Source organism: Nicotiana tabacum, chromosome 18 (genome assembly GCF_000715075.1).
Source record: "Nicotiana tabacum cultivar K326 chromosome 18, ASM71507v2, whole genome shotgun sequence".
Classification (NCBI taxonomy): domain Eukaryota; kingdom Viridiplantae; phylum Streptophyta; class Magnoliopsida; order Solanales; family Solanaceae; genus Nicotiana; species Nicotiana tabacum.
In genome coordinates, this window is record NC_134097.1 from 148,248,220 (window position 1) to 148,320,308 (window position 72,089).

At 38.6% G+C, this 72,089-nt stretch overlaps 1 protein-coding gene across 1 annotated transcript; it reads left to right on the top strand.

The window, feature by feature from the left end:
- Nucleotides 1–21,743: 21,743 nt before the first annotated feature.
- Nucleotides 21,744–44,099, top strand: LOC142172760 (uncharacterized). The gene is made up of 8 exons (XM_075236440.1): nucleotides 21,744–21,764; nucleotides 21,948–22,061; nucleotides 22,152–22,244; nucleotides 22,336–22,421; nucleotides 22,492–22,558; nucleotides 22,648–22,714; nucleotides 22,818–22,910; nucleotides 43,975–44,099. Exons 1-8 carry the CDS (start codon nucleotides 21,744–21,746, stop codon nucleotides 44,097–44,099), a joined length of 666 nt encoding a protein of 221 aa, XP_075092541.1.
- The last annotated feature ends 27,990 nt before the right edge of the window (nucleotides 44,100–72,089 follow it).

Consider the following 72,089-nt stretch of genomic DNA (forward strand, 5'->3'; position numbering starts at 1 on the left):
TCAAAGCAATCTGCCTGTGTTTCTGTGGTGTATCATTGCTGGGCTTGTTGTTTGTTGCTGTTGAAAGTAGCTGATTCCTCTCTTTTTCTCTATTTTCATTACAGTTCCCAGGTACATTCCCTTGACTCTCACCTATGTAAGTTCAAGTTTGAAGTGGAGAACAATGAAGAATGCTACTGACTTCTATTGCCTTAGGAAACATTGTCCGTCGGCTATTTTTTTTCCATAGTTTAATTTGTGTAAATTGTCTGACTGTTAGTAGTTGATTTAATTGGTGTTGATTCGAGCCAATAACTGAGTTGTATAACTGAGACTGATGAATCGTCCAACATGATTTTGATTGTTTTAATTAGTAAGTGGATAGTTGGGTATTCAGGTTCATATTCCAGGGTGGGGGTTGTGTAAATTGAGCATTTCATGTTTATACAATTGTAATTTTCTATCTGCTTAAGTTTCACAATACGCTGAAATTAAATCTGCAAAAGTTGCAGTAGATTCGGAGTCTATACGCATTGGTCGATTTTAAATTTGGGTTGGTCTGAATCACATATTTAAACAGCCTCAGATTGGGCCAATTTTGGGGCCTGGCATTTTAGTAGGTAGTCCAAAAGGTTGGAAATTAAAGGGAGCCCAATGATTCGATCTCTGGGCCGCCCGAGTGCAAGCCAAATTTTGGGCTTGCTTTAGGCCCGACGCAAAAATGCACTAAGGGCCTGCGCCCACAGCCTGTGCAATGGACAGATTGGGCTTTGTGAGCTCAGGGCCCATTTACTCGGCATTTCTGCCCGGATATTCCACTTCAAGCTCAACGAGTTGTAGGCCTAATCAATTAGAATCCTCAAGTAGTTAACGACACAATTATTCCATTGCGTAGACTTGGAAAGGATGTTTAGTGAATTTCACTGCCTTTCCCAAAATAACAATACGTTAGAATCTTTAAGCACGCTCTTAAATAAGTTACCTTCTAAAACTCGGGTGCGCATTGATGCGACCCAAATCCAAATCTCGATGAAACCAAAACGTGTAGACAATCACGGGTGCATTGATTGCGACGTGGTTCGAAACGCATTTTCGCGACATCGTAATCCTTATAAAATAAATAATGATCGAAAAATAGGTTCATAAAATGAGACAAGCCTCACCGAACAGAAATAAATAAATGTGGGGCCCTCAATAAATGTCTATTAAAAATGATTAGAATTTGGGATGTCCATTTAGCGAACTCCACGGTCTTCCCCAGAATAATATTACGTTAGAACCTTTAGGCGCGATTTAATTAAATTACTTCCTTAAACTCGGGTGCGCATTGATGCGACCCAAATCCAAATCTCGACGAAGTCGAAATGTGTTGACGACCATGGGTGCATTGATTGTGACGTGGTTTGAAATGTGTTTTCACGACGTCGCAATTCTTTTAAAATAAATAGTGATAAAAAGCGGTTTACGAATAGAATCACATAAGTTAACATGTATTAAAATCAGATTAAATCAAATACAACAGTTAAGCGACCGTGCTAGAACCACGGAACTCGGGAATGCCTAACACCTTCTCCCGAGTTAACAGAATTCCTTACTCGGATTTCTGGTTCGCAGACTGTTAACAGAGTCATAAATTTCCTCGGTTCGGGATTCAACCAGTGACTTGGGACACCATTAATCTCCCAAGTGGCGACTCTAAATAATTAATAATTAAATCCCGCTCTGATTGTCCTTTAAATGGAAAAACTCTTTTACGCCCTTACGAGTGTAGTGAAAAAGGAGGTGTGACAGCTCTGGCGACTCTGCTGGGAACCGAACCCAGAATCTCTGGTTCAGGGTTCAGAATTCGAGCTTAGATATATTGTTGTATTTAATTATATCTGATTTTCCTATATGTTTTATGCTGAATGTGCTAAATGTTACCGCTTTGATATTGTCTGAACTGTATATAAACTGTGCTGACACCCTTCTCTCTTCACCTCCGGGGATGTGCTTACTGGTTGAGACTCCCTATTCTGTTAGTGTCATACCCTGAAATAAGAAAGAGGTCGGACAAGTTACAAAGCCGGACGATCTCGCGGGTCCCCGGTACGTAGCCCCCTCCTCGACTCGAGTTGTCCGCTCGGGTACACTAGTAGGAACGCTTATTTGCATCACTTTGCATTGACTTAGGGGACTCAACACAGGGGTTGGGTCCGTCTAGGACTAGCAACCTGAAATGAAAAGACCATTCTGATGCATCCTACTTGCTCCGTAGATATATTTGTTTCGAACTTGCATGTTGACCGATCTCTGAATCTCGGGAATGTTGGAAAATTGAAGAAAAAAAAAGAAAAAAAAATATATATCAGTTAGGGAGTTAACTGATTATTTTTGAAATAAAAATCAATGACCAAATACTGGCGAAACTCTGCCGGAATTTTGAAAAAAAAAAAATGTTTTATTTTGTTTTACTAAAAAAGGGGCAAAGAAAAAATAGAAAAAGGAGTATTTTATTTTTGGAAAGTTGTTTGTTGATAAAGAAAAGAACAAGAAAGGTTTTTGTTTTAGTTTGAAAAATATAAGTTGTTTCATTATTTGTGGAAAATAAAAAAAGAAGAAAAAGAGTCGGTTATTTTAGTTTGGGAAAATAGGTTGTTTTATTATATGTTGAAAAAACAAATAAAAAAAAAGAGTCTCGTTTCTAAAAATAGTTTTTATTCGCTTATGAAATGCCAAAAAATAAATGGAAAGAGTCATGTTTTTAAAATAGTCCGGTCAATTGGCCCGAACTACGCATGGTTTGATTCTCACAGGGCGTGAGATACGTAGGCAACCCTCATCGGGTCCAACCTCCCCTTTGCAAAATAACCAAAAATATTATTTTTTTTATTTTTGTCATAAATAAACCAGATGATGCTGTTTTTGTCAAAAATAGCCAAATGTTCCCAAACGGGGCGCCGGAGGGCTAACTTTGCATAAGCAGCCACCTTTGGTCGTATTTTGATTTTTGACCCTCACAGCCTTAAAATTTTCACAATATCGGGTCTTTTATATAAATAAAAAAGAAAAATGTTAGAATTGAGAATTGAGTTCTTCATGTGAAATAATAGAGGTAATTTTGAGTCGATAATATAGATATTTTTTTTTGCAGTTAAATAAAAGTTTTTCTTTTTTTTGCTTAAACGCTTTAATAAATGTGTAGGATGAGCACGATAATAAATGAGCCTTTTTCAATAATGACCAAAATCCCTTTTGAGCTGCAATTGTGGTGGAATGATTTGGGTAACGAAGGGCAAGATGAAGTGAGAAAATATTTGAAAGACCTTCCGGATTTATTAAACATTCAGCCTCGGGGGGATATCATCAGGGCACTGGTCGCCCATTGGGATGCGGTACATAATGTGTTTCATTTTTCAAACTTCGAACTCACCCCAACGTTGGAAGAAATAGCGGGGTACATTGGAAGTGACCAAGCTCCATTGAGATTCAAATACTTGATTGCTCCTAGGCCATTACCATACACCGATTCCTGGATTCCTTGAAAATACCTCGAACAGTTCATCATCCAGATTTTGCAAAGGGTTTCTGCAGTTTCCGCTTCATGTATGATAGATATGGCCATGTGGAAGGGTTCAATAATCTAGGCTTTAAGCTGTGCAGCAGAAATAGCCGACAAAAATGGGAGGACCACAGACGAGTGGCGTTTATGATAGCTTTTTTGGGTCTCGTAATATTCCCAAGGAAAGATGGTAATATTAATTTGAAAGTAGCAGGCATCGTCAGTACCTTGCAAACCATGGGGAAAAACACTTTAGCACCTATGATTGTGGCTGATATCTTCAGAGCTCTCACTGCGTGCAAAGCTGGGGGCAAATTTTTTTAGGGATGTAACTTACTGTTACAGATGTGGATGATTGAGCATTTGTGCCCGCGCTCTCAAATATTGAGTTATGGTTCGGCTGAGAAAACTTGTTTAGGGGAATTTTGTACGAGAATCAAAGGGACTAGTCTACCTGAAGGAGTCACGGCTTGGGCATTATTATTTCGGAACCTCAAGGCTAGCCAGATACAGTGGGTGCTTGGATGGTTGTCTGTCGAGGAAGTCATATATATGCCAACAGCCCGACCGCATTTTTTATTAATGGGACTCAAGAGCATACAACCTTATGCACCATATCGGGTCCTGAGGCAACTCGGTAGATATCAAGTAATACCGAGAGATGAAGATTTGAGTACCCAAGTGGTCGAAATTAGTCCTGACGGTCGATTCCCCGAGGAAGAGGTTCGTCAAATTTGGAGTGAGTGTCAATATCTGATGGCAAACACTTGTGTGTCTGATAGGGTCAAAGGGGAAATTGCTCCAGGGTATCACGAATGGTTCAGAGGTGACGTGACATATGGGATACCGGCTAAAAGACCTCATCTCGAAGATTTCGCCAAGTCGTCCCAAGAGCAGTGGGATTGGTTAGCAAAGGAAGAAAGCTATCGAGTTGAGATTGGTAAATTAAAGCAACAAGTTGAGAGTTTGAAATTCGAGAATAGTGTACAGGTTGCCGCGGATCAAGGTGAAAAGAATAGACTAGCCAAAGAAAATGAAGCACTTAGGGCCCAGATCCGACAGTTGAAGATAACCATTGATAAGCAACCCAGGAGCCGGTCCGATGAACAATTGGTAAAAAGATTGGAAAGCGAAGTCAGAGAACGGCGGGATGAGCTAGGAAAACTGAAAATGTTATGGCAGAACTTAAAGCACAGTGGGCGACGAGAACCGAAGAGCGTCGCCAATACTTGAATCAGTTGAAAAGGGACCATGAGAAAATTATTGCCAATTTAAAGAGAAAAGTGGTTGCCCTTGAAGGTAAAGCGGTTAGGCAGGCTAGAGACTTCGAAACCGAAAGCGGACATTGTTAAAACTTGTTGGCCCAAATGGAGGCAGAAGTGCAACAGCTGCAAGACCAACACTTGCAAGACTCCCGAGCTTTAAAGACATGCAGCGATCAAATAAGACGCTTGCTCATAGAAAAGAATCAAACAAAAGACAGGATTAGAGCCATTGCTCATGCTATTGTCAGAAGATGCCGGGTTTGTGAGGACATGACCCGTACTACTTTTATCTCAGCAGTGATGATCTATGTGAAGCGAACCATGAATAAGTTAGAGAAGCTTGAAAGGGATTTGGATCCTAGACCCGCGGCGAGGCTGAACGACGCCCCGCGGATACCTAAGTTTGAAGCACTAGAATATGCATATCCGTGTCTATAAGTGTTTACCATTTCGAGTCAGTCTTTTGCACGCCTGTTACCTTTCTGAATTGAGTGTGTCTGCAGGTTTAGAGTTTTTGGTTTGATGTCAGATTGCGTTTGTTAGTTTCTTTCCAAAACAAAAAATGTCGAGTTTGTAAGAGTCTGCTTATTAATGAAATTGAGCATTTTATTTCCACCCTTGTTTTTACAATTATTTCCACGAACTACGCTTGGTCTGATTCGTGCGGGGTCATGATACGTAGGCAATCTCCATAGGATTCGACCATAACCAAAAGGAAAAGAATGAAAGTGAAAATAGAAGGAAACCCGAAAAAGAGAGAAAGAAAGAAAGAGTGGAAAAACAAAAAGAGGAGGAAAGAAAAAGAGCGGAAAAACAAAAGGGGAAGAAAGAAAAAGCGGAAAAACAAGAGAGAAAAGAAAAAGCATAAGAGAGGGATAAAGCAAAGAGAAGAAAACGAAACAAGGAATGAAATGACCGGGATGACGCATGCAATCGAGCAAATGCATAACAAAAAAGATTAACTGTATAAGTGCATTCACGCCAACGTGTGGTTATTAAATCTGTTAAGACCTAATCGCTAACAAAGTGTTTGTCTAAATGTGTGAGTCCAGGCAGGTGGTTAGTTGATTGGCAATTCTGGCAACTCATCCATACAACACCCGGTTGAAAGATCAAGTAAAAATGACCGGGCAGGATTCGGAAATCAGCATCGTAGACCCTTCGAATGAGGTTGAGGTAACAGATGTGGGTGCTATGAAAGAAGAGATGAGGAAATTAAAGGCACAAATGGCTGAAATGCATCGGGCATGGTCTCAAGGACATCCGGCACCACTATATCCTGCTAACCCATCTTACATCCCACCCCTGGCTCAAGCTCAGGAGCCTACCACTCCCCACGCATCTTCAGCTTTCCCTTATCAGGCCCAGGGTTATGGTACTACATCATACGCTCCCCCAGCTCCACCCTCTAAACAGAACCCTCCACCACCCATGGTTCCCGTCTTTGTGGCACCTCCCCCAGCTCCACTACATAGATCATCCAGTGAGCCGCTATTCCAAGCTCACGACACCCAATATTACCCTCCCGAACCCACTTTTAAAGCACCTGAGCCATATACCTACTCTCCCCATTTTGAAATCCCGGGAGAAGGTGAGAAACCGGTTAAGAATGCGGAGCAATAGGAGGTGATTCGTAAAGTCAAAAGCCTGGAGCATTCCTTCAGGAACATGCATGGTTTAGGGAACCAAGTTAGCGTCGCATACAAAGATTTGTGCCTTTTTCCTGATGTACAGTTGCCTGCGGGGTTTAAAATGCCAAAATTTGACTTGTATGAGGGACACAGTGATCTAGTAGCCCATCTGCGTGGTTTTTGTAGCAAAATGAGAGGTGCCGGGGGAAAGGATGAGTTGTTAATAGCATATTTCGGCCAAAGCCTGAGCGGGTCAGCACTAGAATGGTATACGAGGCAAGACCCCGGCCGATGGTATACATGGGATGATTTGGCCCAGGCATTCATTGGCCATTTTCAATATAACCTTGAGATAGTCCCTGATCGTCTGTCAATGTTGAAACTAGAAAAGAAGCCTGGGGAAAGTTTTAGAGAGTTTGGTTTCCGCTGGAGGGAACAAGCTGCAAGGGTTGACCCTCCCATGAGGGAAAGTGAGATGGTAGATTATTTCTTGCAAACATTGGAACCTACCTATTTCGGTCATCTAGTGACATCTGTCGGAAAGTCGTTTAATGAAGTGGTAAAGATGGGAGCCATGATTGAATAAGGGTTGAAATCTAACAAAATCTTGAGCTACTCGGCGTTGAAAGCAACCACCCAGGCCATCCAAAGCGGCACTGGTGGTGTGCTGGGGAAAAAGAAGAAAGAGGAAGTTGCTGCAGTTGAAGCTAATGTTTGGTCCAGGCACAATAACCACCCACCCCAATATACCCCATATGGCCCACCGCAGCACTATTATCCACCACCAGAACCACACTTTTCTATCCACCATGCCCAGACCTACACTCAGTCCCCGATGCACTCACAATGGCATGCACCGAACCCCCAAAACACACATCCACCCCTACAAAACACCTATCCACCGCCCAGGGCTAACAGACCAGGAACCAACTTCCGCCCAAACCAAGCTTTTAGAAATGAGAAGGCCCCAAACAGAAAAACATTTACTCCACTGGGAGAATCTTACACTTCTCTTTTCCACAGATTGAAACAGTTGGGGATGCTGACCCCAGTTGAATCCAAAGCACCAAATCCTCTTCCCAGAAACCTGGACCACTTTGTTAGTTGCGAGTATTGCTCAGGGATGCCGGGGCACGACACTGAAAAGTGTTGGAAATTGAAAAATGCAATCCAAGAGCTCATTAATAATCACCGTATTGAGGTACAGGCTCCAGAGGCCCCATACATCAATCAAAATCCGTTACCAGCGCATTATGAGGCCAACATGATTGAACTGATACATAAGGGGGCAGAGCCTAAGAAACCTTCGCAGGTGGTTATGGTGATTAGTTCTACGGAAACCAAAGAAAAGACAGTGAGTGCAAGGCCAGTGGTTCAGTTAAAAGCAATAAAAGACAAGCCAGTGTTAGTAATAGGGAAGGGACCGTTTGTGTCTGAGAAAAAGCAGGAGCCAGTCAAGATAGTGGTACCAGGGTCAGTATCAGCGCCCGTGGCGGTCGTGAAAGGAGCTTATGTAGAACCGGTTGTCATAAAATCGGTAGTCCAGCTACCCATGGTTGATATCAAAGCTGTACCGTGGAAATATGACAAGGTAGTGGTGACATACAAAGGAAAGGAAATCGGGGAAGAAAGTTGTGAAGCACAAGGACTAACCCGGTCGGGACGTTGTTTCGCTCCCGAGGAGTTGAGAAAGGCTAAGGGCGCAAAAGACAATCCAGTGCCAGTTAAAAAGGCTGTAACGGAAGAAGAGGCAGAAGAGTTTCTGAAAAAGATGAAAGGACAAGATTATTTCATTGTTGAACAACTGAGAAAAACACCGGCCCAAATCTCGCTGTTGTCGTTATTAATTCACTCTGAGGAGCACTGCCGAGCTTTAATGAAGATATTGAATGAGGCTCATGTGCCTGACAAAATTTCAGTGAACCATTTGGAGACAATTGCCAACAAGATCTTTGAAGTGAATAGGGTAACATTTTCTGATGATGAATTGCCTATGGAAGGCACAGAACACAACAAGGCTCTCTATTTGACGGTCAAATGTGAAGGTTCAATGGTTACTCGGGCACTAATCGATAATGGGTCAAGCGCTAATATTTGCACGTTATCCACGTTGAACAAGTTAAATATTGATGAGGATAGGATCCGCAAAAATAACATTTGTGTTCGAGGGTTCGACGGAGGGGGAACAAACACGGTAGGGGATATTGTACTCGAATTGACTATTGGTCCAGTCGAGTTCACGATGGAATTTCAGGTGTTGGATGTTGCAGTGTCTTATAATCTTCTGTTGGGTCGACCATGGATTCATGCAGCAAAAGCCGTGCCCTCCACACTGCACCAAATGATCAAATTTGAGTGGGACAGACAAGAAATTGTGTTACATGGGGAAGATCCCACATGCGCCATAAATGATGCCATTGTACCCTTTATAGAAACCGAAGATGATAAGGGTCCATGGGTGTATCAGATCCTCGACACAGTTCCGGTGAGCAGGGTTCCTGAGGGTAAAAGCATGCCATGTCCCCGGGTGCCAGCTGCGACCATCATGGTAGTGTCAGAAATGCTGAATAACGGGTTCGTGCCCGGGAAGGGTTTGGGGGTTGAACTACAAGGCATTACTCAACCTGTGTCTTTGCCCAAAAATCTGGACACCTTCGGGTTAGGGTTCAAACCAACAACGACAGATGTCAGAAAGGCCCGTAAGTTGAAGAAGAAAGCTTGGGTGCTCCCTAAACCAATTCCTCGATTGTCCATGTCCTTCGTCAGGCCGGGTATCAGGAAACAGTCATTGGCAAAGATATCGGGCTCGTTGATCGAGGCGGAGGGGAATTTCGATAAGGTGTTTGAGAAAGTCTTTGCTGAAGTAAACATGGTTGAGGTCGGGGAAGGGTCAAGCAGAGCAGACATACGGTACATCGGACCACGTGCTAACATCAACAATTGGGAAGCTACTCCTCTTCCAGTTCGGAGGGAGTCGTGGTAGTGGGTTTTGTTTTCCTTTTGTCACCTGGATTATTCCAGGGTTTGTAATCCAGTTGCTATGTTCCGTCCGTTTGGATGAGTTAAAACCTTGTTGTCTTTATGTTTAATGAAATGCAATTTTCTTCGTCCCTAATTCTCTTTCCATTTTATTTTCTTTTCTTTCTTTGTACAGTTCTTTTTATGCTGATATCAATGACATGACATGCATGAGGAATCTTCGGCCCAGTTTTAAAAGCCAATCTAGTTCAGAAGTAATAATACAAGATATCTGGTGTGATGATGGGGTGGATTGTAACAATGATGAACCTTACGAGAAAATTAGTAAAGAATTAAGTCATTTTAAAGAAAAACCCAAACCTAACCTAAATGACACAGAAGCGGTTAATCTAGGGGACCAAGACAATGTACGAGAAACTAAAATAAGTGTTCATTTGGAGCCACAACTCAAGGAAGAGATAATTGAAGTATTGCATGAGTACAAAGACGTTTTTGCATGGTCTTATGATGATATGCCGGGTCTAAGCACCGATTTGGTGGTTCATAAATTGCCCACTGATCCAGCACTCCTCCCTGTCAAGCAGAAGTTGAGAAAGTTCAAAACAGACATAAGTGTGAAAATCAAAGAAGAGATTACCAAGCAGTTTGAGGCAAAAGTCATTCAGGTGACACGGTACCCCACTTGGTTAGCTAATGTCGTGCCTGTGCCAAAGAAAGATGGCAAGACCTGGGTGTGCGTCGATTATCGAGACCTTAACAAGGCAAGTCCAAAAGATAATTTCCCATTGCCCAACATCCATATACTAATCAACAATTGTGCCAAACATGATATTGGCTCTTTTGTGGATTGTTATGCGGGTTATCATCAGATTCTAATGGATGAGGAAGATGCAGAAAAAACGACATTCATAATGCCGTGGGGAACATATTGTTATCGAGTCATGTCCTTTGGTTTGAAAAATGCTGGGGAAACTTATATGAGGGCCATGACAACCATCTTCCATGATATGATACATAAGGAAATCGAGGTATACGTGGATGATGTGATCGTGAAGTCTAGACAGCAATCCGACCATGTCAGAGATTTGAGAAAATTCTTTCAAAGGCTTCGCAGGTACAATCTTAAGCTCAATCCTGTGAAATGTGCTTTCGGGGTGCCATCTACGAAGTTGTTGGGATTTATAGTCAGCCAGCATGGTATTGAATTAGACCCGCCAAAGAAAGCTATTCAGGAGTTGCCACCTCCAAGAAACAAAACCGAGGTGATGAGTTTGTTGGGACGATTGAACTATATCAGCAGGTTCATCGCTCAACTCACGGCAACTTGCGAACCAATTTTCAAGTTGTTGAAGAAAGATGACGTGGTCAAATGGACGGATGAATGTCATGAGGCTTTTGATAAGATAAAGGGGTATTTGTCAAACCCACCTGTGTTGGTTCCGCCAGAACCAGGGAGACCTTTGATTTTATATCTGATAGTTGTGGACAGTTCATTCGGCTGTGTACTGGGGCAGCATGATGTTACGGGCAGAAAGGAGCAGGCTATCTACTATCTCAGTAAGAAGTTCACATCTTACGAGGTCAAGTATACTCATCTGGAAAGGACATGTTGTGCCCTAACTTGGGTAGCACAGAAATTGAAACATTACTTGTCATCCTACACCACTTACCTTATATCTCGCCTGGACCCGCTGAAGTATATTTTTCAAAAACCCATGCCCACAGGAAGGCTTGCTAAATGGCAGATCTTACTTACAGAATTCGACATTATATATGTGACACGGACTGCCATGAAAGCACAGGCATTAGCCGATCATTTGGCTGAGAACCCCGTCGATGAAGATTATGAGCCTTTGAAAACCTATTTCCCTGATGAAGAGGTGATGCACATTGATGAATTGGAACAAGCTGAGAAGTCGGGATGGAAACTTTTCTTTGATGGGGCTGCAAATATGAAGGGCGTGGGAATAGGAGCAGTACTTATTTCGGAAACAGGTCAGCATTACCCCGTTACAGCTCGGCTTCATTTCTACTGTACAAACAACATGGCAGAATATGAGTCGTGTATATTGGGATTAAGATTAGCTGTGGATATGGTTGTACGGGAAGTCTTGGTCATGGGCGACTCGGACCTACTAGTACACCAGATTCAAGGGGAATGGGAAACACGGGACTTGAAGCTTATACCGTATCGGCAGTGTCTACATGAGCTTTGCCAGCGTTTTCAGGCCATAGAATTCAGGCATATTCCAAGGATTCCTAATGAGGTTGCTGACGCTTTGGCTACTTTGGCGTCAATGTTGCACCATCCAGATAAGGCTTATGTTGATCCGTTGCAGATTCAGGTCCGTGATCAGCATGCTTACTGTAATGTGATAGAAGAGGAAATCGATGGATAGTCGTGGTTCCATGATATCAAAGAGTACATCAAAGCGGGAATATATCCAACGCAGGCCACCGGTGATCAGAAAAGAACAATTCGACGGTTGGCAAGTGGGTTTTTCCTTAGTGGAGGGGTACTGTACAAAAGAACGCTAGATCTCGGGTTGTTGAGATGTATAGATGCGCGGCAGGCCACAACTATCATGACTGAGGTGCATTCCGGAGTTTGTGGACCGCATATGAGTGGGTATGTTCTAGCAAAGAAGATTCTCCGAGCGGGTTATTATTGGCTCACAATGGAGCGGGACTGTATCAGTTTTGTGCGTAAGTGTCATCAATGCCAAGTACATGGAGATTTGATTCATTCTCCACCATTAGAATTGCATACGATGTCCGCACCATGGCCTTTTATTGCATAGGGCATGGATGTTATCGGGCCAATTGATCCAGCAGCATCAAATGGGCACAGGTTTATCTTGGTAGCTATAGATTATTTTACCAAATGGGTGGAAGCTAAGACATTCAAGTCTGTGACTAAGAAGGCTGTAGTCGACTTCGTGCATTCAAATATCATCTGTCGGTTTAGGATCCCGAAGGTAATCATCACAGATAATGGGGCTAATCTTAATAGTCATTTGATGAAGGAGACATGTGAGCAGTTTAAGATTGCTCACAGGCACTCTACTCCGTATCGTCCCAAGGCAAATGGTGCGGTTGAAGCAGCTAATAAGAACATAAAGAAAATACTCCGGAAGATTGTTGAAGGATCTAGACAATGGCACGAGAAATTGCCTTTTGCATTGTTAGGATATCGCACCACCGTGCGTACCTCGGTAGGGGCGACCCCTTACTCATTGGTATACGGTACCGAGGCAGTAATACCCGCAGAAGTGGAAATCCCATCTCTGCGAATCATTGCAGAGGCTGAGATCGATGATGATGAATGGGTGAAAAGCCGTCTTGAGTAGTTGAGTTTGATCGACGAGAAAAGGTTGGTATCAGTGTGTCATGGCCAACTGTACCAACGAAGAATGGTAAGAGCATACAACAAGAAAGTACGTCCAAGGAAATTTGAAGTCGGGCAATTAGTACTGAGGCGGATCTTGCCTCATTGGGCTGAGGCAAAAGGAAAATTTGCCCCAAACTGGCAGGGGCCATTTGTAGTAACTAGAGTGTTGTCTAATGGAGCATTGTATTTGACCGATGTGGAAGGAAAATGTGTAGAAATGGCCATCAATTCCGATGCGGTCAAAAGATATTATGTATGATTTCTTTATTTTTCCGAATGTGTCTGTCTGTATTTGGCATATCTTAAAGATTGAAATGATGAAGGCATTTTGTCCTGCTATCCAAACACTCTTATCCCTTGTTATCCCCCTTCGAGCCTGAGTTATTTTTCATACCCCTTTTTCAGAATCAGCGGCACTATCAGAGAACACAGGTGCCGAACATAAAGGAAAAAAGAGAAAAACAAAAGGAAAAAGAAAGAAGAGAAAAGAAAGGAAAGAAAAAAGGAAAGGAAGAAGAAAAAAAGGGAAAGAAGAAGAGGAAAAAAAAAGAAAGAGAAGAAAAGAAAAGAAGAAAAGGAAAAGAAAGAAAGAAAGAAAAGCGAAAGAAAAAGGAAAGAAAGAAAATCACAACGACAAAGTTAAATACAGTGAACTACGTTTGACTTGATCCCGAAAGGGTACGTAGGCAGCCTTACTCCGAGGTTCAGTCATATCAAATAAAAATCCTAAAATCCCCAAGCAAGAAACTGGGCAGAAATTGTGATTGTTATGAAAATTGGATTCCGAAAGTTGTAATTTGAACCCATTCGAATCGTTTTGAGCCTTTTATACCTCTCTTTCTAACTCCATCCAAAAGCCTACATTACGGTCCAAAGAAAGACCTTTTGATCAATCTTTAAGAAATGCCAGGTCGAACAGGTGACGGTAATTCGTATCAGTGGCGACACTCTGGTTCAAACAAGAAAGAACGAAAACAAAATGAGAGAGTCTTATCGGTGAAAACCCTCACGGGCACCATAAGGTGACGGAAGCTGAGAGAAAATAAACGAGAGAGTCTTATTGGTGAAAACCCTCGCGGGCACCTTGAGGCGTAAGTGAGTTGGAAGATAGTTAAAAGGTAAAAGGTTTGTGGGTGGAAGAATGTTTCGAGGTACCGCAAGAAAACTAGGGAAAGGTCTGGGTAATTTAAACAATTGATGGAAGTTCTGGGCAACAAAGTATGGCAATTGAAAGTTGGTTATTTGGACAGATTAGGCTGATTAATCCAAAATGCATGTCATGACCATTGGTGCTAGCTGTTCCGGTCAGATAAGTTTCTTTTCTTTACTTTATTTTAGTAGTCATCCGGTTTTGGATTCTTCTTATCCTTAACCTGTAAAACCATTGCATTTCATTCTCTTTTAGGGGTTTGTCTAAATGTTCTAATGTCAGTTATGTTCAAAAGCAAGTGGGAAAGGATTTCAAGGCTCACTACCAGCTTCCGGAATTGTAAAGCACAACGTGGTCAGAGCATGTCAAAATAACATGAGGTAAAATGGAATAAGGGAAGTCGCCGGAAGTTGCATCGGCAGAAGCTTTGGGAAATGTTATGGGAAATATGAAGGGTCAAACAAAAGGGCCGGAAATATAAGACAATAGTATGGGTACAAAGGCATTCAGGTGGTCAGAAATTGGGGGAATGTGGAAGTCGGTTGGAAAGTTAGGTAGTTCCGAGGATGTCGGGCAATACAAAGCAAAGCAATGGAAGGACGATGCAGCAAGAATGCCATCAACTAACCACCGTTTTTTTTAAAACTAACGAATTTTTCAGTGATTGAAACAGGGGGAGGAAATTGTTTGTCACGAAGAATTCGCCATGGGGGAAGAGCGGGTGTTAATCAAGTTTAAATCGCAAGTGTGGCATGATTAAAATACAAGATGATCATGAGTAGCATAGGGGAATATAATCTGGTTGCAAAGTTCGCATGTTTAGGATCAAATGCAAGTTGTTAGGATGTCCGCCTGAAAAACAAAGACGTACAATTTAATTTTAGCAATCAGGAGTCCACCTGGAGAACAGAGACATGTATTTTTGAAATTTAGCAATCAGGAGTCCGCATGAAGAACGGAGACATACAGTTTTAATTTTAGCAATCAGGAGTCCGCCTGAAAAATGGAGACATACAGTTTAAATTTAGCAATCAGGAGTCCGCCTGGAGAACGGAGGCACACAGTTCAATTTTTGGGAAGTCAAGAGTCCGCCTGGAGAACGGAGACACATATTTTGAATTTCAGTAGTCAGGAGCCCGTCTGGATAATAGAGGAGTAGTTTCAATTTTAAGTTCGACAGTCAGGAGCCCGCCTGGATAATAGAGGAGTAGTTTCAATTTTAAGTTCAGAAGTCAGGAGCCCGCCTGGATAATAGAGGAGTAGTTTCAATTTTAAGTTCGACAGTCAGGAGCCCGCCTGAATAACAGAGGAATACATTCAAGTTCGAGTTTATGTAAGTTCAGCAGTGGGGAGAAAGGGAATAACATCTCAGTCAACCAGGGAATAGCAACATGGAATTTTGTCGAGAAAGAACAAGGCAACAAGGAAGTTCAAGAGCAAGTTTGAAGAATTTAGATGGGATTTTTATAATTCATAGAGCATATTTAGTTTAGCTTCTTTATATTTGACATGATGTAATAAGGGGGTCAGCAGCAGTAACAGCAACAAGCGCAGTGCAGTCACAGTTCCTGGTAGTCCCAGCTACCAGACACTCCTGAACTACACTGACCTGATTCCTGTTTAGCCCAGGATATGTAGGCAACCTCCGAAGCAGGATGCGGTCAAGCTTTTCAAAATGCTTCACACGAAATTTTCGAACGGGCAAAAATCGCTCGTATTTGCTCACTTGTCTTTGCCCGGAAACCTCTCGTGTTTCCGAGCAAAGAGGGGCAGCTGTGAGCACGTGATTTTTTCCCTATATATGAATAATTCCCAAAATCCCAAACAAAATAATTTTTCTTTATTTTTACCATTTCTGTGCGTTTTGGTGTCATCTTCCGATAATTGTTGCATTTTTATTTTGTGCGTGTTAATTTTTACAAAATACAAAAATACGTATTTATTTTGCATTTAGGATTTAATTTTATACTTTAGTACTAATTAGGCATTAACTTGTTTTAGAATAGGATGTAAAGAAAATGACAGAATAGTTTACTTTAGCGTTTTATTATTTTAATTGAGAAACAGTCGCAAATAGTTTTTAAGTTAATTTTAGGAATTAATTGGTTTTACCTTAATTGTTAGTTTAATTTCACATCTTTGAAAAAATCAGAAAAATAAATACAAATAAATACAAAATTACAAAAAGAAAAATGAAAAATATACAATGGAAGTGAGCTTGTTTGAGATCCGGAATTTTGGGCCAAATACACAAAATATTTCCGGCCCAAACGCATTAAACTTTGAAAAGGGAGTCCAGCCCAAGTCCATACCCGGTCCGCCCCTCCCTTTAAAATGAAACGGCGTCGTTTCAGGGCCTTTGGATCAGGACCGTTGGATCTCATCAATCCAACGGTCCGGAACTAACGAGGTTTTAGATATTTAAGTGTCCAAACCAGACCCCCTACCCCCATTTACATCGTCTTCCTCACCCCACCCCTTCTCCCCAAACCCTAATCCGCGCCGCCCTAAAATTCCTTGCCGGCGGTGAACGCGAACTACGCCGTTCAACCTTAAACTAACACCATGGGCTCCCCTCACCCTCCTCTTTCCATTACACCCGTTGGTTTGCCTCGAATAAGGCCGGAACTCTTCGAATCTTGATTTGAAGTTTTCCGGCCAAGTGAAAGTTTGTCCAAATCGGCCCAAACTCACACCCTACAACCCCCAGCCCTTCCTCAACACTAATCTGTGGTTGTTCTCTTTCAAATCACCCTGAAATGACCCAAATCTTAGATCTAAGATGTGCTGACCAAACCCTAAAACTAAATCCTTTTGATTTCGAACCGTAGTACCCTTAACCATGTGTTCTCGTGTAAGAACACATGGTTAGGGGTGTTACGCGTCAAAAATCTGAAAGGATTCAGATGTTATGACTGGCCGGAACCCCTCCTTTTGCTTCTGTGAGTTTTTCTGTTCTTTCTTTTACTGCTTCTTTTACTCGCATGATTAAATATTATTGGCAGTCATTGTTTCATTATTGTCCTGTTAATTTTTTATGGTTTAATTGTGATAGTTAAGTTCTGTTAATTACTGTTGATTCTGAGTTTGTTAGTTGGTTGAGTGATTATAATTTCATGGTTTAATAATTAGTTTAAGTTCGTTTAATGTTAATCATGGTAGCTTAAGCATAGTTTATTTCCGTTTAGCTTATTTGAATTGGTTAATTGAACATATTTGAGTCAGTCAGTCTGATTAATTGGTTTCTGATTGTTAGGTGATTAATTTTAGTTGGTTTCTGATTGTTAGTTAATTGATTTTAATTAGTTTCAGACTGGGTTAGGATATTGGGTTTAGTTATTAAGGATAAGGGTAGGGTCAGTGATTCTGAAAGGCTTTCAAGGGTAATCTGGGTATGGAAAAGGGTAGTTCTGATAGGAATAGTAATATCAAGGTATAGGGAAGGGCAGTATGGGTATTGTATGGGTAGAGGAATGCTTTAGGACCTTCTAGAATGGGTTTCAAGTGTAAATCTTAATAAGTACACTGCAGTTACTTGTTTAGCAAGATAAGAATAGAGTGACCAAAGTGAAAATAGAGAGGGACTAATTAGAAAATCAGAACTTGGTTTATTCTCTTTGGGGTTGCCTATAAAAGGGCATTAAATGCCTTGAGAAAGGGGGGCTCTCATTCTTCTGCCTTGAGCCTTAAGTTTAATTGGAGCTTTCATTGTTGTTAAAAACCGAGTCAAGATTTCAGTCCTGAGGTTATTCAGAAATTAAAACACCAAAATATGGAGATCTGAAACAGTTTCACAGCTTCATCACCAATTCTGGGTTTCAGCTGTGAGGGTCTGGGAAGTGTTAGAAGTCTGTTAAGCTGATCGGTGGGAATTTGTTTATATTTCTGGTTTCAAAGCAATCTGCCTGTGTTTTTGTGGTGTATCATTGCTGGGCTTGTTGTTTGTTGCTGTTGAAAGTAGCTGATTCCTCTCTTTTTCTCTATTTTCATTACAGTTCCCAGGTACATTCCCTTGACTCTCACCTATGTAAGTTCAAGTTTGAAGTGGAGAACAATGAAGAATGCTACTGAATTCTATTGCCTTAGGAAACATTGTATGTTGGCTATTTTTTTTCCATAGTTTAATTTGTGTAAATTGTCTGACTGTTAGTAGTTGATTTAATTGGTGTTGATTCGAGCCAATAACCGAGTTGTATAACTGAGACTGATGAATCGTCCAGCATGATTTTGATTGTTTTAATTAGTAAGTGGACAGTTGGGTATTCAGGTTCATATTCCAGGGTGGAGGTTGTGTAAATTGAGCATTTCATGTCTATACAATTGTAATTTTCTATCTGCTTAAGTTTCACAATACGCTGAAATTAAATCTGCAAAAGTTGCAGTAGATTCGGAGTCTATACGCATTGGTCGATTTTAAATTTGGGTTGGTCTGAATCACATATTTAAACAGCCTCAGATTGGGCCAATTTTGGGGCCTGGCATTTTAGTAGGTAGTCCATAAGGTTGGAAATTAAAGGGAGCCCAATGATTCGATCTCTGGGCCGCCCGAGTGCAAGCCAAATTTTGGGCTTGCTTTAGGCCCGACGCAAAAATGCACTAAGGGCCTGTGCCCACAGCCTGTGCAATGGCCGGATTGGGCTTTGTGAGCTCAGGGCCCATTTACTCGGCATTTCTGCCCGGATATTCCACTTCAAGCTCAACGAGTTGTAGGCCTAATCAATTAGAATCCTCAAGTAGTTAACGGCACAATTATTCCATTGCGTAGACTTGGAAAGGATGTTTAGTGAATTTCACTGCCTTTCCCAAAATAACAATACGTTAGAATCTTTAAGCACGCTCTTAAATAAGTTACCTTCTTGAACTCGGGTGCGCATTAATGCGACCCAAATCCAAATCTCGATGAAACCAAAACGTGTAGACAATCACGGGTACATTGATTGCGACGTGGTTCGAAACGTGTTTTCGCGACATCGTAATCCTTATAAAATAAATAATGATCGAAAAATAGGTTCATAAAATGAGACAAGCCTCACCGAACAGAAATAAATAAATGTGGGGCCCTCAATAAATGGCTATTAAAAATGATTAGAATTTGGGATGGCCATTTAGCGAACTCCACGGTCTTCCCCAGAATAATATTACGTGAGAACCTTTAGGCGCGATTTAATTAAATTACTTCCTTAAACTCGGGTGCGCATTGATGCGACCCAAATCCAAATCTCGACGAAGTCGAAATGTGTTGACGACCATGGGTGCATTGATTGTGACGTAGTTTGAAACGTGTTTTCACGACGTCGCAATTCTTTTAAAATAAATAATGATAAAAAGCGGTTTACGAATAGAATCACATAAGTTAACATGTATTAAAATCAGATAAAATCAAATACAACAGTTAAGCGACCGTGCTAGAACCACGGAACTCGGGAATGCCTAACACCTTCTCCCGAGTTAACAGAATTCCTTACTCGGATTTTTGGTTCGCGGACTGTTAACAGAGTCATAAATTTCCTCGGTTCGGGATTCAACCGGTGACTTGGGACACCATTAATCTCCCAAGTGGCGACTCTGAATAATTAATAATTAAATCCCACTCCGATTGTCCTTTAAATGGAAAAATTCCTTTACGCCCTTATGAATGTAGTGAAAAAGGAGGTGTGACATCATACGAAAAATATCACGGATTGTCACTGAAAGCGTCTCTTTATGTCATACGAAAAATTGGCTCTTGTCATACGAAAAATGATAAAGGATTTGTCGTATGTAAATTGGAAATGGATTTCCACGTTCTCGCCTCCATAGGCACGACTTTCATGATTAAATCTACCCAACCACGGAAATTAGGAACGGGTTCCACATCTCCCATGGTTGCTATAGAAAAGCAAAGAAGGATGAAATTAGAAAAGAAGTTGAAATTCTTAAGAGGTAAGAACGGTAAGTAAAAAAAACTTACGTGCAAAGTTCCACTTCTCAGGGAAGGGGATATTTGTTTCACCCACCAAATCAACTGTGCGTACCGCAAAATAACGAGTGTACCACCCGCGGTCCTTGTCATCTTCAGGGCTTACTAAGACCCTTTTACTTCTTGCAGTTAGAGTAAAAACTCCATTGCGAAATAACTTGGGGTGGTAAAGATGAATAAGGCGGGGAAAGGAAAAATCAACACCGGCTTTAACAGATAAATACCTCAAATAAGCCACTGTTCTCCATACAAGGGGACTAATTTGTCCCAAACAAATTTTGAAAAAACGACAGAAATCAAGTATGACTGGGTCAATAGCAGGAATAAATCCCAAAGTGAAGGAGTAAGTATAAACAAAAGAAAATCCAATCCTAAAAGAAGATATTCTTTGATTTGGATTAAGGATTACTATACGAAAATCACTTCTCCAGTTGCAATCTTTTCGAACAATAGAAACCAAAGGTTCAGTGATTAAAGAAGGGAAAGTGTCAGCTTTCTCTAAATTGACAACTTGCTCACGAAGAGATTTCCTATCATTCTCAAAAGATAGGTCGTTGGGGTACTATTTCCTCAACTAAAGGCTCTTGAAGAAGCTCAGGAAGTTCTTTACCTTTAGAGGAAGATTTCTTAGTGATAGAACCTCTGAAAATAGTACCGGAGCTAGAAGAAGGCATGACAGAACCAGAGGCACCACCACGAACAGATCCTAGGCTACGAAGCTTGCCACCTCTTCCTCTTCTATGTCTTACAGGGGCATTGGGGAAGCTATCAAGAATTGGGATTCTTTTAGGGTTAGGATTCGGAGATGCCATTGCAGAGAAAAGGATGAACTCAAGGAGAAAGGAGTAGAAATAAAGAGTAAAGGATTTGTTAAGGGTTTATGAAGAAAAGGACAAAGGGAAAAAGGATATATATGTATATAATAGCAATCGTCAAGCAAAGAAGTATAATGATGGAAAGCCTATAATAAAGGCAACTATCGCTTCGTGAATATAAGGGATGAATAAACCTTGGAAAAAGGCTGCAGAATTACAAAATCAATCGGAAGGTGACACGTGTGCAGAGCATTAAATAGAAAAGACAACTGGGGCGTCAGTACTGTCATAGCATTGATTACAGCAAAAAAATCCCTTTTTGTGAAGGTCCACTTCCCAAATATTTAATGGATAAATAAATGGAAAGTTGGGGGACTATCTGTATTGGGAAAAAACTGAGTCTGAATATTGAAGATGACGTGTCATGACACGTGGACTGGTCAAAAGGTCAAAACGCAATAAATAGCCAAGAGGCACGGGCGATAACAGATAGGGGGAAAAGAAAGCAACATAGGTGTGGACCGTTACTAAAATAGGTACGAGTCTCGTACCTATTCGAGTCGTTTAAAGATCAAAGATCTGAAGAAGTTGAAGATACGAATCTGATGACGTAAAAGAGTTTAAATACAACATTAAATGTCAAATACGTTAGAGAATCTGACTTAAATAGAAATGATTGTGTAACGTTTTTTTTAAATATCATTTATTGCTCATAATTGCCTCATTAAGACAAATGCATTATATCTTCTCCTAGAATCAACTATAAAAGGGGAAAGACTCAACATCTGTAAGGACACAAATATATGATTGAGATCTTACTGAAATACAAAACTATTTACTGCTTTACCATCATTCTCAAAAATATTTTATTTTCGTCTCCTGATTATCAGTAACCCGAATTTCTTTCTAGCTTTGACCAAAGACTCAGATTTTTGGTTAAACAGTACTCTGCTAAACTGGCGGTGGAGAAAGGACTGCTCAAGGTGGAAATGAGTTGTATTTCAAGCAGTTTTCGGGTGATATAATACTGGCAATGGGCAACGCTTTATATTCGGTAGCCTTCAAAACATTACGATTCACGATTTTTTTATTCCGTGGGGAAAAAGTTTGACCTCCATAAGGAGAAACTGACACTTTTATTATGGTCCTTTTGGTGTTTTCTTTCAGATCTGTGGACCACTTGTCAATGAAGATCAGGTTCGGAGCATCATCGATGAGATAAAGCACGTCACTACAGAAAGTTCACGTAGAAAAGGAGAACTCACAGAGAGCAAAATCAGAAGACTTTGATGCTGAAGTTGCTGAATTGCTGAGGGAGGAAAGAGAGCTAGAAGAAGTGGTTTTCGGCATTGTATGTCCAATATACAACTCATGACACTGTTGTCTTTATAAAACCTTTCACTTTGGATTGTTCTCGAATCACATAGACATTTTTTATCAGGTAGGTAACATATTGGGGACATTGATCATGACATTCAAGGCTGCTTTCTTGCCTTTTCTTGATGATCTTTCATCATATCTGATGCCTATGAGGGTGAGCTTTAGCTAGTGATAATCAATTCAATTTTAACCTCCAAGGTAGCTTTCCATCTGTATTTCTCATTATTTTCTTTTCCCGATCGAAGGGCAAGGACAAAACAGCTAAAGAGAGAATTAAATGTATTAATATCTTTCTTAATCTTGTGGTGCACTGCGGCAGAGCATCTCTGAGGTAGGTCTATCTCTATTAGCTTTTCTTAAATAAGGTCACAATTCTGATAGTTACTTTCTGTCCTAACTAGGTACTATATTATATATCTTCCATTTATTTTGGAGTCGAGCAACGACGAAAACCCGGATGTTAGACAGGTTTGTGTATCTTTGTGGCTGGGACAGTATTCAGTTATGATGCATTTGCTATAATTTGATTCATCAAACACCATCGATGTTGAGTTCAGATTGCGTTTTGTGGACTTGAGCTTTGTGCTGAATATGGTGGTTATAATTTCAAACCTTATATTGGAGGTATGATATTGTTCAACCTGTTATTGAGACCCTTTTCATAATGGAGAAAAGGAGACAAGCAAGAGTTATATGCTTCTCTGTATAACTAATCCCAATATTTTAGAGGCTCTTTCAAGGATCAATGTAGTCATTATGCATTTCAATGCTCTTGAACCTGAGAGTTTAGAGGCATATGATGCTGCTGTTTTAGCACTTGGTAAGATATGTTGGTTTCATCGAAAGAGTCAACTCCCCCCAGGTGCCTTATTTATCGGAATCCTTATCGTTTTCTTGTTCATGCATTATATATAGTTTGGTAACACATAGAGCTTTTGATCTTCCAAGATGAAATGATGCTCCTCCAATGTACTTCATAATATTGTAAAAATTCAATAAAGTTCTCACTCCAAATATTTTGGTAGATTGTTCCGACTAGGTTGAATTGTCTGCCTATAAGATATGACAGGTTTGAAGCCAAAGAAGCTCACGACCGGCTATGTTCAATGGTCAAAAAGGTAATGAACTAGTCTGCTTTTGTTAGAGATACTGATTGCCAAGGCATGTTATTAGGTTATGAGTGAAAACCTAGCATTACTGATTTCAGTGATATAATTGTATTGGATTTTCATCCACTTAGAAGACAAGTTGCTTTCAGCATTAATGATTTCTCATTACTCCAGACTTTTAGTGCATCAATATCATTTATCAAGCTTCATTATAGTGTATTTCAAATTTTTTTATTTTGTACTGGAAAAAAGAAAGGATACAAAACGGAAAAATATGATTATTCAAGTGTTCTTATACAAACATGCATACGATCCAAATAAATTTCTTAACTTCTGATATATGTTGGGGAAAATAAGCAACCAGTAGCCAAACAAAATGCTTGAAGTAATACTATAGGTTTGTATCTATTCCCAAGGTTAAGATAGTGCAGATAGGAAATGAAGGGAGTCTTGGAGTAACGGTAAATTTGTCTCCGTGTGACATATATATCACAGGTTCGAGCCATGGAAACAGTCACTAATGCTTGTAATAGGAAAGGCTGCCTACATCACACCCTTGGGGTGCGGCCCTTCTCCAGACCCTACGTGAATGTGGAATGCTTCACACGCACTGGGCTGCTCTTCTGTGCCAGCTAGGAAATGGTTTTTTTTTTTTTTTTGGTTTAAAAGAATTTCATTATTCGGTGCAATCTTGACTCTTGACTGAAGGCTTTTATGCTAAAAGATTAGGATGTTCTTTCTAATATAGATGAATTACTAAACTATGATCTTCGTAGCATTTGGCGGGTTGACTCGATAATGATGGTTGTTACTAGGATTTGTCTAAACTCCCATTCAGCAAATTAAGCACCAGCTAAAGTTTGCAAAGTCTAATACATAATTAATTTCTTTCATCAATTTCGTTTGTCTTTAATGTTTTGGCAAATTTTCTCACTTGCAGGTCTGACAATAACTTTTGGGTCCCAATTATGAGCACTTTCCAAAGATTATGTCCGTTTTTGCAGAGGTTATTTCGATATCAGAATTAATAGATGCCAGATTGGGTTTTTCTTGTGACTGATATATAAATATTCTCAACTCTGATTCTTATATTTAATACATTTTTCTTTATATTTCATAATTGCGTTGTATGTTAGCAATTTGTCTATCAGGTCTATATCTCTTATAAACAAATTTCTGATAATAGCTAATACATAAAGGTAATTGAAGGGGAAAAGCTTGTTATTGTTTGTTAATTGGAGGCTTCATTTGATATTTTCTTAGTTGCCTCTTTTCACTTTTTTTCCCCTTACTTTTCATTTAGCTAGTTGATTAATCTATCAAGATGGCTACCTGATAGTGATATTGTGGCCTTTTTATCAAATTAAACCTTTTGTTCATTGTCACGACCCAAAATCCACTAAGGATCGTGATGGCACCGGACATCGCTGTCAGGCAAGCCAACCATAAATACTTAATTAAATTCTCGTTTTAATAATTTTGAAATCATTTCTTTCCTTACATTAAACAATAAATAATGAACTTAACCGAGAAAATAATGGTGTCTTTAACAAATTTTAAACTACTGAATAATCCTGTGATCATCCCAGAACCCGATGCCACAAGTGCATGAGCAAATTTCTAGGAAAATAAGATGTAATACAATAACTGTCCGGAATACAAATTGGACAGAAATGGAAATACAGTACAATACTCTAAAGGAGACTTTGCTGATTGCGGGTCGTCTCGATAAATGCAGCTCACCTAAGTCTCTGTATCAACCATGCCGCTGCGCCAAACTAGGCCACTCGACACACATGCACTTGTGCAACAAAATGCACAGCAAGTGTAGTATGAGTACAAAAATGTGTACCCAGTAAGTATCCCGCCTAATCTCGAAGAAGTAGAGACGAGAAGTCGACTTCGACACTTACTAGTGGTCCAATAATAATATACCAATAATGTAGTAAATCGAGGATTTTCATAAGAATGATTGTAATTCAATAACATGAAGGAAGTAATCAATTCTTTTATTAATAGGAAATTTTCAGATTCATTTTCATTATTTATACATTTATCTCGGGACAGGAGGAAACAAATATCAACATCTATGAATCTTAAGGCAAGCAATACAAGCATGCACAAATCATGTCGAGGTCGTACAGCCCGATCCAACAATATTTAAACTATGCACTGCCAGAGGGTCGAATGGCGCGAACTGTATATGCATCTATTACACCTCTCGCGAATCATATATGTGACGCGGTCAACATAAATAAACAAGCACCCCGCTCGTGAATCATACATGCGACGCGGACACACATAGATGTACACATTCAAACAACCAATTAAGAATTTATCAGGGAACATTTATCCAAGAAAAAGTCAATTCTCTTTTAATGATAAAGAAAGTGAAGTTTAATCTTTTTGGAAATTCATTTACTAATTCGATATGATTTAAGCAAATTCAAAATGTCAATAAGATTACAAATATTCCAAGTATAACATGCTTTTGGGTCTTAGACTTAAACATAATAGTAGCTACGCACGCCCCCACAATAGAAGCACATAACCAATTATTTTACCTATGGGGATAATTCCCTCTTACAAGGTTAAAAAGGAGACTCACCTCGCTCCGAAGTTCCAAAACCGGCTTCCAAGCCCTTCCGACGACTCAAATTGATGCCCCAATGCTCCAAAACTAACCAAATAACGGACAAACCAATGAAAATATACCCTAATACTCATAACAATTCAATTTATAACAATTCCTAACCCCGATTGAAAAGTTGACAAAATTGCCCTCGGGCCCACGTGCTCGGGTTCCGAAATTTTTCGAAGATAAACTTTACCCATAACTTTACGAACTCAAATATATAATTTACTCTCAATTTCATATCCAAAATCGTGGTCAAAATCCAAAAATACCAATCCTAGGTCTTTCCACCAAAACCCCAAGTTTCTACCATTTTTTCTTGATCAAATCCGTAATAATATCATGTATTTGACTCACAAGGGGTGGAATTAACTTACCTCATATTTAATGATGAAATCTCTCTCTTGAAATTCTCCAAAAATCGCCCAAACAAGAGTAAAATGGAAGAAAATGGCCAAGACCCCCGATTTAAAGAACCTTACTGCCTCCAACACTTCTGCACCTGCGGTCACACGACCGCTTCTACGGTTTTGCAGGTGCGACCCCTCTACCGCTCTTGCGGTTTCTCACCAGGCTGCCCTTTCTGCTTATACGCCTTAACTACCGCATGTGCGGTCCTGCTTCTGCAGCTACATGACCACATTTGCGGTCTCTTCACTTCTCGACCAACACCGTATCTGCATCCCTCCTAGCTGCTTCTGCAGCTCTGCACCTGCGGCCCAAGTCTCGCAGGTGCGGTTACACTAGAAGGCAATAACTTCAGCTCTTCCTCCAAATTCTAATTCAATCAGTTAACCATCCGGAATCCACCCGAGGCCCCCGGGACCCCATCCGATCACACCAACCAGTCCCATAACATAATGCAGACTTGCTCGAGGCCTCAAATCATATCAAACAATGCTAAAATCACGAATCACGCTCCATTTCAAACTTGAAGAACTTTAAAATTTCAAACTTCAACATTCGATGCCGAAACCCGTCAAATCACGTCCGATTGTCCTCAAATTTTGCACACAAGTCATATTTGACATTACAAACCTACTCCAACTTCCGGAATCGGAAACCGACCCCGATATCAAAAAGTCCACTTCCGGTCAAACTTCTCAAAAATCTTCAAATTTCTATCTTTAGCCAAATGACTCCAAAATGATCTACGGACCTCCGATCGCACTCCCAATACCAGAATCACCGTACGGAGCCATTTCCAGTCTCGTGATCCCAAACAGACCTCGATAACACTGAAATGCACTTTAATCCAAATTTATGAAGTTCTTTCCAAAAATGCTAACTTCCACTATATGCGCTATGGCTGTCCAACGGGACGGGCCGTCCCATCCCGTCCCATCCCGCTTCAAGTTAAATGGGATGGGCCAATGTTAAACGGGACATGGGATGGGACGGGACGGTCATTTCGTCCCATCCCGTCCCGCGGTCCGCCAGATTTTTTTTTAAAAAAAACTAGTCATTGGGCAACGACTTAAATTGCAAAAATAGTCCTTGCCAACGGTCCAAACAGCCCCTACCCCCCCCCCCCAAACACCCTACCCCCTCCCCCCAAACTTTTAATATAACCCCTAAGTTTATTAAATTACACTTTGGCCATATTTTCTACTAAAAATACCCCCCATTCTTCTTCATTTTTTCCCACAAAAATCAATCTTCTCTCTCAAATCTCTTACATTCTAATATTCTATCTATATTCTATATTATTCTCTCAATTTTGTTACTATCAAGTATCAAGTGACAACTTTCAAGTATTTGGGCAATTAATTTTGAGCAACTTTCAAGCTTTAAATTAATTCGTCAAGTATTTGAAGCAATATTTTGGGCAATTTCTTCAAGTTTCAATATTTAATCACGGTGCACTCGTTCCATCTCCTAATTTTAATATATAATTTTTGCGTATCATTTTAGTACTTAATTTTTGTGTTTACTTTACGTGTTATATTTTTGTGTTTCATTTGTGTGTTTAATATTTGTGTTAGCTTTTTTAATTTAATTTTGTATTTAAATTATGGCACCTAAAAATGTATTTGGCATTTTTAAAAAAAAGTAGTAAAAAAATAGTAAAGGTGAAAGTAGTAGTAATCCTAATCCTAACCTTTCTCCAAGACCTAGAATTAGAAAACATATTGATGAAATGACTCATGTTGATGAAACTTCATTTTCTCAACCCCCCACATTTTATGATGTTCATGTCGGAGAACAATTAGATCATGAAACTTTACAAAGACAGTTTGGAAATGATATTTTTTTGAGGATGAAGAAAATGAGGATGAAGAATTAGATGAAACACCCACTCCGCAACACAAGCTCCAACTCAGAGTCAATCTCAGTCTGGAGCTTTACCCCCTGTACCCCTGTAAGGGGTAAGCCTAAGGCTGAACGTCCCAAAACATCACTTGTATGGAAATTTTTTAAACATGATAAAGTCAATCATCGTGCTATATGTGAAAAATGTAAGCAAGTATTTGCACACACAACAAGTGGTGGGACGGGGGTTTAAGTAGACATTTAATAAGGGATCAGAAATCTTTATGAATACAAGCTAACATAGAAGCCGGAAAAATTATAGATCCTACCACCAGTACTGACACTCCTAGTGGATATGGTTCTAATAAAATTCAATAACAACTTGACCCTGCTTCTGGTCATGTTTTACGCAAATATAACAAAGATAGAGATCGTGAGAACTTAACAAAAATGGTGGCTGTCTGTGGCTTACCTTTTACTTTCCCTTCTCACCCTACTTTTGTGCATTATATACAAGAAACTTATAACCCTGCTTTTCAAGGTTTTTCTAAGACCACGATTAGAAATGATGTTTTTAAATTTCAAACTGAATATCTTCAGTATATAACTGTTACATGTCATTGGGTTGATCATCACTGGAACTTGCAAAAACGTATTATTGCTTTAATTTAGAAATTGGATTAATTCAGAAAGATGAAATCTTGGTTTTGAAAAATTAATTCAGAGATTGGATTAATTCAGAAAGAAGAAATCTTGGTTTTGAAAAATTAACCACTAGGGAAGAAGAAGAATACAATGAGATACTTACCACTGGGAGCAATGATGGCATGGAGCTCATGGAACATCAATCAACATTGTCAATTCCAGCAGAATGTCCGAGAGATATTATTGATAAGTTACAAAGAAGCTATATAGGAGCTTACAAATATTAGTATGATAATTTGTAATTGACTACTAAGAGGCCTAGTTCAAACAGAACCCTTCCTAGAAGGTGACTGCATAGATTAGATGCTCTTCAAAAGAATTATATTTGTATTTGAGATTTGAAAGTTTTATTAATAAAATAAAAGGCTCTAAGCGTTGAATTTTATTTATGAATTGTCTTAGTTACTTAATAGTTAATACTTTAAAATTATATTAAATAAATTATAACTCTATTATAAATTTATAATTACTAGAATATTTCACTACAAGTCTTTTGTTTTAATATTTTATAATTCTTTACTTAATTTTTTAATTTTCATTTTAACAGAGTAACATTTAAGTTTATTAAATAAGTCAAAAATCTAGATGTTGCAAACTTTAAAATATAGTAATTTTCAAAAAACTAGACGTTTTGTTTTAAAAAAATACACTTAAGGCCCACGAACCCGTCCCGTCCCGTTTCGTATCGTCCCGCCACTGTCCCGCTTAAATGTCATCCCATCCCGTTAATTTGGTCTCGTCCCTTCCCGTTGGACAACCATAATAGGTGCCAAAATGCTCCTGGGCCATCCAAAACCCGATCCGAACATACGCCCAAATCCAAAATCATCATACGAACCTGCTAAGACCTTCGAATCCCAATCCGAAGCTGTTTACTCAAAAATCCAATCTTAGTCACTTCTACCAACTTAAAGCTTTCAAAATGAGAATTCTCTTTCCAAATCGACTCTGAACTTCCCGAAATTCAATTTCGACCACACATACAAGTCTTAATACCTGAAGTGAAGCTACTCATGGCCTCAAACTGCCGAACGATGCACGATAGCTCAAAACGATCGGTCGGGTCGTTACATTCTCTCTCGTTTAAACATACGTTCGTCCTCGAACGTGCTAAGAACTGTGCTGGAGCTGTCTGATATCACTGTTTAACACCTTGTGCACCTACCCATGCTATCAACAACTCTGTTGAGCGCAATAGTTTGATCAATCTGGAGATATCCTTTTTCACTAAAGCAAATAAGCCTTAGAGCCCAATTGCAACATCTGTAATTCTCTGCCAGGCATGTTTCCAACATACGAACACTGTATATCTCACCACACGATGTACCAGAACATGACTGCATACCTTTGCTAAATTCACACCTTGCACCACTTTATTCACAGGACCACAATAACATCCTCCGATAATAAAAGCCAGAATTTCCACGACTCTGATGCTCCCACTGACCTTCATGACATACATAGGTCTGGCTCTAAATCTTACAATACCGCCACGACGGAAGAGACGTGTAGAAATTCATAACCAACTACTGAATCAACAAATCATTGGGTCTATACTCCTGACAAGAACAATCACCTCATTCTGAATCAAATAATGGTCTTTGCTCTTTAATATACTTCATATAATCCGATCTCACCAATACTAGATCCAATAATCCCGTCTCACCTAGTACGAACTGCTTAGGCAATAAGTCACCCCCGACAGGATCAAAAGTCTCAGATGATGCCACAATGCCAATAGGCTACCAACTCGAATGGGATACAAAAGGAAAACGAACTCTAGAAGGAACTACTCAACTCGCGCAACTAATACGAACTTTCCTCAGAAAATGGGAAACAAAACACACAAAATCAGAATATAGAAACTGTACTCCACATCACACTGTTGCGGCATGCAACCCGATCCAAACAACATACCCATGGCGGCATGCCACCCGATCCACACATAAATTTCACATAAGAAGGTACACACCGAGATACATCGTCCATTACTACAATATACCGAATATTGGTCACAAGCACACTAAGTGCATAATACCATCCCTGGGGAGACAGATGGCGCCATAAGCTACAAAACTCAAGCACAACTGAAGTGCGATATATGATCTGAATCTCAAGAGCCATCCTGCTCATATGAAACCATCGCTAGGCGAAACCTCAACGCATAAGAAATTTATCAAGCCATTTCACAACTCACACAGCACAATATAGTATTACATGAAATAGCCGATGACGAAACAACATACCATGTTCAAATACTCCTCCATAAGGAACACTATGGTGAAATGAACATATCCGGCTTGATATAGAGCCCGTATTCATATTTAAATTCATCCACATACCTCAAGCCGATTCTGATCGCACCAAACTAGGCAAATAATCTTTCCTAGGTCCATAATAGCCCCCTTTTCCCCCATAACACACAAGAACAACCATTATAACCGGAGCGATCCTCCACAGTCCACAATCCAATAAATCGAGTGCCCTCCAGGCATAAATTCTCAGATTAACGATATCACCAAAATCTTCATACTTGGTTTAATTCTTCAATCAATTAAGTGATTACATGCCACACTCATACAATTTTCCCGTGAGCCACACTCCCACGACCTTCCGTAACAGATAGCAAGTCTGCACATCCACACCACCGGCCGCACTAACGCTGAAAAGTAATCAAGAATCCATAACTGGATGCAAAGCTCCCTTTTTTTTCAAAATAATCTCAAGTCACGCTGAAGATAATGCGAGCTTACTCTAAATATTCAAATCCCTTTCCTGCTCATCCGAGCTCATGACATCCTTGTCAACACCGAATCGCAACCTTGATCCTCACTTTCAAATTCCATACCACTCACTGGACCTAACATGCCAACATGCGATAGTATAAGATTTTCATCATACTCCGGAACCACTAATAGATTAATACTTCATCATATAGAAACTTTTAACTTAACTCATTATAAGAGAACTATAGCAACACACAAGTGAATCCTCATAACCGTAGAACATGCAAATCCTCCAAGTAGTGCTCTAGACCCCCATAACCCTTTCGAGATCTGCCTACACATTACGGGATGTAATACTGGAATACATCCAAATATAATCAATTACGGCGGCCGTCAAGCCTCGCGCGCACTACCACCACTATGTCAATTCAACCATGGCTGACCAATCTAACTTCCTCTAATTCATCCTTAACTTGCCTTAGAGATAATATTAGCTCCATTCCTTACATCACCAACCCGAATCCGCACTCACCATGAGTGACCTTGAATCACGAGACCATGTTGTCTCAAATCCCACGAACCATCTCTTACTTTTCTTATGCGCGTATCCGCATCCTCAACCTGTATACCCATTTCGATAATCCCGCTATGGATTCGAAGTCTTTTTCCCTTTTTTCCTCCAGATGCTACACTACAAGCCGAAAACATCATAGATCATTCTGGGTCTCTTATCATAATCTGCTACAAAAGCTCGATTCTCAATCATACTGCAGGCTTGAATCCTTAGGCACCGCATTTTTAAATCCTTTGAACTCACTAGGAGCGTTGTTGAGAGTCACCCACTCTAACTTGGTCCTGAATATAATCGACTCCATAAATTTTCTAGCATATGAACACCCTCTCGACAAATCACACGACCAAATCGCTTTCTTTGGAACCCGTATCTACACAAGACATAGACCCGTACCCTTCTCTAAGTCTGAACATGAGTCAATAAGGCCACTGTAGCACACCTTTAACAATTCCTTTGCTCAAATTACCTTTTATGTTCCTTCCCCTTAGCTGAAATAACCCATCCATATGCTAATAACCTGAAATCTCACAAATAGACAACCATGCAATCAACCGTAGGCAGTGGGACTCTCCCACTTAGCTTGAAGCCACTATTACACAACTCCAGAACCCACCAAGATTCTTTATCTCTTATTGACATGAATTTTGCACAATCAAACCGCTAGATTCCTTGAAATCCTTCCGTTAGCACTTTATGAACACTCTAAATCCCCATCAATAACCACATATTCAACCTCTTACCGGATGGCCAATAAAATCCTTCGTAGAAGCTTCGCCAACCACATGACCACTAACCTGCTCACAGGGGATAACCCACTTGTGGAAATTACCTACTACGACATCAATAACCCATCCTGAGCCCATGCTCATTCACCAGCTACACAAGTCCATTCACCCCTCATGGACATCAATTAAATGTGCGACAATATCCTTCCATCCCAAGTCATGTTGCATCCTTCTTCATATCAAGCGACTCCCTTCTGTCATATCCAACCTCCCCCCGCATAATAGCCAATACTTCAAATTAAATCAGTAGACCCAATCACTATCCAATAACATTCCCAAATCATTCCGAACTTTCCTCAAGGGTGCGTAGTCATCATACCACAAAACCCATATGCAACTCCGCCACTCTCCCACTTTGGCGAAACTCACTCCTTTAATCAGCTACTCGACTTTCGCTTCTTATACCTGGCCTTCTAAATAACTACCGCCTGACACTTCCCACATGTCCTTCCTCATCCTTTGTTGCTCAGTTGTTGCTTTAATTAAATCTCTATCTCTGAAATATTTGAACCAATAAATTGTCACTAACTTTAACTTTTCGAAGATCGTCTTTCTCGAGCCGTCAACATTAGAAATACCAATTCAATCCTGCACCACCGCCCCCTGCGATCTCTGACAGTCACTTCTCCAATACCATTTCACAATACGCTTCCCCAAAGGCAAATTGAAGAGAACCATACACCGGCGAACTTAACATATTCAATCACAGACGACGACACCACGACGCAGATGAAAATCCCATCACATTTGAAATCACCAAGTCTTGTTACTCCATCACTCCAAATCTGTACATCCCCAGGACAATTGCTTTTCCTCCGCCGGAAATGAAATATCGAAGTCTCTGAATCATGCACTGAGTAGGCCTCCTTTCAGGTCATTCACTGCTTCGACATATTGGTAAGCATCCTATCATCACATCAATACTGGGCAATAGCAATGCACGAATCGTCAAAACATCGATGCCAAATCTCGAAACCTTAGGTAATAATAATACTGAGCTGAACGACACAACGACCTTCTGTGAGGTGACGACAATAACCGAAACAACTATGTAGGTAGAAACATCCTGCACCACATCTATAGTACTATTACAATTCCTCAATTCTTGATTTATAATAAGCATTATCGAGTAGGAAGGAAACAAGGGCATAAGCCTCAAAGGAATCTAATCGCACGATGAGGAATCAAGAAGGGAAGTACCCCTAACAGCCCTGTAGCCTCTCGAAGATAAGTACAGACGTCTCTGTACCAATACGCAAGACTCTACTAGACTCGCTCATGACTCGTGAAACCTAAGGTAACCTAGTGCTCTGATATCATGTTGTCACGACCCAAAATCCACTAAGGGTCGTGATGGCGCCGGACACCGCTGTCAGGCAATCCAACCGTAAATACTTAATTAAATTATCATTTTAATGATTTTGAAATCATTTCTTTTCCTTACATTAAACAATAAATAATGAACTTAGCCGACAAAATAATGGTGTCTTTAACAAATTTTAAACTACTGAATAATCTTGTGATCATCCCAGAACCCAGTGCCACAAGTGCATGAGCAAATTTCTAGTAAAATAAGATGTAATACAATAACTGTACGAAATACAAATTGGACAGAAATGAAAATACAGTACAAAACTCTAAAGGAGACTTTGATGACTGCGAGTCGTCTCGAGAAGTGCAGCTCACCTAAGTCTCTGTATCAACCATGTCGTTGCGCCAAACTAGGCCACTAGACATACATGTGCATGTGCAACAAAAATGCACAACAAGTGTAGTATGAGTACAAAAATAACGTGTACCCACTAATTATCCCGCCTAATTTCGAAGAAGTAGAGACGAGAGGTCAACTTCAACACTTACTAGTAGTCCAATAATAATATACCAATAATGTATTAAATCGAGGGTTTTCATAAGAATGGTTGTAATTCAATAACATGAAGCAAGTAATCAATTCTTTTATTAATAGGAAATTTCCAAATTCATTTTCATCATTTATACATTTATCTCAGGCCAGGGGGAAACAAATATCAACACCTATGAATCTCAAGGCAAGCAACACAAGCATGCACAATTCATGCCGAGGTCGTACGACCCGATCCAACAATATTTAAACTGTGCACTGCCAGAGGGTTGAATGACGCGAACCATAGATGCATCTATTACCCCGCTCGCGAATCATATATGTGATGCGGTCAACATAAATAAACAAGCACCCCGCTCGAGAATCATACATGCGACGCGGACACACATAGATACACACATTCAAACAGCCAATTAAGAATTTATCAGGGAACTTTTATCTAAGGAAAAACCAGTTCTCTTTTAATGATAAAGAAAGTGAAGTTTAATCTTTTTGGAAATTCATTTCCTAATTCGATATGATTTCAGGAAATTCAAAATGTCAATAAGATTACAAATATTCCAAGTATAGCATGCTTTTGGGTCTTAAACTACCAGGTATTAAACATAATAATAGCTACGCACAGACTCTCGTCACCTGATGCGTATGTAGCCCCCACAAATAGAAGCACATAACCAATTATTTCACCTATGGGGACAATTTTCTCTTACAAGGTTAGAAAAGAGACTCACCTCACTTTGAAGTTCCAAAACCGGCTTCCAAGCCCTTCCGACGACTTAAATCGATGCTCCAATGCTCCAAAACTAACCAAATAACGGGCAAACCAATGAAAATATACCCTAATACTCATAACAATTCAATTTATAACAATTCCTAACCCCAATCGAAAGGTTGACAAAATTTCCCCCGGTCTCACGTTCCCGGGTTCCAAAATTTTTCGAAGATAAACTTTACCCATAACCTTATGAACTCAAATATATAATTTACTCGCAATTCCATATCCAAAATCATGGTCAAAATCCAAAAATACCAATCCTAGGTCTTTCCACTAAAAACCCAAGTTTCTACCAATTTTTCTTGATCAAATCCGTAATAATATCATGTATTTAACTCACAAGGGGTGGGATTAACTTACCTCATGTTTGATGATGAAATCTCTCTCTTGAAGATCTCCAAAAATCGTCCAAACAAGAGTAAAATGGTAGAAAATGGCCAAGACCCCCGATTTAAAGAACCGTACTACCTCCGGCATTTCTGTACATGTGGTCACACGACCGCTTTTGCAGTTTCGCAGGTGCGGCCCCTCTATCACTCCTGTGGTTTCTCACCAGGCTACTCTTTCCGCTTCTACGCCTCAACTACCGCAGGTGGGGTCCCGCTTCTGCGGTTACATGACCGCATCTACGGTCTCTTCACTTTTGGCCCAACACCGCATCTGTGTCCCTTCTAGCCGCTTCTGTGGCTTCGCACCTGCAGCCCAAGTCTCGCAAGTGCGGTTACACCAAAAGGCAACAGCTGCAGCTCTTCCTCCAAATTCTAATTCAATCCGTTAACCACCCGGAATCCACCCGAGGCCCCCGGAACCCCGTCCAATCACACCAACCAGTCCCATAACATAATCCGGACTTGCTCGAGGCCTCAAATCACATCAAATAATGCTAAAATCATGAATCACACTCCATTTCAAACTTGAAGAACTTTAGAATTTCAAACTTCAACATTCGATGCCGAAACACGTCAAATCACGTCCGATTGACCTCAAATTTTGCACACAAGTCATATTTGACATTACAGACCTACTACAACATCCGGAATCGGAAACCGACACCGATATCAAAAAGTCCACTTCCGGTCAAACTTCTCAAAAACCTTCAAATGTCTATCTTTAACTAAATGACTCCAAAATGACCTACGGACCTCCGAATTCACTTCCGATTGTGCTCCCAATACCAGAATCACTGTACGGAGCCATTCCAGTCTTGGGATCCCAAACGAGCCTCGATAATATTGAAATTCACTTTAACCCAAACTTATGTAATTCTTTCCAAAAATGCTAACTTCCATTATATACGCTGAAACGCTCCCGGGCCATCCAAAACCCGATCCGAACATGCACCCAAATCCGAAATCATCATATGAACTTGATGGGACCTTCAAATCTCAATTCTAAGGCTGTTTACTCAAAAATCCAATCTTAGTCACTTCTACCAACTTAAAGCTTTCGAAATGAGAATTCTCTTTCCAAATCGACTCTGAACTTCCCGAAATTCAATTCCGACCATACATACAAGTCATAATACCTGAAGTAAAGCTACTCATGGCCTCAAACTACCGAACGATGCGCTAGAGCTCAAAACTACCGGTCGGGTCGTTACACTCGTGTCGCCATTTATTAATTAAATTTTGCTTCTTTAGGTTATATGTGTTGGAAATGATCTTGCTATAGAAGAAATGACAAATCGCATGATCAGGGGCGTATCTAAGGGGATTCCATGGGGCACGTGAACCCATGCTCCCCACCCTAAATCATGTATAGTAATGCTATATTGTTTTTTCAAAAATATTTAAATATATGTGTGTGCATCCACACTCAAAGTATTATATGATGTGATGGTTATTGGGTGTACCTAGGTGAGGTTGTGAGTTTAAATCTTATCTCAATCTTGTAATTTTTTCCTTCTTTTTTTTCTAGAAGTAGACTCGCACAGGAGATGGGCATGTCTGGTGTTATTTTTGTATATTAATTAAGTACTTTTTCTTCATGGAAAATAGATATAGATGTAAGAAAATTATTATTTTTAAAAAATAATAATTTTTAACTTATAATTCCAAAAGTGCAATGAGTACGCAATGGTAAGAACTAAAGGTTGAATCTGTAAAATTTATATTCTTGATCCACCTCTTTTTAATAGTGCATCCATCCTGCCTAAATCCTGGATCCGCCTCTGCGCATGATAGATCTGTTGAAGAATCTTCAAAAAACTCTACCACCAGACACCTGGACATCAGCATGGTCATTGCTATTCCCTCAGTAAGAGATGGAACTAGAATTTTTAGTATCACCTGAGGAAGATGCTAACTTTTCATCAGTGTAATCAGGGGTAAAGCTAGGCAGACACAAGAGGGATAAATTGAATCGCCTTCTTCACAGAATTTTTTTTCGTAAATAGGGCAAAAACAAACTTTTTTGCATATATAAACTGTTGTTGAATTCCCTTGACATAAGGGAAGATTCTAGCGTAGTGGCAATTGTGTCTTAAATAATTGCTTTTTAGGTCGTATATAGGTTCAAATACAATTGAGTCATTCTTGCAAAAAAAAATTTGAATTACAACTCCGCTACTGGGTGCTATGAAACTATGATATCTTCAACTTTATGCAGTTCAAACATTTTGGTGCTGAATTCTCTCCTGCAATCATTCATTTGAGGAGTATGTTGGCCTTCATAGGAGGAGCCTATGCTTCAGTTGAGACCCTCTTGGGAGCTCACTCTTGCCGGGAGAACCCTTTTAATTTTAATAGTTCAGACATAGTGGAATTTGGATTAACCAGTTGTAAATCCAATGTAAATTTTACATCAGCTTGCTCCAAAATATTATGCAAGATCTTACCATTGCCATTTTGCTGTGGGTCCTTTCGGAAATAGCCTCTCTGTCTTTTTGAAGGTAGGGGCAAGTTTTAGGATACAAATTTAACTTTTATTTTCTTCACCAATGTCACGACCCAATTCCATTATAAGCCGTGATGGTGCCCAACACCACTGTTAGGCAAGCCAATACTTATCAACTAGTGATTTCCTGTTTAAATAAATTATTAAGTAGTAACATTTCCTTATTTGTTAAAAAGTTTAGAAATTTGCAAGTGTAACATAAATAAACGAAAGCAATAAGTACAAATCTATATCGTATAAGCAAATCTAAAATCATAAGTCTACTAGTATGTGTGTCAAGATCTGGTGTCACAAGTGTGTAGGCAATCTAGTAGAATAAACAAAAGAATGTTTGCCTACTGTCTGAGAAGAAATAGATAGAAAAGTAAAACATAAGGGAAACTCCAGCTGCTGCAAAACCGCTCGAAAAGCAACTCATCATGAAGTCTTGAGGTGGGGATCAACTATGCGCGCCAGACGGGTAACTAGATGCACCTGCCTCAGATTCTGTACAATTAAGTACATAGGCGTAGTATGAGTACATAAACAACATGTACCCAGTAAGTATCCAATCTAACCCCGAAGAAGTAGTTACGAGGGGTCGACTTTGACATTTACTATGGGCTAACAATAATATAATTTAAGAGTTATACTAAGCATGGATTTCATGAATAATACTGAAAGCTCAATAACAAAAAATGATAAGTTCTTCTTACACAAATATACTTTCAATTTCAGTTATATCATTTAACAGCTTACATTTCAAGACATTTAAGCAGTATCAATCATGGAGAGTTTCAAATAATTATCATGCGCAAATTATTGGCTCGTTCCAACATAATATATAAATTGTGCACTGTCGAAGAGTCGAACAACGTGAACCATAGATACATCTATTTCCTACCATGGCACTCGACCCGATCCGCAATAGCAATTATTTTTAAAGAAAACACAAATTTCACATTTACAGTCAAGTATTCCATTAAATCTTCAAGTAAGTGAATTTAACCTTTTACACTTCTTTTATGAAATATTCGACTTGACTCGAGTAATTAAATTAGCAAGGGCGCAAATATTTCAAATAAATCATGATATGGGTCCTATACTACCCGGACAATAGCATATTAGTAGCTATGTACGAACTCTCGCTACCTCATACGTACGTAGCCCTCACAAATAGGTACATACATTTATTTAATTTACCTATAGGGTTAATTCCCTATTACAAGTTTAGAAAGTACTTAACTCGTCTCAAAGCCTACTTCCCAATTCAAGAATGCGCTCAAACTTCCAAATTCGATGCCAAACGACTCGAAACTAGTCAAACATTACACAAACCAATCAATTTATGCTCAAAAGTTCATATCTCCACTATTAAAGGGATTACCCAACCCAAATATCAAAATATTGCGGAAGCCGAATATATAGAGAGTGATTAAATCACAACTACTATATCTGAAGGTAGCTAATAAATAGTAAATGAGATGATAATAAAAGAAACACCTGAAATTAACGAGGTTCGGCAAAATTTGATTTTTGCCTAGTCCTCGGATACAATCAACTCAAATTTTATTTCACTCCAAAAATACAAGTGAAATACTACAAGAGAAAAAGAAGATTCAAATGCCTTAGGAGATAAGAAGGCAAGTGAAAGATGTTTTCAAATGAACAAAACCCTTGCTATTTATAGAATGGAAATTGCCTTAATAATGTCATGCATGATATCATATTAAGTGTGATAATGTAATGTAAATGCATGAAAAATGCATCTCCTAATTTCTTCCAAAAAAAGAGGCTTCAAATGTTCATACTAGTTCATATTAATCTTGTTAAATTCAACAAATCTCCACCTTGGCAAGATTTCACTTTTTTTTTTTTTAATTTTCTCTCAGTGATAAATTTTGATTGTGTCTTCAACTTCAATCTTCAAAGTTCAACAATGTTGATCAAGTTCAAACAATGTTGAAACTTGATCGCAGTCACTACTTTTGTTAGCATATCGGCAGGGTTGTCTGTTGTCCGAATTTTCTGCACCATGACTCCCACCTTCTTCTATAATATCTCGTACAAAGTGATATCGAACATCAATGTGATTTGTTCTTGCATGATAAACTTGGTTTTTTGCTAATTGGATAGCACTCTGACTATCACAAAAATAGTGTGATGTTTTCTTGACCAATACCAAGATCTCTAAGCAACCCTTGAAGCCAAATTGCCTCCTTTACATCCTCTGTAATTGCCATGTACTCTGCCTCAGTTAGGGGTGGGCATATTTCGGTCGGAACGGAATAAACCGACCGAACCGATTTTTTTTTATTTCGATTTCGGTTATTCGGTTTGTTCGATCGGTTTCGGTTTAAAATTTTAAAATTTCAATTTTTCGGCTCGGTTTTCGGTTATTAAGTTATTTAGTTCGGTTAACCGAAAAACCGAATTATGAGCATATAGGTTCTTTAAGTTATATATAGGCTAAGCCCATAGGTAATAAATTAATACTATTAGGTTCAATCTATTAAAGACTCAACCCAATTAAATAAGTCCATCAACTTCCCAATCTTAAAGACTTTCACTCTATTAAAACTTCTATAGCATATATGATAGATACCGGGAGGATTTCATACAGAGTTGTAATTTACACTATGTTTGAATTTTATGATCCATAATAGTGTGCAAAGTTTATTCTTTTTTTTATAAACATAATATTTCCAACAATTTCGAAGTTTTGGGAAAAAATAACAAATTCGTCGGTCCTATTATTACGGTCACGCCCCAAAACTGGGGGGCCGCGACCGGCGCTCGACCGGGTAGCCCCAGTCAAGCGGACCTGGATGCCTTTCCTATCCCACGCGTACCCCGTATTTTCATTGTCCATTAATCAAAGGAGATAGTCATTTATAATTGAAACACTCTTTTTACAAAACATACATAGTCACTTAATGAGGTTTACAACTTACATCGCCCAATATACAAAATACATATTTACATAAGTTCGCAACCCACATTTACTGTCTACGGAGCCTCTAAGGATACAAAAGGATGATACAATACTTGCCGGTAACAATGCTTCGGCTATACCTTACACCCAAAATCAAAATAAGACTCCGAAATAAAAAGTGGCATGAGCCACGCAAGGCCCCGGGAGGAAAGGGGCTCACCAATGCATCTGACGAAAAGTGAAGGGGAGCTACGGTCGATGGACTGGAGTACTTGCTATAGATCTACCTACAATCATAACACGAATGTAGCGTCCCCGGCAAAAAGGGACGTCAGTACATTTGAATTGTACTGGTATGTATGAACAAACTTTTCCCTAAGTAAAATCAAGAAATGCATAGATAACAACAGTAATAGAGTCAACAATCAAATGCACATGAAAGGAACAACCAAAGCCAAACAAACTCCACAATCTCTCCTTTTTCCCCCTTCAACAATATTTCATCACCTCAATGGTTTCACAACTTTCACATATTTTTATTTCAGTAGTGATTTTGATCACTTTTCCACCCTTATTACCTCAGCCACTCTTATCACCACAACCCACACCTTATTACCTCAGCCGCCCTTATCACCACAACCTACACCTTATAACTTCGTGTTGCAGCACGCAACCCGATCCCACCGGACAATTACAATTTCATACAACAACAGCAGTTCACAGTTAAATCACATAGCTTCAGGTCATCCAGAATATCATTTCACAACAACAACAATTCACAAGAATTCTCATAAACTTCAATACCAATTCCATCATATACAACAACCCGTATATAATTCAAGTTACAACGATAGTTGCCTACAACAAGTCACGGATGATATTACCATCGTTGTTTCAATTTCATCAATTACGATCTCTTTTTCATTATTGGTTACACAGCTCTTACCACATAATCATATTCATACACACACACTTGGTTTGTTGCCATTTACTTACACCATTATATCGGAAAACTTAACCAACAACGTTCAAGTCATATTAATTACAAGAATTCACAAACCAACAACGTTCAAGGCATATTAATCACAAGAATTCACAAACCAACAACGTTCAAGGCATATTAATCACAAGAATTCACAAACAATTCACATAAGTAACACCTACCAATTACTTGTACCAAACAAGGTGACTTTCCAAAGGTTAAAATTAGCCATACATACCTGGAGTCGAATTCCCTTTTTTCGCTTCTATTTCCAATTCACCAACAACCTAGTATCGTCAATCTAGTTCACAAGTCAACACATATAACTTAGAATTGAAGTTCACAAACTCAACCCGAACTTACTTAGGTCATCAACCCCTCTTTTGCAAATCTTTAGTTCTACCCAATTCCTCTTACTAGATTCTAGGTTTTAAAGGACATGCATGTGTATCTCAACTTCCATTTTCAAGAATTAACGCATGAGAATCCCCTTTTTTGTTTAAATCTGAAAACAATGAAAAACGGTTGGGGATTTTACCTGCAAGAACGGAGATGAAGATAATTACTTGAAATTCCCCGGCCCGAGTGACTTTGAAGAATCAAATTGATGAAGGTAGGACTTTATCTCTCAAGAATTCTATCTTCCCTCTCTCTAGTTTTGTTTAGAAAATATGTTAAAATGAGGGGTTGGAGTGTTTTATTGCAGAAGGGGTCGAGTTTAAAATTTAGAAAAATAGGAGCCCGAGTTAGGTTTGCGATCGCAGAGTGAAAATGCGGTCCGCAGAATGGATCGCAAAAGTGCTCCCAAATCTGCCTGGGTATGCGGCAGAAATGCGGTCCGCATACCCATTATGCGGTCGCATAGTGCACCACAGAACTGCCCCTCACAAAATCCCAAGGGAAATATGCGACGACTATGTGGTCCGCATATACGTGATGGGATCGCATATTGGTCCGCATTTTTAACCTCCAATTCGACCAACACACTCACTCACTTTGCGGCGATTATGCGGTTTGCATATCTGTTATGCGACCGCATTCTAGACCACAGAATTGCATTTTCTGGAAAACAGTATTTCTTGACTTTTTATAACATAGATCAGTACCAAAAAGGTCTGAACCATGATTCCTAACATATATTCGGGACTTGGCACCACGAGCTACCAGGTTTTGAGTACAAGTTTTCAAGGGGCCTTACAATTACATAGAAGGAGCCTAATATGATAATGTTCAAACTGAAAACCGAACCGAAATTAGAAAAACCAAACTGAACCGAACTTATTTCAGTTCGGTTTTGATTACTACTTTTACAAAATCGAAAATCGAATAACCGAACCGAATTTCTTCAAACCAAACTGAACTGACCGAACGCCCACCCCTAGCCTCAGTAGTAGACAAAGCAATTGTTGACTGCAAAGTAGACTTCCAACTAACTGGTGCATTTGCAAAAGTGAAAACATAACCAGTAGTTGATCTACGCTTGTCCAAATCACCCGCGTAATCCGAGTCACAATATCCAACCAGGTACTAACTATCTTCCTACTCAAAAATCAATCCAACATCTACAGTATTACGAATATACCGAAGAATCCATTTCACAGCTTGCCAATGCTCATTTCCTGGATCATGCATATACTTGCTTACAACTCCGATAGCATGTGAAATATCAGGTCTTGTGAAAACCATTGCGTACATCAAGCTACCAACGGCATTCTTTGTACCTTTTGTTTTCAGAAAGGATGGTGGAGAGGTAGGTGAGGTGAAGAAGAAGGTGGATAAGGAATTTCCTTTTTAAAAAAAAGAATTTTAAAAGGTTTATGATGTGGAGCGCGGGTAGCTCAGGGATTAATTTGTAACTGGTTTTGATGGATGTTAGTTTCACTTCAACTAAGGATAACCGGATAGGTTGCTTGTAAAGTTAAGATGTATAGCTGACTTTTATGGACAAATATCCATGAAAGGTGTGCTTACCTCCTTTGCAAGTTGCTTACTAATGACGATGACTTGTACGTTTGGCGCAATCTAAGTGTCGCCACTCAATCAAGCATCAAGTGTATGATCCTTGATCATATATCCCTCAATCAAGAATCAGAGTTCATCATCCATCAGCTCCTTAAAGCAGTTTCGAAGCTGGTTGATTCACTTCTCCCAGATAACCCCTGGCCTGAATTATTGCCATCCCTATACCAAGTCGTCACTGATTCCAGTTCAATCCAGTATTTGAAAGGGGAAGCTTGCGCGATATTTGCTACACTAGCTAAGGACATAGGCGAAACAACAGTCCCTTGCATAAAAGATTTGTAGTAATCTGCCTTTTGCAACAAGGTGGCCTCTATATTTGCATACACGTAGAAGTACAAAATGTTTGTTGAGTATTCTATCTAAATAGGATACCAACGTTTATGGCTTGTTAGATTTACAAAAATTCGAGACAGCTAAAGTTGCATGTGCCTATGAAAATGCCATAGAGAGTATCGTGAACTAAATGAAGCAGTAATGACAAATCTGTACACAATCTTTACGCTGTGAATTCGTCAAACTCTATTAAAGGTCACTTCAGATACCTTCTCTAACATATCTCTGTATAGTAATTATTTTCTCTCTATTGTCATATTTACAGTCATTTAAGGTGAGATTTTATGTACACCAAAATATAGCCATAAGCTTAATTTGATGCAATGCGCAATTAAGGCTCATAAGTAAGGCCACGGACTCTTGTCAATAAAACATACTAGAATATGTAAAGTTAATTTATTTTTCTCTCTAAGGATAACAGCAACAAAAAATTTAAGATTAAACAGATTAAAGGTGCAACAAATTGTATTTTGGGAAGTTCGCAATAACCATAATGGGTTCATATCACCATAGGTCAGACCTGCACTCGAGGATGTTGAAAATCATCCATAGCTGCAACTAATGCAGGCAATACTAAGTAATGGTATTGTACTTGCAAATGTGGACAGAAGTAAATTGAGAACTGCCCAACTGCATTAATAGCGGCCCATCTGACTCGAGGATGAGGATCTTGGAAAGCATGCAGAACCATATTCACCATTAGCTCGAAATACTTCATCATCACCTACAAACAAAGAAACCATGGGCTCAAGATAATGGACGAAGAAAATTAAATCAGAACTAATAGGGGCTAGTGGCAAACAATCTTATCTATCCCAGCAGTTTGCTAGTGAAAAAACACCTCTTAAATGCTACAAAATCATCACAACATAATCATGAATGAGACATCAGATTTGTACCTTTGAGCTTCCTTCAGCTATCTGAGAAAGTGCAATGAGAGCTCGTGTCGTTTCTCCCACTCAGGGACAATCAAATAAGCATCCAGCTGCCCTAGGGCAATAAGAGCAATAGTCTTGCCACCTAATGCTTTAGAAAACTGGCCTAAACACTCCCGACCATAAATGTAGTTGTCAGTTACCCCTACCTGGTCATTCCAGATCTCCGAACTATGCCAACTAGGTTCATCCTTAATATCCAGTAACAAATTCAACAATACTGCAAAACAAGTGGTAGTAAACAAAGACAACTTCTTCATCATACCAGGGGCCTTCTCCCTAGCCTCAACCAAAGCTAATACGAACTCAATTGCCAAGTGCCTATGTGAGAAAAATAAAGTAAAGTTGATTTTTTGGAAAAACATAGATTTCTCTAGAATGTCCTAGTGTAGTATCCTTGATATTTATCTATTAGACACATCTAGATGTTCTAGAATATTGTGGGAAGATAAGGTTATCTAATAGACATATCTAGATATTCTAAAGTGTTGTTAGAAGATAAGGTTAGCTAGAATATCCCTTGTATATTATCTGGAATCATATCTAGAATCATCCATAGATAAGTATAAATAGGGGGTGTCTTGTTCATTTGTAATGAAGCCAAGTTCAAGAAAGCCTTCTTTCCTAAACAAGTTCTCCTATTTAAAACCTCTCTTCTCTTTTCAAGCTTTTTCTTCTTTAGTTGAATCCTCCAATCTTAGTTAACGATCTTGGTTTACAGAAAGTCTCTGAAAATACTTTTATTTTGTTATTCTTTACATGATATCAGAGCCATAAGTCGGCTTCTGGATTTCAAGGTCGGATTAGTGGTTGATTCAACTAGTTTCTCTAAATGGAATTGGGTGGTCGTGCTAATGGACTGGGGATGGAGTTATTGAACCAGTCCAACTACGAGGTATGGAAGACTTGTATGGAGTCATACCTTGTTGGTGAGGATTTGTGGGAAGTAGTCAATGAAAGTAACACAAGTCCTACTGCTGACGCACCGAAAAATAGCAATACGCATAAGAAGTGGAAGCAGATTAATGCTAAGGCGGAGTTTATCCTAAAGAGGTCTATCTCTCCCAATTTATTTGATCATATTATGAGGTGTAAATCAGCTCATGAAATATGGAGGACCTTCAATCGGCTATTCAACAAGAAGGATGAAGCTCGGCTACAGATTTTGGAGAATGAGTTAACTAACACCACTCAAGGTAATCTCTCTATCGCCCATTATTTTTTGAAGGTTAAAAATCCGTATTCTGAAATTTCTCTATTGAACCTGGATGAGGCTATCTCTAAAGCATGAATAAGAAGAATTATTATTCGTGGTTTAAAGCCAGAATATATTCCCTTTGTTACATCAATTCAAGGATGGGTTCAACAACCATCTTTGAAAGAATTTAAGAATCTGCTATCATCACAAGAGCTACTAGCCAAACAGATAGCCGGCATATTTATCAAAGAAGGGTAAGGAAATGCTCTTGTCGCCGACAAGAGGAATTTTAAAGGGAAATTAAGAGATAGCATGAACTTTCAATCCTCAAGTAGTTCAAGCTCGCCAGGAAAGAAGGGGGAGTCTTCCAGTAATGGTAAAAAGCTTTTAAAATGTTACCGTTGTGGCAGAGTCGGGCACATAAAAAGATATTATCGAGCCAAAGAGAGCAATATAGCTCAAACCAAGAAAGTTGTTGAATAAGAAGAAAAAGAAGAAAACTAGGGAAAGTGCTTCACAGCGGAGACTCGAACAATAAAGGCCATGGCTTCCAAAATTTTTGAAAGAGACTCGATCGTGGATTCAGGATATGGGCACCATCTCACTGGAGATCAATCCAAATTCTCCACGTTCCGCGAATAAAACGGACATGATGTTATTGTTACAGCAGATAATATAGTCCATAATGTGGAGAAGGGAGGCACTGTCATGATCAACGAGAAGCAAAAAGACATTATCATCCTCAACAATGTCTTTCATGTTCTAGGTATGAAGAAAAATCTATTTTCAGTTGCAAATGTTGTAGATGCTAGAAACTATTTGCTATTTGGCCCACATGATGTGAAGTTCCTCTGAAATATCAAGGTGCTCAAGGCAGATATTGTTCACTCAGGTAAGAGAGCTAACGATTTATATATCTTATCTGCCTCCAATTCATATATTGAGAAGATGAGTAGCAATGATAATATACATCTTTGGCATGCTAGACTTGGACATCTAAGCATGGATAAATTAAAAGCCATGGTAAAGTTGAATCTAGTAAAAGGTTTGCCTAACTTAAGAAATTTTGATGGAGGAGAGGTTTGTGAAGGATGTCAATATGGAAAGGCACATCGTCTTCCATTTGACATATGCTTGTCAAGGTGTAATGCCCCACTAGAACTTATTTCCACTAACTTGATGGGCCAACGAGAACTCCTTCATTCTCAGGATATTCTTATATGCTAATTTTGATTGATGATTTACTAGATTCACTTGGGTTTATTTTGTAAAGAAAAAGTCAGAAGTTTTCAGTAAGTTTTGTGGAGTTCAAAGAAACAATTGAAGGTGAACTCGATTCCAGAACAAAGCGGCTGCAAACTGATAATGGCAGAGAATTCACTTAAGATGAATTTCTGTCCTTTTATCATCGACATGGTATTAAAAGAGAACTCGCATGTGCTGATACACCACAACAAAATGGAGTGGTTGAAAAGAAGATCTGACATTTAACTAAGACATGTAAGAGTTGGCTTCATGCCAAGAATTTACCTAGAGCCTTGTGGGTTGAAGGTATGAAATGTGCAGCATACGTGATTAACATGATGCCGCTTTCTCCAAATAATATGAAGTCTCCCTATGAATTTATATTTGTAGAAAAGCCTAACGTTAAACATCTCAAAGTTTTTGGCTCTATTTGTTATGTTCACATCCCGGATTCTCAATGGAGCAAGTTGGATGCCAAGGTAAAGAAATTCATCTTTGTCGGATATGATGAAAGAGAAAAAGGATGGAAGTGCATGGATCCTAAAACTCATCTCTTTGTTGTTTCAAGGGATGTCATATTTGATAAAGTCTCTTTGTATTATGGAGTTACAGAAGAAGGGGCATGTTCTAAATCCTTGAACCTTGAAGCATCAAATATGTCCATCACAGGTACTTCCTTAAATAATGCAGTTATCGAGGAGCTAAGAGAAAGAGGGAGCCCCAGAACTCAAAGAAATGAAACTCAGCAAGGAGATGATTCAAGTGTTTTAGGAAGACCAAAAATAACTAATGTAAAGCCAGCTCATTTCAGAGATGAACATTTCGTCAACACATACCCATATTTCTTTGTAAGACCAACTGAAGAACCTTCAGTTTTTGGGGAAGCAAGAGGAGCCTGAAAAATAGTGCTGAGATCTTCAGCAAGACATGTCCTAAAGCATCGGTTGAGTTCTTTCACGACAAGCGTGGGGTAGCTTCCAAAAAATCACTTTAAGAGGGAGTGTAAGAAAAATAAAGTAAAGTTGATCTTTTAGAAAAACATATTTCTCTAGAATATCCTAGTGTAGTATCCTTGATATTTATCTATTAGACACATCTAGATATTCTAGAATATTGTGGGAAGATAAATGCAAAGCCCCGTAAAATTTTTTACTTAAAACCCGAAAGCTCGTAGTGCCAAGTTAGGTATATGTGAAGCTCGCCGCGGTTCGGACCCTTTGGATTGATCTGTGCATTAAAAAGTTAAGGAACAATATTTTTCCAGGAAAGTGCATTTCTGCAGTCCATTATGCGATCGCAGAACAGCTATGCGGACCGGATAGTCGCCGCAGAGTCAGACAGTTTGATGGTTAATTTGAGGTCAACTACGCGGCCAATTATACGATCACAGAATCAATATACGGTCCGCATAATCATCGCATAATCCCCTTGGAATTTTTGTGAAGGGCGGTTCTGCAGTGCATTATGCGACCCCAGAACAGGTGTGCGGGCCGCATTTCTGTCGCATACCCGGGCAGTTTGGTCAGGTTTTTGGGGCCATTTTTGCGGTCCATTATGTGGGTCGCATGTCCATTATGTGATCGCATATGCAATCGTAGATCGTGTCAGGGCTCCTATTTTCTAACTTTTAAAACCCGACCCCATTCCATTAAAAACACCCCATTAGACCCGTTTTTAGATATTCTTCTGCAAAAAGAGTGAGAGAGGAAGTTCTAGAGAGAGAGGGTGATCTTCATCAAATCCCCACTCAATTCTTGCCTAAACCCTTGAAGATTATCAAATAAAATTTGCTAGGCCTTCACCCTAAGAGGTAAGAACTTGAGCTCTAACTTTTAGTTTCGAAATTCACACTAGAATGAGTAATTAGCTTGGGAGTTCATGGGTATAAGAATGGATTTTCTTGCATGTATAAAAGATAATAGGGTATGGGTGGTTGTGAACTAAAAAGATAGCAATTGGGGTGTAAAATGATATAAATCTCTCATAAAAGAGTCCTAAAATCACTGTGCACCCTTAGTGCTCGATAAACTACTTAAATGAGCTAGAATCTTATTCATGTCTCTAATTCTTGGTTCAATTTGTAATTTTCATAAAATAGATCGAAGTTGCTAGGAAATTCCGGAATTTATTATAAGGATTTAAGAAAAGCTCTATTGAGGTATGTATGGCTAAAACCCCCTCCTCTTAGAAATTGAGCCTCTATGGTGCCCGTGCAAATGTTGTAAGTCCGAAATTTGATTGATGTAGTACTTGCTATGTCAAATGAATTGATGTTGTGAAAATATATGTGGAAGGTGCTTCTCCATGTGTTTAATGTGTTATTATTTGTAAATTGAGAATGTGTGGAGAACATGATCTATGTGCTAAATGCCTAAATGTCAAGTCAAGATTACATTGTGATTAATATGTCGAACTAAATGAATTCCTCTCTATGCTTATAACTTAAATTGCTTTTGTATGTGCCTGTGACCTTAAATGGAAAGGTTAATGTTGAAAATGGGAATAATGTGAAACGTGAGTTATGGAATGTGGTAATTGTGGCCCCAAGTGCCGATGAACTAATACATGTGAAACCAAAGATTGAAGTGAGATGATTAACGGAAAAGGGTAACTTCTTGGTGATACGGCTTAGCCGATCGGGCCGTGATCGAACGCCATGTTATACACACATGGTGGTAATGTATTGATAATTGAAACTGGAAAGTGAGAATGAAACAAGGGTAATGTCTTAGTAAGACGTCTTAGCCAATCGGACCGTGATCGGACTCCGCTCAAGGAAGCGGTGGTATTGTGGATGATAATGCAACAATATGTAATGCCCCAACCTAAAATTTTGGAGACTATGTGAACCTTTTATTTTGCTGACATGGTGCTTGTTTGAAGCTTTGTAGTCCTTATAATTTCTTTTTACTCTTGTATGGTTGTTCTTTCTAACAGGATGGTGTTTAGTTATATATACTAGTACTATTCAATGGTACTAACGTCCCTTTTGCCGGGGGCGCTACACTTTTGGATGAATGTAGGTGGCTCCATAGCGGACAGTGCCGATTGCGCATAGCGGAGTATCCTCCTCTCAAAGTCTTGGTGAGCACCCCTTTCTCCTCCAAGGGGTTATGTTGTACGTCTTTTGTTGTAGACTTCTACTTTTGAGTTATAGTCGGAGCCTTATTACCGGCATTGTCATAATTGTCTTTTGTATCCTTAGAGGCTCCGTAGACGTTTGTGTGGGTTATGTTCGGATGTCAGATGGGACAATGTACTGTATAGTAATTCTAAACTCTAGTTCTTCTAAACTATAACTGTATGAAATCTTAAAAACTTAACCACAACTTAAGGTTCGTGATATGAAAAAAATTAACAATGTTGAATGTACGATTTTGCTATTGTCTGACTAAACGAAAGCATGGTCTTCTCATCATATTGAGATGGGTAGAAAGTGTTAAAAAGGCTTGCTCAATTGGGTTCACTCGATTGAGCGCCGGTCGCGCCTCCCGAGGTTGGGGCGTGACAATAAGGTTATCTAGTAGACATATCTAGATATTCTAGAGTGTTGTTAGAAGATAAGGTTAGCTAGAATATTCCTTGTACATCATCTAGAATCATCCATAGATAAGTATAAATAGGGGGTGTCTTGTTCATTTGTAATGAAGCCAAATTCAAGAAAGCCTTCTTTCCTAAACAAGTTGTCCTATTAAAATCTCTCTTCTCTTTTCAAGCTTCCTCTTCTTTAGTTGAATCCTCCAATCTATTTAACGATCTTCGGCTAGCAGAAGGTCTTCGATAATCTTTTCTTCTACTATTCTTTACAGCCTTGTCCTTTCTTCTAAACTCTTATCCTCTGCTATGTCAAACATGGTACCCACCACATCCAATAGCTACCTCCTCAAGAACCTAGGTTCATTCTTCGCCAACTTCATAAGAAATAACAGCATCTGCTCTGCTGCATCCTCCCTTCTCTTGTTGTTCAATGTGTCAGTCAAATCCTTCATCATACCTAGCAATAGTTCTTGAAACCGCTCTTTTTCATTTGAACTCGGTACGCTCTGAATGAAGGTGATCACAACTCTTGCAGCAGTGATCCTCACTTGGAGGTGGAGGGTATCATCATTTAGTGTATTAAGGAATAGCTTGTGCAAATCTTTTACACAAGGGATTGTTGTTTCGCATATGTCCTATGATACAACAACAAAAACAATAATATACCCAGTAATATTTCACATAGTGGAGTTTGGGGAGGGTAGTGTGTACGCGGACCTTACCCCTACCTTGTGAGGATAGAGAGGTTATTTCCAATAGACCCTTGGCTTAGAAAAGCATAAGCACCACATTAATAAAAATTATAGACAAGAAGGGACAGTACCAAGAAGACATATAAAAGAATAATTTAAAAAAACCAGATAGTAAGGTGATCAACAATGAAAGAAATAATGGTTAGTCATGAAACCTACTACCAACAGAAAGTGAGATTGCGTGCCAATATTACTGTTATGAACACTCTAGACTACTTATTCTACTACCCTAATCCTCGACCTTCAAACCTTCCTATCAAGGGTCATGTCCTATGTCCTTTGATAGAATCATAAATATTATGCAAGCTGCCCCTTTTAAGTACTGGTCTAAACTGGAACTAGTGACACATGGGTATCGGGTGGCAATAATTCAGGCCAGGTTTTATCTATGTAAACTGAATCAATTAGCATCCAAACGGTTATAACTTATTTAAAGGCAGCCCGATGCACGAAGCATCTCGTGTTCACACAGGATCCGGGAAGGGCCGCAACCTAAGGGTGTGATATAGGCAGCATGTTGGGGATATAGTCGATATGCCCTAGATCCAATATCATATTTGATGATTTGAACATATTTTTGTGAACGTTATTTGATATAAAATATATATGGCATTTGATATTCTTTTATCATTGTTATTAATTTCTTGATTAATTTGATGAGGTCCTTGATTAAATTTTGAGACTTGTCATCGTGATGGAGATCATGATAATGAGAGTAAAGTTTCTTATAATTTAATCTAAATTTGTTCTTGATCATAAGATTATTAATTTGGACATTAATAATCCGGTTAGATCAATATTTATGTGATCGTCTTTATCGGATAAAGATTAGTTGATCTCATTAATTAAATCACATAGATAGATGATGCATATAGAGATATGATCATTGAACTGACTCATTGGATAATTCATAATAGTTAGAATTACCATAAACTGTCAATAGGATATTCTCTTGAAGAATCTGATGTAAGAGTTTCCTTTGACCTGAGATCGTCATAGTAATTGACAAGTTATTTGTTGTACTTTAATACTAGACACCTATGGTCCTAGGGTGATAGTTGAAAGGATATTAGGTACGATTGAATACTTTTAGAATTAGTGATCGATCAAGATGGAATCTGTCAACTCTTGGTAATGAGTTTAAGCTTCATGTTGTCATGAATTATAAACGACCAAATTAAGACCTTAGCCAGGGCAATTGAATGAAAGAATAAAAGAATTTCTTAGGTCATTCAACGGTCGATTATATTTGATATGAACACATAGTTGGTCGCCTATTAGGATTTGACAGTTGAACCATATCCTAGGGTGATCCAGAGCTATAAGGACAGAAGGAATTACTACAATATTCTTCTACTGGTTCTTGAGAGTAAATTGTATATTTCATGCTATCCGGTCGTTAAGGAGTGTTGCTAGACGCAACCCTTGATTAGTATATTGATGTGGTCAATTTACTACTGGTTTAGTATTGAACCTATGGGGTCACACACTAACGAGTTCTTTGCTAAAGGATTAATTACTTTATTATTTGTTAATTAAATTAAAGAATTTAATTAGTCAAATAAATTTAGTTAGTTAGTCCAAATGAAATATTATTATATTCTTTGCTAGCACAAAGGATATAATTAATATTGTGAACAAATTGAAATTTATATTTGGAATAAAAATAAATTATATCTCTTGTATATATATATATATATATATATATATATATATATATATATATATATATATATATATATATGTGTGTGTGTGTGTGTGTGTGATATATATAATTAATATTTATTTATTTAAGGTATGTATATAAATATTAACGAAGGATTCTAAGTAAATCCTATTTGGATTGGATTGACACAGAAGTCCAAAAAGGACGTGAGGCTAAGTTAAACCCATTAAGAATGGGAGTGATATTAATTATTTAATATAAAATGTTAACTAAGTCTCATAATCCAATTCAATTTGGAATTAAATTGAAACGTCAATAAAGCTAACGATGGCACACGTTATTCCATTAGGAATGAGATATACGGTTTTTCCAATGGAAAAGTTCCGCAAGTTTATTTTTGGAATAAACTCTACCTAAGTAAATCATTACCTCAACCAAATATGAATAGGACTAATAGGTGATGTTATATAAAGGGTGATGGAGAATTTGCTATTATTAATTCTTGAGAAGAAAAATACTTTGTAAAAGTGAGAATGCAATATAAAGCCAAGAGAGAAAATACAATTACAAGAAAAGTGTTTCTTGTTCTTCTAAAATTGAGTTTAGAATTTTTAGAAAAATTTCAACACAATATTCTTCGTTCAATTTGTTTGCGGGTTTCGTTGATCAAAGAGTTAATAGCAAGGATCAGTCTCGGTGTGGATACATATAGAGTCTTCGCACTATCGAAGAATTTGAAACGAGACTTTCTTCATCAGGTACGTCTTAAGATCCGATCTATTGACGTATAAATAAATTTTAAACACGAAAAGATCTGCCTAGGATTGTTATTATCTTCCCCTGCACGTTACGAACACCTATATGCAATCCTACACAGCATACTCCAATGCGCCATTAAATTACTTCCCTAACAAAAACGATTTTTGTGATAGTCTTAGAAGACTTTTAAGAGATTAGAGATGTGATCACGAGACATTGTCTCTCTTGAATATTGAATATACGAAAATCACAGCTAACAAAAAATATAGTACAATAATACAGCTTGATGGCTCAAAGGTCAATATTATTGAAGTCTATGGTTCATATCATTACATTATAGCTTATCTTATGAATGATTTTCGTTTCTAATTTGCCAAGACAAGATTAGAAAGTTTACTGCGCCTAAAAGTAAAACAACGCCAACATGTTGTTTATTGGTGAATTAGTTGTCATGCTACTTTGTAAGAACATGAATATAAATTGTTTAGACTACTTAATTAATTATTCATGTAGGAATATATACCACAGCGGAAGCAATAACAGAATCTTATTCACGTGTAATCTAAACAACTAGCACGTATGGAGATTTTAGGATTACCTCTTGAAGCGTAAACACAACAAATTTATGTCGTTCTCCAGTTCCTCAGTTGAAAACACACTAACAGATTTCCACAGTCTTCTACTGTGTTACCCAAACAATAACCGAAAATAGAGAATTTTGGGTGGGCAAAATTCTAGTAGAAACCGCAGTCAGAATCATGTAAAAAAAACGTCCAGCCCTTATTTCCATATATATAGCTGCGTTTTTTTAGGTCAAAACAGTTTTCAAAACCTGTTAGGTTTCCTTCTCCCACTAAGGGACGGTTTTCACGTTTTTTTTCCCACTAAGTAACAGTTTCCACTATTTTCTATTATTTAGGCACAGTAGGGACCACAAAATTTAATTAACAAGGCTTCCTATTATGATATTAATTTCGAAATTCTGAAACTAATTTCCATCATAATAAATTACGAATTATTCCACTAAAAATTCGTAATTGCACTCCTTAGTTCAATTTCGAAATTCTTCCATAAAACCTTATTTAACTCCCCATGTTAAGATTCAGATACTAATCAATCAAATTAAATTACTGACTATTTAATTTATTGATTACTTCCTTTAGACTTACACTTAACTTATTTCATGTGTCGGATACAAAATCCACCGGCCGGGTTTACACATGAAAACTTATAAGCTTTCATAAAGGAGTATCATCAATCTCAAAATCGAGACATGAATTCCATCAACTAATTATTACTTCGCCAATGTATATCATTGCTATCCAATTTACCAGGCTTATTGACTCGCGAAAGAATCTCGCCTTTTAATAAATCAAAACAACAAGTGACATACACAACTAATAATAATTATATCAGGATTAAGAGTATAAGTACATTAAATGGACTAGAGAAATTATTTTATAAAGTCAATATAAAATACTCATCTCTACTTGATCCGTTCAATACATACAAAATGTACTAGCACAAGAAGTTGGAATTAAACCATTCCCATAATCAAGATAAATTATATTTAATCTTGTGCTACAATCATTCCGATAATTTGTCCAATTCCATCATTAGATTGTGAACATTAACTTTTATGTCTTACAAGAACTGATGATTTAATCTTCCGTGTATAAGCTAAACTCTATACACTAAATCATCTACTATGTAAACAATGGATGTACAAACCAACACATGATCTATTTAAAATGAAACTTTATTGAATTTAAACAAGTAAATAAATAATTGTTCATAAAGAATACTATAACAATACGCATGACTTATAGTATATTCTAACAATATCCCACTTAGATTAATAACCATGCGTCTACAATTTTGACACTCATTCCTTCTACATGCTTATCAAAAGTCTTTTGTGGTAAGCTCTTAGTAAACGGATCTGCCAAGTTGTTCTCTGACGCAATCTTGGTGATCACTACATCCCCTCTCTGCACTATATCACGAATTAAATGATATTTACGCTCAATGTGCTTTGCCCTCTTATGGCTTCGTGGCTCCTTTGAATTTGCAACCGCACCACTATTATCACAGTAAAGCGTAATTGGCGCTTGAATCGAAGGAACCACACCCAACTCTCTGAGGAAGTTACCGAGCCAAACTGCCTCTTGGGCTGCCTCAGAGGCTGCCACATATTCGGCTTCCATGGTGGAATCAGCAACACAAGTTTGCTTTATACTCCTCCAACTTATGGCTCTACCTCCAAGAGTAAACACATTACCTGAGGTAGACTTTCTAGAATCTCTGTCTGATTGGAAATCCGAATCAGTATACCCAATAGGTACCAGGTCATCCGATTGGTAGATCAACATGTAATCCCTAGTCCTTTTCAGGTACTTGATTATATGTTTAACCGCCGTCCAATGCTCTTTCCCAGGATTAGACTGAAATGTGCTAACAACGCCAACGGCAAAGCAGATATCAGGCCTAGTGCATAACATAGCATACATGAGTCTCCACACAGCTGATGCATAAGGGACCGCCTTCATCTTTTCTATCTCTTCAACAGTCTTAGGAGACTGATCTTTAGATAGAGAAATTCCATGTCTGAAAGGATCCTTTCTTGGAATCATGCATGCTAAACCTGGAGAGTATTGTATCAATATAAAGACCTTGGGACAAGCCTAATATCCTTCTCTTGCGATCTCGCAAGAGTTTGATCCCAAGGATATGAGCCGTTTCTCCCAAATCTTTCATATCAAAATGTGTGGACAACCACTGCTTAACTGAATTCAACATGCCCACATTATTTCCTATGAGCAGTATGTCATCTACATATAAGATCAAAAATGCCACTTTGTCCCCATCCCACTTTTTGTATACACAAGATTCGTTAAGACACTGATCAAAACCAAAAGTTTTAATCGCCTTATCAAAACAAGTGTTCCATGCCCTAGATGCCTGTTTTAGTCCATAAATGGACCTTTTAAGCTTACACAACATGTGCTCTTTGCCACTTTCCATAAAATCATCTGGTTGCATCATATAGATGCACTCATCAAGACTTCCATTAAGGAAAGCTGTCTTGACATCCATTTGCCAAATCTCATAATCATAATGAGCAGCAATGGATAAGAGAATTCTTATAGACTTAAGCATGGCTACCGGCGAGAAGGTTTCCTCATAGTCAATCCCTTCTTTCTGAGTAAACCCTTTCGCTACAAGCCTTGCTTTAAAAGTTTGTACTTTTCCGTCTACACCTCTCTTTTTCTTATAGATCCACTTGCATCCAATGGGTTTAACCCCATCAATTGGTTCTACAAGATCCCAAACCTGATTAGAGTACATAGACTCCATCTCTGATTTCATAGCAGCAACCCACTTATCGGCATCCTTATCATGTAGTGCTTGGTCATAATTGACAGGTTCGGAGGTAGGCTCCTCAGGGATCCTATCATATGATTCTCCCAAGAGCGTGTAACGAACTGGTTGTCTTATTTCTCTCCCACTATGACTACGCACTACATCAGTTGCAACTACATCACGTTGATTTTGTGGTTGAACCACAACATCATCAGGAACCTGAGTCTCCATGCTATCCGCAGGGATATTAACGACTTCTTCCTATTGTGCAGTCTGCTCAACATGACTCCCACTACTTTGTGGTAGTTTGACTGCGGGCACTTGTTCTTGTGGTACATTAAGTCTATTGACATTTCTCGCACAACTAAAGTGCAATGGTATGTCAAAATCGACTTCCGGGGTTTGGATATGGTCATTTTGATTTTCAGATGACTGAGTTTCCATTCCTTTGCTAAGTTCCTGTAAAACGAGTTTACTTCTAGGAACATGGTTCATCAAATAGTCCTCTTCTAGAAACTTGGCATTTGTGCTAACAATTACCTTTTTCTCTTTAGGACAATAGAATAAACCACCTTTTGTCCCTTTTGGATAACCTATAAACACGCATACATCCGTTCTTGCCTCCAATTTATCCGTTTTCCCCTTTAGCACATGTGCCGGACAACCCCAAACTCGAATATGCCGTAGACTAGGCTTGCGCCTAGTCCACAATTCTGTAGGGGTCAAGGGTACTGACTTTGAAGGAACTAAGTTCAGAACATAATTCGCCGTTTCTAAGGCATGTCCCCAAAAAGACGAAGGCAAATCGGAATAACTCATCATTGATCTAACCATTTCCATAAGAGTCCTATTTCTTATTTCAACTACACCATTTTGTTGTGGAGTTCCAGGTGCAGATAATTGAGATGTAATTCCACATTCTGATAAATAACCAATGAAGTACGTAGAGAGGTACTCCCCACCACGATCAGATCGTAGTGTCGTGATATGTTTATTATGTCGTTTTTCAGTCTCAGTCTTGAATTCTTTGAACTTTTCAAAACATTCAGACTTTCGACGCAACAAATAAATATATCCATATTTTGAGTAATCATCTGTGAAAGTCACAAAATACTCAAAACCACCTCTTGCTTGGACATTCATTGGACCACACAAATCAGAATGAATTAACTCTAATTTATCACTTGCCCGATTTCCTTTTGAGGGGAAATTTCGTTTTGTCATTTTCCCTTCTAAACAAGATTCACAAGTTGGTAGTGCCTCCACTTTCAATGAACTTAATGGTCCATCCTTGACCAACCTGGAAATTCTGTTCAAATTTATATGACCCAAACGCAAGTGCCATAAATATGTTTCACTCAATTTAGAAGAACATTTTCTCTTACTTGGTAAATCAACATTATTCAGTTCTTTAGGTGGTAACGGTTTAGGAATAGAGTCAACAACAAAAAGACCATTAATCAATGTAGCCAAAGAGAGATAACGCTTATTATGAGTAATAACACATTGTCACACCTCCTTTTTCCGCCCTCGCGAGGGTACAGGAGTTTTTTCCAATTAAAGGACAGTCGAAACGAGATTTATTTCTTTATTTCAGAGTCGCCACTTGGGAGATTTAGGGTGTCCCAAGTCACCTATTTTAATCCCGAATCGAGGAAAAGAATGACTCTGTATTACAGTCTGCGCACCAGAAATCCGGATAAGGAATTCTGTTAACCCGGGAGAAGGTGTTAGGCATTCTCGAGTTCCGTGGTTCTAGCACGGTCGCTTAACTGTTATATTCGACTTGATTATCTAATATAATACGTATTATAAACTTATGTGCAAATTTTATCCCTTAGCCGCTTTTATTATTCTTTTTATTTATTGTTATTATTTTACGAAAAATTGCAACATTGTGAAAACGTATTTCAAATCACGTCGCAATCAATTGCACCTGTGGTTATCGACACATTTCGACTCCGTTGAGATTTAGATTTGGGTTACATAAATGCACACCCGTATTTAAGGAAATAACATTATTAAATACGCGTCTAGAGCGACTAGCGTGTCATTATTTTGGGTAGGGCCGTGAAATTTGCTAAAACGGCTCCTCCCTAATTCTAAGCAATTAACTGTACATTTATTGAGGGCCCCGAAATCTATACATTTCATTAAGCGAGGCTCATCTCATTTATTTTAAATGGACAAATCTTAAAGCGACTACATTTTTTCTATAAAAATTAGTCTCTAAAATAAAGAAAGAAAAATCCTAATTAATTACTAGCTTTTATAATTTTAAGAAAACATGACATGCTAATTGCTTGGTTAATACAAATATTGATAATAAAAAAAATTACTCTTAATTTCGAAATTTTAAATAAAATAAAAATTCAACAACTAATATTCAAAATAAACAAATATAGCTAGATTAAAACTCAGCATTGTTATTATTATTTTTTAAAAAAAAATATTATTGAGATTAATTATTCACAATCATTTGAAACTAGACTTAACCATAATTACTAAAGCTTATTAGAAAGTTTATTAGACTTAAACGTTCTTCTAATCTTGCTTAAGCTTAAGTCATGCCTTAATGCCTAATTTACGATGTTTAATTTAAATTCATGTTTTAACTAAATTTAGCTACTTGTTCATGATCAACCTACAATCTTGAAGCCTTCATAGCTAGTGAATTAACCTGTTTTGCCGAACTGATTTATTACAGACTAGCTTATGATATTATTTTCTTATTCCAGCTATTATTTAGTAATTCATGAAATAACTTAAATACAATCAACAAAAGAAACAAAGAAAAAAAACGAAATTAAAACTTCAAATTTTCATTCTTCATATGTATTCATGCTTCATATTTCGGATTACAATAACCAGCTTTTCAGTTGTGTACCTGATATTGGAAGCAAAAGAAAATGAATATGAGTATCAGCAGCAGCAGTAAAATCAGTACAACACAGCAACAATAGCCCATCAACAGTAACAAACCAGTGGAGTAGTAATCCAAAAAAAAACAAAATCTTCCAGCTTTGATGAAACAACAATTAATTCTGATTTCAAACAACAAAAGAAAGTAGAATATTTTTTTTAGTTTTTTTTTTTTTGAAAGCTTAAATATTTTTCGGAATTTTCTATCTCTTAAATGTTCAGCCCTTTTCTCTCTCTTATTTTCAGATTTGTTTCTCTCTCTCGTATCTGTGTATTTTTTCTCTATCTCTCTGTATATTTTCTTTTGATTTCAAGACTTCACATATATAACTCATCTCATAAACCTTTCAATTAATTAAAATCAATACTTTTTCTCTACCCAACCCATTATCTTTCCACTCATCCCCATTACATTAAATAAACATATCACACCACCCCATTTTATTTTGTCCCCCATGCTTCATTTAAAATAATGCAAGATTCCCCTTTAAATTAAATCTTGTCCCCCCTTTATATTAAATAATCATATCACAACCCACCCCATTTCATTTTGTCCCCCATGCTTCAAATAAACAATTATAAAATGTACAATTCCTAAACTACCCCTTCCGACCTTACTGAAATTACCAAACTACCCCTGAACGTATTACAAATTTACCAAACTACCCATCAGCTATAACACATCAATTAATCAAACTTAACCAAAATATAGACAATATGATCAATTTCTAACAATGTTCAAACAACAATATGAACACGGATGAACATCATAACAACAATATCACATGAACATGATTTTAACAACATTTCAACAACAAATCACATGAACACAAATTGAACAACCAAGAACAACTAAAATTTGATTGAACAATATTTTTAGCAACAACAAACCTATTTTTCGGATTTAAACAACAACAATCAAACAAGTATATTTAGATTCTTAAATTCAATAATATTGAACTTAAAATCAACTCTAACAACATTACAACAAACAATTCTTATATTAAACTTTAAACAAGATTATGAGACCAATTCAAGAAATAATCACAAATGATAAACAAGAAATAAGAAAATCAAACTATACAAATTTCGGATTCAAGATCAATCAAACAAAGTATGAACATGAATGAAAAGATTCAACCACAATAACAAACTTTATTCAAATTTCGAATTGAACTTAAACAAAATAAATAAACATATTCAAATCACTAATCTTCAAATAATCAATTAATCTTTCTTAATTAAATCCAACAAAAAAAATATAACAAAGATACATGATCATGAATGAAATCTATATTAAACAAACAACGGATTCAAGCGATTTAAACTAAATCTAACAATATTAAACCTAAACTAACAATTCCTTTTTTGCAAAAATTAAATTAACATGAAATAAACTGAAAATCAATTAATTAAATTTTCATTTGAATCTGAAAATTAAACCAACCAAACATATAAACAAACTAAAAAAAATTATTTCAATGATGAACAAACAAAACAAGAATTGAATCATTTATCGATTTTGGATCCGAAAAATATCAAACAAATTACGGGCAAAAAATGAAACTCAAAAACCCACTAACCGGATCGAAACAATGACGAACTTGAACGGAAACAAATCTGCCCGGAAACAAATATCGCACCAAAATCATTTGACGCCGAAGACGATCACGAACGAACAAACGAAGAGCTTGAAGGAGAGGTAGCAGACAACCGTGAAAGCGATGCCGGACGGGGCAGCAACAACGCAAAACGTGAGCAGCAGTAGATGCTGGACGAAGCAGTCACGCAGCATCATGAAGTGAGGAAGAAGAAGAAGCAACGATCAACGTGAACTTGAAGAAGAAGAAACACTCGCGATCTTGAAGAAGAAGAAGAAACACGGGCGGCGGGTGTGTGTGTGTTGTGTTGTCGTGGTTGTGTGTGTGTATGTGAAGGAGAAGAGGTGGGGGAAGGGCAGCCATGGATGGGGTGTTTGGATGCTTGAAGAAGAAGAAGAAAAGAGAGAAAGAGAAAGGGGGGGGGGGCGGATGAGAGAGAGGGATTTTTTAGGGTTTTCTTCCTTTTCTTTTTTTGTTTTGTTTTGTTTTGCTTTGTTTTTTTTTTTTTTTTGAAATGCAAGATAGGGGGTGTTGGGTTATGGACCGGGTTGACCCGGTTTGAAATGGACTGGGTCATTTGGGAAGATTGGGCCATTTTTTGGGCCTGTGGCTTGAAATCGAAGAAGAGGCCCAATTCCGACTTTCTTTATATTTTCGCTCTCTTTTCTTCTTTTTATTTCTCTAAAACTAAATTATAAAAATACTTAAATTATTATTAAGAACTAAATTAAGTTATAAAAGTGCAAATTAACATCCAATAACAATTAACGCACAATTAAGTAATAATTAAGCATAAAATTGTATATTTGGACATTAAATGCTAAAAATGCAAACGATGCCTATTTTTGTAAATTTTTATTTTTTTGTAAACAAACTTAATTACTAACAAATTATAGAATTAAATCCTACATACAAAATGCGACATATTTTTGTATTTTTTATTAATTTAGCAAATAAACATGCACAGACAAATACAAATAATTATTCAAAATATCACAAAATTGCACACCAAGGAAAATTATTTTATTTTTGAATTTTTGGGAGTAATTCTCATATTGGGCAAAAATCATGTGCTTACAGCTGCCCCTCTTTTGCCCGAAGACACGTAGGGTTTTCGTGCAAAGATAAAGTGAGCGATTTTTGCCCATCCGAGTACTCCGTGTGAGGCATTTTTGAAAAAGATTTGACCGAACCTTTGCTTCAAAGGTTTCCTACATATCCTGGGCTAAACAGGAATCAGTTCAATGTAGTTCGGGAAGTTTTTGGTAGCTGGGACTACCGTGGGACTGCATTGTTACTGTTGTTGCATGCTATTACTACTGCTTACCGATCTCCTTGTTACACCTTGCTTAAAAGAAAACAAGAAGCTAGGCTATACTGCAATTTTTCTTGTTGCCTTGCTTTCTTGTCTGCTTGCATTTTTTTCCGGTGCTTTTCTTCCGATGCTTTTCTTCCTTTCGACACATGCACTTGAGTTTTTGCTGGGACCTCTTATTGCAACCTTCTGCTTCCTGATGCTGGGGATTTTTATTGTTTTCTGCTGGGGATTCCTGTTGTAACCCTCTATTTTATTGTCCTGTGACTTGATCTTGAAATGTATGCCTCTGTTCGATGGGCGGGCTCCCAACTTTAATACTTGAAAATTAATGTTGAATGTGTTCCTCTGTTATATGGGCGGGCTCCCAACTTCAACACTTGAAATGAAAAGACTGAAATTTATGCCTCTGTTATCTGGGCGGGCTCCCAACTTCAACGCTTGAAATATAAAGACTGAAATGTATTCCTCTGTTCTATGGGCGGGCTCCCAACTTCAACACTTGAAATAAAAAGACTGAATGTATGCCTCTGCTATCTGGGCGGGCTCCCAACTTCAACGCTTGGAATGTAAAGACTGAAATATATGCCTCTGTTATCTGGGCGGGCTCCCAACTTCAATGCTTGAAATGAAAAGACTGAAATGTATGCCTCTGTTGTCTGGGCGGGCTCCCAACTTCGACGCTTGAAATATAAAGACTGAAATGTATGCCTCTGTTATCTGGGCGGGCTCCCAACTTCAATGCTTGAAATGTAAAGACTGAATGTATGCCTCTGTTCTTTGGGCGGGCTCCCAACTTCAACAACTGAAATGTAAAGACTGAAATGTATGCCTCTGTTATCTGGGCGGGCTCCCCACATCAACAACAACTTTTAAAAATAAGCGTCATTACTCTCTTCAGGCGGGCTCCTGACTTCAAATACACAACTTTTAAAATAAATGCCTTTCCTCTCTTCAGGCGGGCTCCTGACTTCAACAACAACTTTGAAAATAAATCGACATTCCTCTCTTCAGGCGGGCTCCTGACTTCAACCAATACATCGTCATTCCTTTCTTTAGGTTGGCAAGATTTCAACAACTTTTAAAAACGCCTTTCCTCTCTTCAGGCGGGCTCCTGACTTCAACCAATAAATCACCATTCTGTTATTCAGGGGGGCTCCTGACTTCAACCAATACTTGAACTGTGTGTCTCCGTTCTTCAGGCGGACTCCTGACATCAGACTTGAAAAGTATGTCTCTGTTCTCCAGGCGGACTCCTGATTTCAACAACAACTTAGGAGGAAATGCCTCTCCTATGGGTAAAATAAACTTAGGAGGAAATGCCTCTCCTTTGGGTAAGACTAAACTTAGGAGGAAATGCCTCTCCTATGGGGTAAAAGTAAACTTAGGAGGAAATGCATCTCCTATGGGTGAAACTAAACTTAGGAGGAAATGCATCTCCTATGGGTGAAACTAAAACAAACTTAGGAGGAAATGCATCTCCTATGGGCAAAACTAAACTTAGGAGGAAATGCGTCTCCTATCGGTAAAAGTAAACTTAGGAGGAAATGCATCTCCTATGGGTGAAACTAAACTTAGGAGGAAATGCCTCTCCTATGGGTGAACCATTTCCTTCTTCCTGAATTATTTACTTACCTGTGTTGTCTTCCCTCGAAACTGCTGGGGATTATTTTGTTGGGGATGACTTTTCCTTTTCTTCCTTACCCACTCTGGGTTGCCCGAAACTCTGTCGAGGATGCTTCTACATCTCGATGATCCACTGGGGATAACACTGCTGTGGATAACTCTGCTGAGTAAATATGTTATCTTACTCATTCCAAAATTACTTCCTTTTGAGTAGGATGTTTCATTCCTCTGCAAACTACTTCCCCCTTTTTCTTTTTTTTCTTTTTTTTTCTTTTTTTTCTCTTTTTTTTTTTTGAAATGAAAAGACTAAATGTATTCCTCTGTTATATGGGCGGGCTCCCAACTTCAACCAACAAATCACCATTCTGTCTTCAGGGGGGCTCCTGACTTCAACCAATAATGTCAAAAAATAAAATGCCATTCTGTTTTTCAGGGGGGGCTCCTGATTATTTAAAATTTGAATTGTATTCCCTTATTCTCCAGGTGGGCTCCTGATTGCTGATACTTCCATTGTATTCCCTTATTCTCCTGGTGGGCTCCTGATTGCTGATACTTCAACTGCTCTTCCTTGTTCTCCAGGTAGACGCCTGATTGCTAATACTCCAACTGCTCTTCCTTATTCTCCAGGTGGACGCCTGATTGTTGGGGATAATACTACTGGGGAAGTCTCCTTTCTTCCCCTCCTTCAAATTCAATTTTTTTCTCTTTTTTTTTCCAACACTGCTGGGGATAAAAGTGTTATCTTCTCGGGATAACGTTGTTGAGGATAACGCTGCTGGGGAATTTTATCTCTTCAAATCGATGCTTCATTCTTCTGGAAGCTGCTGGGGATGATAATGGCTTTTTGCTTTTCTGAGCACAAGTGTCATCCCTTTATTCTGTCTGCTGGGGAATACTTCATCCATTGAAACTTATTATGTTGGGGCAACACTGGTTCAAACACCACTTCCCTTGAGACTGGTGCTATTTTTATTCTTCCTCGAATGGGTACCTGACTTCCAGAAAATTTTCCGAATGAAAGGAAAATTTTCTGCCCCAGTTTGACAGTCTCCCTTATGGCATGCATTTCTGTCATCAATGCCATTTCCTTTACCTGTTTCAAATCAAACAAAATTTGTTAGTTTAAAACGTGGTGGTTGGTTGTGATACTCCTACTGGGATGGCATTTCCTTTTCTCCTTCCTTGCTCCGCGCTCCACAACTTGTTGGGGATGATATTATTTGCTGGGGATAATCCCTTTCTGCTGGGGATATCCCTCTTCTTTTGTGGCATAGCTCGGAAACTTGCATTTTTCCGACCTTTTAGTCTCGCATGAATTTCTCCAAATCATGCTCACTGCTTTCCTTGCTTTGTTCATGGGCCTTGGCCTTGAGGTTTATAACCTTGGTTTTGGCAAATCTTGACACTCGTTAGTCCTTTTGTCAGTTCCCTTTTGCTGGGGATATCTTTTTTGACACTAGTCTCGCGCTTGTTCCTTGCTGACTATACCACTTGGATGTACTAGTCAGATCTCATCTTGCATATTTGGAAAGTTGATGGCCTATTTTGAAATCATTTCCCACTGGTTCTGACCAAACAGACTCTACTGGGGAATTTTCTATGAAAGGAAAAGATAAAAGGGAACAGAATAAAAGACAAATGAAAAAGATGACTCTGTAACAAAAGAAACTATAAATAAAAACCTATCAAACGCAGACACCGACTCTAATGGTCATGACATGCATATGTGGCCTATCCTCCGTCGTCAATCGTCTTTCAAGACCTTCAATTGGCAATTCCCCATCTGATTCTCAATCTTATTTGACTTGTAGTGCCCGAAGGATTTTCACTATCAAGTCTCTCTCATTTTGTTTTTTTCTCTCAGCTTTCATCGCCTTATGGTGTCCGTGAAGGTTTTCACCGATAAGACTCTCTCATTTGTATCACTTTCCAGCTGGGTATTTGGAGTGTTGCCAGTATGACTCTCTCTGTTGGAGATTAGAGTCCTTTCTGCTGTGGAACGGAATGTTATGTTCACCGGTAAGACTCTTCATTTGTCTGTCTTGGCATCTTTTGAAGACTGATCAAAAGGTCTTTCTTTGGACCGTAATGTGGGTTTTTGGATAGGGCTAGAAAAAAAAAGGGTATTAAATGCTCAAAAAATGCATTAATTTTGGGTTATTAGTTACAACCTTCGGAATTAGATTTATTTACAACAAACGCAACATTTGCCCCAGTTTCTTGCTTGGGGATATTTTAATTGATTTTTTTTTCATTTTTCAAAACTATGACCGAGCCTTACACCTACGTATCCTCTTTGAGGAATCAGGTCAAACGTAGTTCCCAATTCCTCTTTTTTTCATTTGACTTTCTTTTGTTTTTTTGTTTTTGTTACCATTTTTCTTTTCTTTTCTTTTTCGTTTTGTTGTTTTCTTTTCTTTTTTTTTCATGTTTTCATGCCATGCTCGCGTTTTCTAGTCGTTTTTACTGATTCCGAACGAGGGGTATGAAAGAAAAATAAGTAAGGCTCAAAAGGGATAACGAAGGATAAAGTGTTTAGGTAGCAGAACAAAATGCCTTTGTCATTCCAGTCTTCAAAAACATGCCAAATGCAAACAACACAACAAACAATAGATTTATAGTCTCTTCCGACGGTGCTGGGCTTGACAATTATGTTAAACATTTGCTTTTCCCTTTGTTATTTCTAAAACATCGTTGGGCGACACTTTCATTATCATGAATGACCCTCTTGATTTTAACGGTTTTCTTTGTGTTTAACTTGCCCCAGTTCCACATGACTCGGGCTTCAAATAATCCCAAACCGTTCTTATTTCCTTTAAATGGTCTGATCGCCTTTCCAGGGTTTTACGATTAACTTTTAAGGTTTGGCCCAAACTGTGTGCACATGTCATGTCACTAGAATCGGCACTGAACAAAAATGATAAAAGGCCTAAACAAAGAGATGACTGGAAATAAAGAAAGACCGAATTTTGTATTAGACTACCGGTGAAATGGTTTAAATAACAAAACAAACAAAACAATCCAGAACAAAATCCTAAAACAAACTGGACAAGACAATATCCGACTTATAACCCTAATAATCCGAACAACATAAATGTCAACAAAATAAGCCACCACAAGCTTCTCTCTTGTTAACCAAGGAACAGAGCGTCCTTCCACTTTATCAAGACTGGCATCTTAGCCACTGAGCTTTGCATCGATACTGCCAAGACCATTACCAGCTTCAATATCATCAACATTCGTTGGCAAGTTCTCGAGGGGGCTCGAGTGCACCATGTCACTGTTATTAATCACAACCCGCCCTTCTTGGATCATTTTCTCTACTTCCCTTCTCCAACTATGACAGCTCTCAATGTTGTGCCCTATGACATTGGAGTGGTAGGCGCATCGCACTGCCGGATCAAAGCTCCTTGCAAGTGGATTTGGAGTACATGCGGGGAGTGGCTCAATCGAGCCAGCATGCTTTAGCCTTTCAAACAGACTTGCATAAGATACTCCGATAGGGGTGAGAGCCTTTCCTCGTTTCAGCAACCTTTCATTCCTAAATGCTTGATTGGGCCGGAAACCTGATCCAGGGGGCTTCCGGTAGGCTTGTGAGGGTGGATAGGCCTTCTGTGGAGCTGGGTATTTGGAAAGTGAAGCCCGTCTTTGGGAATCTCGTGGAGAGAAGTAGCATTGGGGAGGGGAGTAGCGTGGACGAGTGATGGAGCTACTCGGGTAGCTAGGAAAGCTGTCATAAGTGGGTTGGGATGGAGAGTATGGGGGATGGGTAATGCCAGAGTTTGAAAAGCTTGGCGGTGGTGGGGGTGGTGCTTTCCCAGTTATCCATGCCTGATACATGTCTGCCACATGTTGTCTCAGCATTTTCACTTCTTCTACCAACCCGTTGTTCTGTTCGACCAATTGTTGTCGGTCATCAGTACCGACCCACCCTGTTCTGAGGTTCTGTGTCATTTGCTTTGCAGGGAGGAGTTACCACAACCAACCACTTTTCTATATATGAACACAACAAAGGGAAGCCATCACGTTAGTGTCAGGGCATTTGACAGATAATCATATATTAGAGATGCATTGCACCTAAGCAGTTAAACCATTCTATCAGAGATGCGATGCACTTGCGCTTTCCTTTATTTTTCTTTCTTCCCTTTTTTTTTCTTTTTCAGTGGTGGTCGAATCTTATGGAGATTGCCTACGTATCATGACCCCGCATGAATCAGACCTTGCGTAGTTCGGACCAATAAAGATAAACAATACTCAACAATTTTTTTTTAATTTTCATATTAAAACAAACTGGGTTTCAAAGGTTTAAAGATGACCTACAAACTTGAAAATCAAACAACCCGCATATTCTAATCAAAAGATTTACAAACTCAAAAACAAACGGCCAGCTTCCTTTCCCCGTTTATCAAATGCAACCAAATGACTATTTTTGCAAATGTGGCCCCTTCCAATTCTCACATGAATTTTGAGGCTGGGGAGGATTATTTTATGACACTTCACCAACTTGTCCATTCTTTTACGAAAATAACCTTTCGACAACTGAAAGATACTCTAAGGCTATTTCGGCAAGAACGGTTTAAGACGCGGCCGAAGCTGGCTCGGCTTATTATGACAAAATTCAAACGGTATTCACCTGACCGCCGACTCTTTGTTTTTTTCTCTCTTTTAAAATTATAATAAAAACCTGGTGTTGCAAACACGGCCCTTCAGCGCCTCGGGGACGAAGATTTATAGGGCTGTGTGGGTCAACTAGACCAAAAATCCTAAACATGACCCAAAAGTGGCTGTTTATGCAAAGTCAGCCTTCCGGCGTTCCTTTCGGGAACATTCGGCTATTTATGACATAACAACATCACCTGACTTATTTATGACTCTTTTTATCGTTTTTCAAATTAGAAAACTCAATATTGCAAACACGGCCTTTCAACGTCTCGGGGACGAAGATTTTTAAGGCTGTGTGGGTCAACTGGACCAAATCTTAAATATGACCCAAAAGTGGCTGTTTATGCAAAGTTAGCCTTCCGGCGTCCCCTTCGGGAACATTCGGCTATGTCTTGATAAAACAGCGTCACCCGACTTCTTAGAAATTTGACATATATATTTTTGCTATTTTTGTTTTTGTAAAAGAGGAAGTTGGACATCACCCGACTTATTTATGACAAAATTAAAAATCTTGACATGTTTTTTTTTATTTGTTTTTGGCTTTTTTAGGAAAAGGGGGGTTGGACCCGATGAGGGTTGCCTACGTATCTCACATCCGGTGAGAATCAAACCCGCGTAGTTCGGGCAAATTAACCGAACTATTTTAAAACATGACTCTTTTACATTTTTATTTTTTCCTGGCAAGACAATCTATTTTCCTTTTCTATTTTTGAAAAAGACAAAATAACGATTTTTTTTTCATTTTCAACAAACAATAAAACAATCTATTTTTCCGGAAAAAAAAATAATAAAAGACTTTTTTTTATATATATTTTTTAGTAAAACAAAATAAAATATTTTCCTTTTTTTTTTCAAAATTTCGGCAGAGTTTCGCCAGTAATTGGTCATTGATTTTTTCTAAAATAATCAATTAACTCCCTAACTGATATATTCTTTTTCCTTTTTTTCTTTTTTTTTTCAATTTTCCAACATTCCCGAGATTCAGAAACCGGTCAACATGCAAGTTCGGAACAAATATATGTACAGAGCAAGTAGGATGCATCAGAATGGTCTTTTCAATTTCAGGTTGCTAGTCCTAGACGGACCCAACCCCTGTGTTGAGTCCCCTAAGTCAAATGTAACGTGATGCAAATAATCGTTCCTATTAGGGATCCGACATGAGGTTTCGTTATACTAGGTTTATAACCTGGGTATATGTTCTAGACTGTGTACCCGAGCGGACAACTCGAGTCGAGGAGGGGGCAACTTACCGGGAACCAAAAGGCCATCCGGCTTCGTAACTTATCCGTCCTCTTTCTTATTTCAGGTGTTGACACTAACAGAATAGGGAGTCTCGACCAGCGAGCTTCTCCCCAGAGGTAAGAAGAGAATGGTTTCGGCACAGTTTATATACAATTCAGTTAATATCAAAGCGGTAAAAGACAACATTTAGTATGTTATGTCAGAACATGCAATATATATCAGATAATAAAGTCAAATATAACAATTATTCTAAGCTCGAATTCTTGAACCCTGAACTAGTGGTTCTGGGTCGTTATCCCCAACAGAGTCGCCAGAGCTGTCACACCTCCTTTTTCCGCCCTCGCGAGGGTACAGGAGTTTTTTCCAATTAAAGGACAGTCGAAACGGGATTTATTTCTTTATTTCAGAGTCGCCACTTGGGAGATTTAGGGTGTCCCAAGTCACCTATTTTAATCCCGAATCGAGGAAAAGAATGACTCTGTATTACAGTCTGCGCACCAGAAATCCGGATAAGGAATTCTGTTAACCCGGGAGAAGGTGTTAGGCATTCTCGAGTTCCGTGGTTCTAGCACGGTCGCTTAACTGTTATATTCGGCTTGATTATCTA

Bases quoted from the DNA above. Each gene is read 5' to 3' on its own strand.
- LOC142172760 (XM_075236440.1), top strand. From the start codon at position 21,744: ATGGGCAACGCTTTATATTCG. The intron at 22,245-22,335 runs GTGAGCTTTAGC...TCCCGATCGAAG, and splicing joins CATATCTGATGCCTATGAGG to GGCAAGGACAAAACAGCTAA. The intron at 22,715-22,817 runs GTATGATATTGT...CCAATATTTTAG, and splicing joins TTTCAAACCTTATATTGGAG to AGGCTCTTTCAAGGATCAAT.